General features: G+C 41.8%; 3 protein-coding genes across 3 annotated transcripts; all 3 read right to left on the reverse strand.

Annotated features, from left to right (window-relative positions):
* Positions 1-829: 829 nt before the first annotated feature.
* On the reverse strand, positions 830-7,849 carry LOC139415291 (oocyte zinc finger protein XlCOF28-like). Its single transcript, XM_071163311.1, has 3 exons — positions 7,731-7,849; positions 6,162-7,244; positions 830-3,661 (listed from the first exon to the last, which is right to left on the reverse strand). Exons 2-3 carry the CDS (start codon positions 7,144-7,146, stop codon positions 3,657-3,659), a joined length of 990 nt encoding a protein of 329 aa, XP_071019412.1. The 5' UTR covers positions 7,147-7,244; positions 7,731-7,849; the 3' UTR covers positions 830-3,656.
* LOC139415290 (oocyte zinc finger protein XlCOF28-like) lies at positions 1,388-3,653 on the reverse strand. Its single transcript, XM_071163310.1, has one exon. The coding sequence runs from the start codon at positions 3,377-3,379 to the stop codon at positions 1,388-1,390; it is 1,992 nt and encodes a 663-aa protein (XP_071019411.1). The 5' UTR covers positions 3,380-3,653.
* A 30,397-nt stretch (positions 7,850-38,246) lies between the features above and the next one.
* LOC139415639 (Meis homeobox 2b) lies at positions 38,247-54,823 on the reverse strand. Its single transcript, XM_071163753.1, has 13 exons — positions 54,284-54,823; positions 53,773-54,005; positions 53,249-53,390; positions 53,003-53,053; positions 52,296-52,346; positions 51,947-52,093; positions 49,043-49,157; positions 44,593-44,732; positions 42,207-42,283; positions 41,025-41,083; positions 40,705-40,794; positions 39,820-39,917; positions 38,247-38,666 (listed from the first exon to the last, which is right to left on the reverse strand). Exons 1-12 carry the CDS (start codon positions 54,299-54,301, stop codon positions 39,859-39,861), a joined length of 1,182 nt encoding a protein of 393 aa, XP_071019854.1. The 5' UTR covers positions 54,302-54,823; the 3' UTR covers positions 38,247-38,666; positions 39,820-39,858.
* Between the last annotated feature and the right edge of the window lie 8,950 nt (positions 54,824-63,773).

Here is a 63,773-nt window from a genome sequence, read left to right on the forward strand (position 1 = left end):
AAAGACCAAAATGTTTAATTTAGGGAGATTTTAATTTAGATACCCATAATGACCTAAATTAACCCCTCTCCCAATCCCTTCCCACATCCCCATAGCGTGATGGCAGGGAGTGCAAACAACTCACCCACAAGCGATATGGATGTATCTACACAAATGAACTGCTCTAACAAGCTTGGACAAAACTGCTATCATTGATTCACATCACATAAAATCTTGTGAAATTCTTAAAGAAACCGTTTGAAATCTTGAATGGTTTTAAGAGAAAAAATAATCCCTTTAATCCATACTCTGCAAATCCCTAACAGGTCAATAAGCTTTTTATCTTGTCACAACATGGAAACCCAGTTAAAGATAACCTCTACATCAGGTTTAAAGACAGTTCAAAAGCTTCCAGTGAGTACACATTTATAAATATGTAAGATGTAAGATGTGTTATCGAAAATGGCAAACAGAAAATTGCATTCTAATTGATAATCCTACAAGTGATCAAAACAGCAATAATTCACATTAAAACCTAACTCGGGATTTCGTGTACCATGTTAAAACTAGTTTATTCCCACACTGACACGTCTCCACATTACACCGTTTATCAGAAGTCAGATGCTCCTTCTCCTCAAAGTGCATCTCAACTAACCAAAACAGAGACATGACGCCATCTTGTGTGAAGGAGTGGTACTGCGAAACCATAATGAAATGACCTGCCAAGTAAGTGTGATCAGATGGCATCGATCCTGTCATCTGAGAATAAACCATACCTACCCTCAGTGCCAAATTAAATATTTTCCAGCTATAACCAAATAGCAACATAATGATATGGCCAGCCAGAGTATTGCATTGAAGACATTTTTATTAGTGTATACTTCATGTGTGTGAAACAGAAGAACTGACTGCTGTTGTACTTACATATTAATAAGTTATTTACAAATACAGTGCCTTCGGAAAGTATTCACACCCCTTGACTTTTTCCCCACATTTAGTTGTGTTGCGGCCTGAATCACATGGGTTCGGATTTATTTTATTTTTTATCAATGTTGAATTCAGGCTGTATCAACAAATGTTGTAATAAGTCAAGGGTTATGAATACATTCTGAGGGCACTGTGAATACCAGTATGCGATGCGATAGGCAGATTGTTAGCATCAACTAATACACCACACATAATTACATTAGTACAAACTCAGTGAACCATATAACGCCATCTATAATAGAAGACACAAAAAGAAACACACAAAAATATTTACTTTTTTATCCGGATGAACATATTCTGCAATCCAAAAAGCTCATGTTGGAGAATAGAGGAGCATGGCAAGGTAAGTAGCCAAAGTAACATGTGAGTGTGTGGAGATCTGTTATTAGTCTTTAAACAGTAGATGACGGTCCCAAGTCTTTTACCTGTGGATTTGCAGGTGTGTCTTTAAATGGCCTGCCTGGGTGAAAGCCTTTCCACACAGTGTACACTGAAATGGCCTCTGGCCTGTGTGGATAACATCGTGTCTTTTCAATTTCGAGGGAGCCTCGAAGCTTTTGAAACAGATGGCGCACTGATAGGAGCTCGCCTGTCTCTCTTTCTCTAAATGTCTCGGAGAACACCTGTGGTGATTCAGTTTCCTCTTGGTGGTAAAACACTGACTACAGCCTGCGCAGACGTGAAGGTCGTTGGGAGGTTCTGACTTATATGGAACATTCAACTCTGACCTAAGGCCACCCTCTAACCCGTCCTCCTTTTTAGCACCGTATTGTGAATTATCCTCCAGATACGGAACATGTTGGTTAGCAATAGGATGTGCCTGTTTGTTTTTGGTGGTTTCTTGGTGATATGGATACGGGCTTAACCAGTTAGGAAGCTGGGGGTGGTTTTGCTGCCCATAATATTCATGCGAGGGAAACTTTTCCACGTGTTTCTCCTCAGCAATATTCCAGTTATTGTCGGACTTCATGCTTTTCACGTCTTCTGACTGTTCAGGGGTTGGTTCATGCTTTCTGTGGATTTCTGTTGATTGGTTTGCGCTTTCTGTTAAACAGAAGTGATTGTATGATTCACCACCATGACCATTTTGTCTGTAATTTCCAAAACCTTGACTTGGGCCTGGCTCATCTTGATGAAGACCTGCTGCAAAGATGTGTCCCTCCGAAACAGTCCCATCCTCTAGGGGAATAATGTCCAGTTGAGCCAAGTTGATGTTCCTCTGTTGTTCATCCCCATGCAGTGTGGCCTTATTATAGTGGACCTTCGCGTGAGACTGTAGATGGCAGAGTTGTCTGAAGGACTTACTACAGACGGTACATCTGAAAGGCTTGATGCCCATGTGGACTAATAGATGTCGGGAGAGTTTAGAAGGATAGTCAAACTTCTTCAGACAGGCCATGCACTGGCACACCCCTGATTTCCTAGATGCAACAGGAAGCAGTGTTTGGCTGTCGACGCCGTTTGTTGGGGGGCAGTTGAACTGAGCTAGAGGGACAGCAGAGAGACCACTGCCACTCGATAAAGTATTTTCACTTCTATTACGGAAGACTACGTCCTTTCCATTTGAACATGGGGTCCTTTTCAGTCTTGATAAAGACTGATTATGACTAATAGAGGGTTGAGCCTCTTTCCCTTGTTCATGAACAGACTGGTGCACCTTCAGATGAGCTTTTTGTCTAAACGTTTTGGGACAAGTGGGGCACTGATAGGACCTTTGTCCTGTGTGAACCAGGGAATGCCGCTGTAGCTTGGATGGAGCGCCAAAGCGCTTTGAACAAACTGGGCAACAATAGCGCCCTCTGCCATGGATTGTGGGTTTATTTTGTAAGATGCAACTCCTTTGTTTAGATTTGCCTATTAGTGAATGGTGTGTCGGTGTGCTGTCAAATACATCACTGGTCTTCTTGTAGTCTGTCTCATGTCCTTGTCTGAGAGATACTGGCTCTGCTGAAGACTTCCTGTCTGTGTCAGTGTCCAGTCCAGGTAGCAGCTTCTCACTGGGGTTCCATGCAGGTTGTTGAGCACCATAGTTGGAGAGACTGTCAGTGGAGCAATGACTGAAGGTAGGCCTGACAGGTAAAACATACTGGCTTAGGAAACAATCAACTTCATTGAGGCCTCTGCTTGCTTCCCGAGGTTGAGAAACTTGGTCTAAATGTTCACTTTGATTTCTCTTCACCGCAGAAACAGGCTTGTTCTTTAATATAATATCCCCTGGTTGGTCGGGGGTATCTTCTACTCTTTTCGAAAAATTGTCACTTTTTATGTGGTGGGCCTTCATGTGAGTCTGTAGATGGCAGAGCTGCCTGAAGGACTTACTACAGACGGTGCATCTGAAAGGCTTAATGCCCATGTGGACCAACAGATGTCGGGAGAGTTTGGAGGGATAGTCAAACTTCTTCAGGCATATCATGCACTGATTTCCCCTTACCTTAGGCGTGCTTGTATGTGTATGGTCTGTGCGATTAGACACAAGCAACTTGTTTCTGTTGTCTGAGGAGCGAGTGAGGTCAATGTGCTCCTGTGATGCATGTTTTGCACCATCATGCAATATTTCTGATAAGTTGTATAAACCTTCAACTACATCTAGTTGTCTCTTACCATTCAGCTCTGTGTTGTACGTTATAGAACTTTTAAAGTTTTGGAAATATACTTTGGAAGCACAATTAGTTTGAGGGGGAAGGTAGGCCTTAGACTTTGAAAAAGTAAGGAAACATAAACATTTTATTTTGATTTTTAGGTGACCAGTTGCACGTGCATTTGCAATATGATTCTATAGTGAAAAAACATATTGCAAATGCACAGTGACTTTGAAAAAGTAAGGAAACATAAACAAAAAAAATCTAACATTTTTTTGGGGGGGTGACCAGATGCACGTGCATTTGCAATATGATTCTATAGTGAAAAAACATATTGCAAATGCACAGTGACTTTGAAAAAGTAAGGAAACATAAACATTTTATTTTGATTTTTAGGTGACCAGTTGCACGTGCATTTGCAATATGATTCTATAGTGAAAAAACATATTGCAAATGCACAGTGACTTTGAAAAAGTAAGGAAACATAAACAAAAAAAATCAAACATTTTTTTGGGGGGGTGACCAGATGCACGTGCATTTGCAATATGATTCTATAGTGAAAAAACATATTGCAAATGCACAGTGACTTTGAAAAAGTAAGAAACAAAAAAAAATACATCTAAAAAATTTTGAGCATGACAAATTCGTGATGGTACCTGCCCATTGAAACATATTGCAAATGCACAGTGACTTTGAAAAAGTAAGGAAACATAAACAAAAAAACATCAACACATTTTTTGGGTAACCAGTTGCATATTTTAGATCACAAGATGACAAAGGTATAGTTTGAGCAAAGTAAAGCTTGAATTTTGAGCATGACAAATTCGTGATGGTACCTGCCCATTAAAACATATTGCAAATGCACAGTGACTTTGAAAAAGTAAGAAACAAAAAAAAATACATCTAAAAAATTTTGAGCATGACAAATTCGTGATGGTACCTGCCCATTGAAACATATTGCAAATGCACAGTGACTTTGAAAAAGTAAGGAAACATAAACAAAAAAACATCAACACATTTTTTGGGTAACCAGTTGCATATTTTAGATCACAAGATGACAAAGGTATAGTTTGAGCAAAGTAAAGCTTGAATTTTGAGCATGACAAATTCGTGATGGTACCTGCCCATTAAAACATATTGCAAATGCACAGTGACTTTGAAAAAGTAAGAAACAAAAAAAAATACATCTAAAAAATTTTGAGCATGACAAATTCGTGATGGTACCTGCCCATTGAAACATATTGCAAATGCACAGTGACTTTGAAAAAGTAAGGAAACATAAACAAAAAAACATCAACACATTTTTTGGGTAACCAGTTGCATATTTTAGATCACAAGATGACAAAGGTATAGTTTGAGCAAAGTAAAGCTTGAATTTTGAGCATGACAAATTCGTGATGGTACCTGCCCATTAAAACATATTGCAAATGCACAGTGACTTTGAAAAAGTAAGAAACAAAAAAAAATACATCTAAAAATTTTTGAGCATGACAAATTCGTGATGGTACCTGCCCATTGAAACATATTGCAAATGCACAGTGACTTTGAAAAAGTAAGGAAACATAAACAAAAAAACATCAACACATTTTTTGGGTAACCAGTTGCATATTTTAGATCACAAGATGACAAAGGTATAGTTTGAGCAAAGTAAAGCTTGAATTTTGAGCATGACAAATTCGTGATGGTACTGCCCATTAAAACATATTGCAAATGCACAGTGACTTTGAAAAAGTAAGAAACAAAAAAAAATACATCTAAAAAATTTTGAGCATGACAAATTCGTGATGGTACCTGCCCATTGAAACATATTGCAAATGCACAGTGACTTTGAAAAAGTAAGGAAACATAAACAAATGGACATAATGAAATCATCATTTTTTTTTCCCGGTTACCAGTTGCACGCGCATTTGCAATATGATTCTATAGTGGACATGATTCAAATGGACATGATGAAATCAACACAACGAGTGATGGAAATGAACAACTATCACTGCCCGGCCGTCCCGAGTTCATCAGTTCAGTCAATTTTGGCCCCCCAAAAAATTGACTTTGGACTTTGACTTTTGACTTCCTATGAAATCATATTGCAAATGGACAAATCATATTCCTTATGCACAAGTAAAAAAAAAATAATAATAATGATAATAAAGTATGACTAAAGTATGTCGATAAAGTTCTTATACATGTGTAATTGACACAAAAATTGAAAGAATTTTGAAAAACGGTCCAGAAAGCACTTTTTTAAGGATGTGTGAAGTTTTTTACCAAATTTTGACATTTTTGACTTTTGACTTTTGACTTCCTATGAAATCATATTCCAAATGGAGAAAACATATGCCTTATGCACAAGTAAAAAAAAAAAAAAAAAAATGATAATAAAGTATGACTAAAGTATGTTGATAAAGTTCTTATACATGTGTAATTGACACAAAAATTGAAAGAATTTTGAAAAACGGTCCAGAAAGCACTTTTTTAAGGATGTGTGAAGTTTTTTACCAAATTTTGACATTTTTGACTTTTGACTTTTGACTTCCTATGAAATCATATTCCAAATGGAGAAAACATATGCCTTATGCCAAGTAAAAAAAAAAAAAAAAAAAGGATAATAAAGTTGACTTGTATTATTTAACTTACGAGGGTGCACAGCAGTCTCTGAAACTTTATGAGTTTGTTGGTGGACTATCAAATGCCTCTTCTGTTTAAATCTCCTTCCACACATGATACATGGATAGTTCCTTGTCCAGGTTTTTGACCGCTGGGGTTGGGAAATAGATATGAGACTTTGTCGTGGTAGTGAAGAGTTCCGCGACTTGGCGACCCCAGAGTGAATGCTGTAGTGTACCTTTAGATGGGCCAGCTGCCTAAAAGCACGTCGGCATAGGTAGCACTGAAATGGTTTCTGGCCTGTGTGAATCAGGCAGTGCCTCTTTAATTTGGACGGGGCGCTGAAGCACTTAAAGCACTCAGGGCATTTATGAGAGTTTGAATTCTCAATTATTTTTGTATGTTTGGCCACTGTTTCATCTCTGGAGGATCTATCCTCATGCAGTGTCTGTTTCTCAGGTTCACTCCAGTCATCGTGGTTCCTCGTTGCCTCGTCTTTTATGTGCTGCTTCTCAAACCTCTCGACCACAGAGTGTAGGCGATTGAGTTCAGCGGTGCAGCGAGAGGAACAGAGAGATTTTTCCTCAACTCTGTCGACAGGTGCAGTTGGACTGATGCCCACCTCCAATGTGCCCTCTGCACCAAATGTGTCCATGGAGCCTGTCTGCAAACATGCATTTGAGTTATCTATCTTTATAGGAGGGTCAATTTCATATCCACTTGGATGAAAGCTAGACTTTACAATGTTCTTCCGTTCAATATGTTTTGGATAAAGGTGTGTGTTAATATGGAGTTTCAGGTGTGCTGGTTGCCTAAATGCCTTTTCACAGAGGTGACACACAAATGGTCTTTGTCCTGTGTGCGAAAGGATGTGCCTCTGTAGTTTGGATGGAGCAGAAAAGCATTTCAAGCATGTGACACACTGATAATTCTTGCTTTGTGGCGTCTTCTCCATAACGCCAAAGGCCTCCTGTGTTCCATGATGCCTGGCTAGCATTGTGTCCACTAACAATATAGTATTATTTCCACTCGTAGGATGTTATCCTTCTAGTTCCTCTGTTGTACAGCCCAGCTGCCAATATGGGAGGACAACATCTGTAGTGAACAAATAATTTAGTCATTTACAAATATTGTAAAATATTATAGTATTTGTAAACTACATTGCCAACACGGGCTACCTTTATATGCAATACATTATATCGAATAGAAAACAATTTTAAACATTCGCTAGCCATGTGAGGCGAGATTCCCTAAAATCATCCCACTTCGATACAGGTACGACCGGAAGTGACTTTTACTTGCAGGATAGGAGAACATTTTAGCTAACACAAGCCTTTTCCTAACCTTAACCTAAATCTCCTAATCTGCCACGTTAATTATCCTAACCTGCTGAGTAAATTATACTAACCTACGGAAAAGTAATTTCCGGTCGTAGCTGTACTCCCTCTAGTAGGAACCTGCTCTTAGGGAATCCCAACATGGGAGGCTGGTTGCTTTTGAAACAGCTAACATTAGTTTAGCTAGCTACTAAAACATGTATGAAACACAATTCATTGATTCGACTCATTTCTGCCAACTCACCATATGGCAACCTTTATAAATTGCTAAATCACGTCTAACGAACTAATAATTAAGTAATAAATACCGTTATTATTTTTAATAAACAAAGAATTAGCTTGCTATATAAGCTAACACTTCCACCTTCCCCCAAACAAGCCTTTAACTACCGTCCATGATAAGTGCACGGGCGGAAACGTATTCGCCATTATTTGTTCCCGTCGTTTTAGCTACTGCAGAATGCAATTCTTTGAACATTTAAATGTGATCAGATTATCTGATTAATCCGATTGTGTGCAATAATTGGGGTAGGCTATGGGTTCGATTTGATTTTAGATATTTTTATTTTACAAATGACAAAAGTAACACGCTATTTTATTTGATGAAATTAAAAAAATATTTTATATAATACAATATAAACAAAAGAAGAACAACCTAACAGGAAGGCTTTAAACACTCTCGACCACATCGCTCAAAAAGGACAGTTTTAACTCAGAAAGACAGACAGTGACTGTCCCCAAGTTTTTTTTTCTGTTGAGGCAGCACAATAAAATATTCAGTAGCCTAATCTGATTTACTCCTGAAAATTCACAGTGACAATGGGTCAGAGCTGACAACTCTCACGCATTGGCCGTGAGACACACACATTTCACCCTCTTCTCACGCTCTCACTGCACACCTCTTATATTTCAAGTACTTATTTCAAGTAAAAGTACTTCTTTTATTTTTCTAATTAGTCCATTGTATAGTCAGCGCGTAAATTTTTCAACTGTGCTCCAAATCGTTTTGAAATTTCGTCCGAAATTTAACTTCACGATCATTGTCCTGTTTTGCTACAGCCAGGGTTGCCAGGTAAAGTTAATATCCATTGACCACTCAAAACCCGCACAAAAGGCATACTAATTAGGCAAAAAAGAAAAACGTAACACAAATTATACAATAAACCCTTTTCCCGTAACGTTATCAAGCCAAATAAGAAGGAATATCGTAGTAACTTGCAATGACGTTAGAAGCTAAATTCGGTTTTCCTCAAATTATTATTACTATTATTATTTTATTATTTTTTATATAAAAAAAATTAAAAAAAGACAGATCAACCATTTACATTCTTACATCATACAAAACAGAACGCAGGTATTAATGAGAAAATACTGGAAAAAAACAAACAAAAAGATAAATTAAATAAAAAAACAAAATTGTAAACTGCAATTGTAATCACTCTGAAAAAAATCTTAATGTAATGATTTAGGAAAATGTTATTCTTGTTATTGTTCACCAGGGTTAATGTTTTAATAAGATAGTTAAATTCAATCAAAAGAATGTGTAATTTTGGTAAAGAATTTTGGAATTTTTGTTTGTGTATAAAGTATTTGGCAACAAGAATAAAAAAAATAACAATCATTTCAGTGGTCTTGTTATCATTGCAATATTAACATATTATATATTTAATGTCAAAAACATAGGCAGTGTTCATAATGGTAAATAAGTATTTCGCAAGGTTTTCACAAAATTCTGACGCAAATTTTTATTCAAAGAACAAGTGAGTCAGATTCTCACCTTCTTTTTTCACAGAAAACGCAGATATCATCAATAGCCACAACTTTGGATATCATAGAATTACATGGATATATCTTAAGTAAAATTTTGAAGTGCACTTCCTGAACTTTGTTTGGTATACAGTATTTGTAAGGCCTTAACCATGCATTTTTCCAGACAATGCCAGGAATAAGCATGTTCCAGAAAAACTTTCCTCTTGGTGTAAGTTGGTTTTGTGAATGAAGAATTTGTCTTATATATTTATTACAACAAGATTGCTCAAGTAAGACCACGCCTTCCAATCTGAGTTCTGGATAAACTTTGTGATCATTCCCAAAATTAAGATGAGTTTTCATAAGTGTAGTTAGACCACTGGGAACGGCTAAACTCTCTGAAAGGTAATGGAAACTCTTTCAATGTTATAAATTGTTCATATGTGAGAATATTACCCTTGTTGTCGAAAATATCAAAAACAAAGTCAATATTCCTCTCATGCCAGCTGGGGTAGAACAAGGACTTATTCCTTACAGTTATGTCTGAATTATTCCACAAAAGTGCTTTATGTGAAGAATAATTGTGCAGGAAACATATTTTCTAGGCCATTAAAGCTTCTTGGTAAAACCTAGCCAATTTAGCAGGTAATCTTTCAGGAATATAATTAAATTTCAGTAAAAATTGAACACCTCCCAATTTATTAAACACATTATTTGGAATGAAATACCATATTGAATCAATATTAATCAAATATTTTTTCAACCAGTTTATCTTAAAAGTGTTATTTATGTCAACAAAATCCAACACTTCTAGGCCGCCTTCAGCTCTTTTGTTAGAAGAACATATTTTTTTAGTTTGTGAGACTTATTTTTCCAGATGAAGTCAAGAAAGGCCTTATTAATCTCTTTTACAAGTAGCTGGATTTACACATAACGATAATGAGGGATACACAAAATGAGACAGTCCCTCTGCCTTGGTTTTCCTCAAATTAATAATTACTGTGAGCTGGGACATGACAAAATAAAGGAATTTCAATATGTCACAAGAGCAAAGACAATTTGCCCTTATTACACTCGCCAGGTAATTTTCCATCAATGGATGTTGATTTAACTCGTTTGACTACTATGATTGAGCAATAAGGCACAAGGGTGTATGGTAATTGGCCAATATACCACAGCTAAGGACTGTTCTTATTCTTGATGTAATGCAGAGTGCCTGGATATAGCCTTTAGCAGTGGTATATTGGCCATATACCACAAACTCCAGGGTGCTATTATTGCTATTATAAGCTGGTTACCAACATATACTGAACGCAACATGTAAAGTGTTGGTCCCGTGTATGGACAGGGCTCGGGTATCACTAAATTGATCTCAAAAATGTTGTCGCTGAATCATTTGCTAGTGCTCTGCTGTGCAGTACTGTCATAAAATGGTGTCAGAAGTGCCTCAACCTCTTCAAATACCCTGAAGATCCCAGAAATTGTCCATGTGCAGAAAAAGCTTATTTCTCTCAAATTTTGTGTACAAATGTATTTACATCCCTGTTAGTGAGCATTTTTCTCCTCTGCCAAGATAATCCATATCCACCTGACAGGTGTGGCATATCAAGAAGCTGATTAAACAGTATGATCATTACACAGGTGCACCTTGTGCTGAGGACAATGAAAGGCCACTCTAAAATGTGCAGTTTTGTCACACAACACAATGCCACAGATATCTCAAGTTTTGAAGGAGCGTGCAATTTCTCTAACTTAAGCTGCCTCCAATGTCATTTTAGAGAATTTGGCAGTACCTCCAACCGGCCTCACCACCGCAGACCATGTGTAACCACACCAGCCCAAGAACTTCAGATTGGGCTTCTTCACCTGCGGGATCGTCTGAGACCAGACAGCTGATGAAATTGAGGAGTATTTCTGTTTGTAGTAAAGCCCTTTTGTGGGGAAATACTCATTCTGATTGGTTGGGCCTGGCTCCCGAGTGGGTGGGCCTATGCCCTCCCAGACCCACCTATGGCTGCGCCCCTGCCCAGTCATGTGAAATCCATATATTATGGCCTAATGAATTAATTTAAATTGACTGATTTCCTTATATGAACTGTAACTCAGTAAAATCGTTGAAATTGTTGCATGTTGTGTTTATATTTTTGTTCAGTATAATCACCACAGTAAAAAAAAAAAATGTTTGTTATACTCATGGTATATGGTCTGATATACCAAGGCTTTCAGCCAATCAGCATTCAGGGTTTAAACCAGATTTATAATAGTAAATAAATCCATTTTGCGCATGTGCATAACAATAGATAAATCCGACAAGAGAGTTTGAGTGATGAAAGTTGGACAGAGGATCTCGAAATCTCTGAGGGAGAAACACATGGACGAACTTAAAAAAAACGAATTTTAGGCTATTTTCTTGCAATTGTGTCATATGTTAAGACTACAACCCGTTATAAATGGCCCATATGCGTGATTGACTTGTCATTTCAACAGGTACAGACTAAAAACTGGGTTTATGATTGTAATTCAATTTTGCCATGTTTTTTTTAGATAAAGGCAGGTAGTTTATAGCCCCTTATAGGCCTACATCTCATTTCAGATAGTCTACAGTAGCCTAGACAATATGTAAACAAGATGTAAACTGAACGATTTAGCAGCTTGCTTAGTTGAAATTAACAGACGAATGTATTCAACATGAATAGCGAGGCGATTGTGAGGTAAGTGCTTGTGTTTCCCAATAGCCTGCTGGAATAGGCAACTAAGGATGGGGTCATAATTTCAATCACTGAATTAAAGATCAATCATATGCATATTAACTGAACATGCTTGTCAAAAGCCAATGTTAATTTAAACACGACTTCGTCTCGGGGATAACAACACCCATGCCAATATATCCTCCAAACACCGGCTTCTCGGGCATTATCACTAAAATATACAAATATAAAGCCTAATCTGACTACTTTAACCTTCAAACTAATGCGCTCTAATAACTGATCTGCAATTGCGATAGAGCTTTGATTACTTCTACTTCAAGTAACTAAACATTTCCATTAATAATTACATAATAACACAAGGCTACAACAACAATAAACTAGACTATTTATTAAATTGCTTTGCAAGCTCCAGGTAGGCTACACAAGTGGCACATTGATTTGCAATGACTCCGGTAATACCGTCATTTCGACATATTTATTTATTTATTTATGAAATGGTAGCCTACAATAGCATATAAATTAATAGTCTACTTGATGTCCAACAGAGGCAACTGTATCATTCTTCACATGTATTGAGTACGTTTACCCATAAAAAGAACCACGCAGTCAACATTAGAATGTAGTTTAAACACACCCCCGAGTGGTGCAGCGGTCTAAGGCACTGCATCGCAATGCTAAAGGTGTCACTACAGATCCTGGTTCGATTTCAGGCAGTATTCTAACCGGCTGTGATTGGGAGTCAATTGGCCCAGCGTCGTTCGTCTTTGGCAGGGGTAGGCCGTCATTGTAAATAAGAATTTGTTCTTAACTGACATGCCTAGTAAAATAAATAAACCCATCAGCGATTTTATGTAGTGCGCCCAAAGTCGTTTTCCTGTGCTTTGTCTCCATTCTTTCTTGATGTGCAGCGTGTTAATGTGTTTTATGGAGAAATAGTAGGAAATAGGTATTTCCATAAAACAATCTATATAGCCTACCTACAACTGCTACAAAGTTGCCATGACGTGCGCGTGTGCTACACGCTCTCCTCTGCTCACGTGACTCAGCTAATAACTGTAGCGCTTTCTCAACACACACCTCACCTGCACCTCCCCACCTCTGACACTCACTCAGGTAACAGCCGAACTCACTGCCTTACAGACAACAGCACGTCACAGTGAAATATATATAATTAAGAGATATTCCATGGTGGCGGCGGTGTAAATTAGAAATAGCCCAAAACCCCATAACCAATACATTTTCACCTGCGATATCGTTTTCAAAGTAGCCAAATATTTGTGAAAATACGGACATGGCAACCCTGGCCATAGCGCTGTGAACCACGGCACATTGAAGCATATGATTGGTCTAATTATGAACGGGATCAAGGGGATTGGATGCATGTTTTAATGAAACGCCCCTCAAGAGTGGCGCTGAATGGACAGAGAACAATGTAAACTTAATTTATAAACTGTAAAAGAGCGGCACGGGAAGGCAGTTTTATGTGTAATATTTGCAACAAAACAGAGCTGCCAACTCTCACGCATTGGCCATAAGACACACCATTTGACCCTCTTCTCATGCTATCATGGCACACCTCTTATATTCAATTTCAAGTTCAATTTGAGGGGCTTTATTGTCATGGGAAACATATGTTTACAATGCCAAAGCAAGTGGAATGGATAACTATCTCATCCTGGAATATACAAGGTCTGAGGTCATCTGCCTTTGGCCTAAAGACCAGTAACCCAGACTTCATCAAAGAAATTGGAAATTCAGACATTGTCATCCTACAAGAAACATGGTATAAAGGAGACGGAACCACTGGTTGCCTTCTAGCTTACAGAAAACTGGTAGTCCCATCCACCAAACTACCAGGTGTGAAACAGGGAAGAGACTCAGGGGGGTATGCTAATTTGGTATAGAGCAGACCTGACCCACTATTAAATGAGTCAAAACAGTAACATTTTACATCTGGCTAGAAATTAATAAAGAAATTATCTCAACAGAGAAAAATGTCCTCTGGTATGCTACCTATATCCCCCAATAGAATCCCCATATTTTAACGATGACATCTTCTCCATACTAGAGGGGGAGATCCACAATTTCCAGGCCCAAGGACATGTACTAGTCTGTGGCGACCTACAGTAAATGCCAGAACTGGACAATAACCTGACACCCTCAGCACACAAGGGGACAAACACCTATCTGGAGGCGACGACATTCCCTCCCCCATATGCCCCCTAAACACAACTACGACAACATAACCAACAAATACAGGTCACAACTCCTGCAGCTCTGTCGGACACTGGGTATGTACATAGTCAATGGTAGGCTTCGAGGGGACTCCTATGGTAGGTACACATATAGCTCATCTCTTGGCAGTAGTACAGTTGTGGCCAAAGGTTTTGAGAATGACACAAATATGAATTTTCCCAAAGTCTGTTGCCTCAGTTTGTATGATGGCAATTTGCATGTACTCCAGAATGTTATGAAGAGTGATCAGACGAATTGCAATTAATTGCAAGTCCCTCTTTGCCATGCAAATGAACTGAATCCCCCCCCCCCCAAATTTTCCACTGCATTTCAGCCATGCCACAAAAGGACCAGCTGACATCATGTCAGTGATTCTCTCGTTAACACAGGTGTGAGTGTTGACGAGGACAAGGCTGGAGATCACTCTGTCATGCTGATTGAGTTCAAATAACAGACTGGAAGCTTCAAAAAGAGGGTGGTGCTTGGAATTATTGTTCTTCCTCTGTCAACCATGGTTACCTGCAAGGAAACACGTACCGTCATCATTGCTTTGCACAAAAAGTGCTTCACAGGAAAGGATATTGCTGCCAGTAAGATTGCACCTAAATCAACCATTTATCGGATCATCAAGAACTTCAAGGAGAGCGGTTCAACTGTTGTGAAGAAGGCTTCAGGGCACCCAAGAAAGTCCAGCAAGCGCCAGGACCGTCTCCTAAAGTTGATTCAGCTGTGGGATCGGGGCACCACCAGTACAAAGCTTGGAATGGCAGCAGGCAGGGGTGAGTGCATCTGCACGCACAGTGAGGCGAAGACTTTTGGATGATGGCCTGGTGTCAAGAAGGGCAGCAAAGAAGCCACTTCTCTCCAGGAAAAACATCAGGGACAGACTGATATTCTGCAAAAGGTACAGGGATTGGACTGCTGAGGACTGGGGTAAAGTCATTTTCTCTGATGAATCTCCTTTCCGATTGTTTGGGGCATCCGGAAAAAAGCTTGTCAGTCCTGTGTCATGCCAACAGTAAAGCATCCTGAGATCATTCATGTGTGGGGTTGCTTCTCAGCCAAGGGAGTGGGCTCACAATTTTGCCTGAGAACACAGCCATGAATAAAGAATGGTACCAACACATTCTCAGAGAGCATCTTCTCCCAACCACCCAGGAACAGTTTGGTGATGAACAATGCCTTTTCCAGCATGATGGAGCACCTTGCCATAAGGCAAAAGTGATAACTAAGTGGCTTGGGGAACAAAACATCGATATTTTGGGTCCATGGCCAGGAAACTCCCCAGACCTTAATCCCATTGGGAACTTGTGGTCAACCCTCAAGAGGCGGGTGGACAAACAAAAACCCACAAATTCTGACAAACTCCAAGCATTGACTATGCAAGAATGGGCTGCCATCAGTCAGGATGTGGCCCAGAAGTTAATTGACAGCATGCCAGGGTGTATTGCAGAGGTCTTGAAAAAGAAGGGTCAACACTGCAAATATTGACTCTTTACATCAACTTCATGTAATGGTCAATAAAAGCCTTTGACACTTATGAAATGCTTGTAGTTATACTTCAGTTTTCCATAGTAACACCTGACAAAAATATCTAAAGACACTGAGGCAGCAGACTGAGGCAGCAAAATGTATATTTGTGTTATTCTCAAAACTTTTGGCCATGACTGTACTGTAGACTACTTTATCACTGACCTCAACCCAGAGTCTCATAAAGCGTTCACAGTCAGTCCACTGACACCCCTAAATGATCACAGCAAAATAACACTCTACTTGAAAAGATCTTTGCTCAATCATGAGGCATCGAAGCCAAAGGAGCTGAATAATATTAAGAAATGCTATAGATGGAAGGAGAGTAATGTGGATATCTACCTAAAAACAATTAGGCAACAACAAATTCAATCCCTTCTAGACAACTTCCTGGACAAAATGTTTCACAGTAATAGTGAAGGTGTAAACATTGCATTAGAAAACCTAAACAGTATATTTGATCGCTCAGCTTCTCTATCAAAAAAATTATAAATTAAAGCAGACAACAAAAACATAGAGACCCAGAAAACCTGAGCCTACGGCTTCACTGTGGCAAATCACTAAAACAATACAGAAATACACTATGGAAAAAGAAGGAACAGCACGTCAGAAATCAGCTCAATGTATTTGAAGAATCCATAGAATCTAACCACTTCTGGGACTCTAAACAAACAACAACACAAAGAGTTATCTATTCACAACAGATATGTATGGATAAACCACTTCTCCAATCTTTTAGGCTCACAAAGAACAATCAGCAAAAACATATACATGATCAAATACAAATCTAAGAATCAACTATTAAAGACAACCAGAACCCACTGAACCAAGGACCTGAATCCACAAAGGTGGAGACAAATTTGACCCCAATAACTTGTGTCAACAGCAAACTTGGGAAAAAATTCTGCATTATCATTAACAGTAGACTTGTACATTTCCTCAGCAAAAACAATGTACTGAGCAAATGCCAAATTGGCTTTTTACCAAATTACGATACAACAGACCATGTATTCACCCTGCACACCCTAATTGACAAACAAACAAACCAAAACAAAGGCAAAGTCTTTTCATGCTATGTTGATTTAAAAAAAGCTTTCGAACTCAATTTGGCATGAGGGTCAGCTATACAAATAGTTGGAAAGTGGTGTTGGGGGAAAAACATACAACATTATAAATTCTATGTACACAAACAACAAGTGTGCGTTTAAAACACAAATTTCTTTCCACAGTGTCGGGAGTGAGACAGGGATGCAGCTTAAGCCCCACCCTCTTCAACATACTGTATATACAGTGGGGCAAAAAAGTATTTAGTCAGCCACAAATTATGCAAGTTCTCCCACTTAAAAAGATGAGAGAGGCCTGTAATTTTCATCATAGGTACACTTCAACTATGACAGACAAAATGAGAAAAAAAATCCAGAAAATCACATTGTAGGATTTTTTATGAATTTATTTGCAAATGATGGTGGAAAATAAGTATTTAGTCACATAAACCCCCCCCAAATCCAGTTTGTTAGGCAACAAAATCGGAAAAATGCCAACGGGGGTGAATACTTTTGCAAGCCACTGTATAAGAGGAACATGTATAAGAGGGAGTATAAGAGGAACTTATACTTACTGTATAAGAGGAACAAGCAAGATTTTCTTCCAGCCCTATTTTAAAGAGATAATTCACCCAAATTACAAAATGTTCGTGCCGTTACCTCGAAAGCAGTCTATGCACAAGGATACTGCAATAAATCAAACAACATTAATATAAAAACCTGATTGGTGTAGTGATAGCAGTCTCCAACACGTGTCACATACAACTTTCTGCATGAGAACAGGGATAAATCCCAGCTTCCCACCTTGCAACTGTTTCTGTCATTTGCCTGTCTCCCGATCTAACTTCATTACTGTCTGAATGAAGTTTCAAACCACCTAAAAAATAGGTGTAAAAAAGTATTAGCATACTTTTAATGTCAAATCCCCCAAAATCTCAAAGTAACGAAAACGTCGAATTTTGAGTGTTCATTTAATGTTCAAAGCACCCTGAATAAATCTACATGTCCACCCTGGTCATAGGCCTAAGCCACGTCAAAATATGTAGAATTGCAGGAAATAAGCTTTCAAACTGGGGGGTGGGGGGTGGGGGGGGTGGGGGGTGGGGGGCAGCTAACCGTCTGTGCCTGATGTAGTCCAGTCTAAGGTCCTGGAATGGGCTCACTCCTCCAGGCTTACCTGTCATCCTGGTACTCGTCGTTCTCTGGCTTTCCTCCGTCAACGCTTCTGGTGGGCTACCATGTTTCCTGATGTCTCGGCCTTCGTCGCCGCATGCATGCTATGTGCGCAAAGCAAGACTCCGCGGCAAGCTCCATCTGGCCTCCTACAGCCACTTCCTGTCCCTCATCGCCCCTGGTCCCATATTTCTCTGGATTTCGTCACTGGGCTTCCTCTGTCAGATGGCAACACCATCATTCTGACGGTGGTAGACAGATTCTCCAAGGCCGCCCATTTTATCCCTCTTCCTAAGTTACCTTGAGCGAAGGAGACGGCCCAGCTTATGGTGCAGCATGTCTTCCGTATCCATGGACTCCCGGTTGACGTTGTCTCGAACCGGGGTCCTCAGTTCTCGTCCCAATTCTGGAAGGCGTTCTGCACTCTTATTGGGTCGTCAGCCAGCCTGTCCTCTGGGTTTCATCCCCAATCTAATGGCCAGTCGAAGCGAGCCAATCAAGATATGGAGACGGCACTCTGGTGTCTGGTTGCCAGTAACCCCATCACCTGGAGTCAGCAACTGGTCTGGGTGGAATAGGCCAGGAACACTCTCCCTTGCTTGGCTACTGGACTATCCCCTGTTGAATGCTCCATGGAATATCAGCCCCCGCTCTTCCCAGAGCAAGAAGTTGTGGTCAACGTACCTTCAGTCCAGATGTTCGTCCGCCGCTGTCGGTGTACCTGGAAAAGAGCTAGGGCGGATCTTCTCAATACCACCTCCAGGTATCGTCGACAAGTGGACCGCCACCAGACTCTGGCTCCTCGCTATCGCGTCGGGCAGAGGTTATGGCTGTCTACTCAAAACTTTCCCCCTGTTTCATTGGTCCTTTCCCCATTTTCAGAGTCATTAGTCCCACTGCTGTCCGTCTGCTGTTGCCCCGTACCCTCTGTGTTCACCCTACGTTTCATGTTTCCAGGATTAAACCCTTGTCTCACTGTCCTCTGTCTTCTAGGGCCGTCCCTCCCCCCGTGTCATCGTTGGCCGGCTAGCGTATACGGTGAGACGCCTCCTGAGGTTTCGACCACGGGGCAAGCTGACTGGGAGGGCTATGGCCCGGAGGAGAGATGCTGGGTTCTGACTAAAGAAATCCTGGACCCGGCCCTCATCTGCGATTTTCACCGCCGACACCCTGGTCAGCCAGGTACGTCCCTAGAGAGGGGGGGGGGGTACTGTCCTGCCCTGATCTGTTTCACCTGCCCTTGTGATTGTCTCCACCCCCTCCAGGTGTCGCTTATTTTCCTTGGTGTATTTATCCCTGTGTTTCCTGTCTCTCTGTGCCAGTTTGTCAACCTGCGTGTTTTCCCCGTGCTCCTGATTTTCTATTCTCTTTTACTAGTCCTCCTGGTTTTGACATTTTCCTGTTTTTCTGGACTCCATTCTCATCTGCCTGACCATTCTGCCTGCCCTGACCTCAAGCCTGCCTGCCATTCTGTACCTCTGAAACTCTGAACTGGTTTTGACCTTTTGCCTGTCCACGACCATTCTCTTGCCTACACCTTTTGGATTGCTAATAAACATATTGGACCCTAACCATCTGCCTTCTGTGTCTGCATCTGGGTCTCGCCATGTGCCCTTATAAAAATCTTCCTGGGAAGGAACCTCTGTCCCTCATCTTGGGACTGTGCCATGGGGCAATGGAATTCACATAGCAAATCTCACTCCAAGCTTTCTTCAAAAGTTGGCAGTTGTTTCTTGGGTGAAGCATGCACCATTTTCCTAGCCTGGTCCAAGATCTGTTTGTGCTTTTGCCTACTCCATTGTCAGTGTCAAGCTAAATGTTTGTCAAGAGAGCAGAAACAGACTGGCACCCAGGCTACCATTTTCCCAATAGATATTCAAAACAGTAGCAATAAAGTCTAACCACTCAGTTCCTCTGAGAAAACATTTATCCCCACAGTTAAATAGGTCAAAAGGACTGTAAATCATTTTGGAACACCTGCAATGAGCTGGAAGTAAAATCAGTCAGAATGATTGCATAGACAAGAGAAAGCAAAGATTATGTGAGGAGTCAAAAACCCTTCAGAGTCCTCAGGGCGTTTAACAGTAAAGGGGTGGTGAGATAATGTGTGTTTTAATAGATTGTATTTGTGCCATTCTGTATTTGGAATAGCCTCAACCCAATGGCTAATGAGGGATCCAATTACCTCTCTAATTGTCATTCTGGGGAAATTAATTTAGCAGGAATTGCCATTTAAACATCAAGTCACCTTATCCTTTTATGAGGGATCATGTTACAACATAGCTTTATATTTCGCTGATGATTTCAGCCTGACATACAGTATCCTGAGTATATTCAAACAGTAGGATATTTGACAATTGTCCTATCCAATTTAAACCTTTTTTTTATATTGCCACAATGATGAACAACATTGTGAGGGCAAGTGCCTACTTCCCTTAAATCTGATAAATGTTTCTACAAATTCAAAGTGAGATTTTTGTTCTTCACAGTAAAAAATGTTTTTATCTCCCTGTTCCACTCTCTCTGCAGCCTGCCCCTGGGACATGACAAGCCCTGGACCCATCGCTCTTCCCGTTAAGCCCGCATCACTGTGGAATGATGCAAATGATGACAAATTCTTTCATCCCTCGTCATGCATGTGCAGCTAATCGGCGTAACACACAGGGATGGACAGATCTTGGCACTTGGCTGAGGGGCAAGCTGCCTGATTGAATCACTCAGGAGTGGCTCCCTCGGACGTGCCCGTATCATGCTGCTGTCAGGCTGCTGAACCATCTCCTCAAGCAGGGCTCGATTGACTCTGATGCTAAACCCTACGCTCCTCTGGTACAGTGTGATGAAAACACATTATTCCCATTTGTCACAGAATAAGCTTGTCGATTACGTTCATATTTCATTCTTGTCTGTGACTGACAGTCTATGCCATGTCAGGGATTGTGCACTTTATGTTTCTGTGACTTGAACACAGTTCAGTTTGGAGTGAGGCCACTTATAATAACCAATGTGTGCTTGGTTGTAGATGCTAATTGACATGGCCTGCTGATGTGAGCTTATTATATTGTGTGTGTGTGTGTGTGTGTGTGTGTGTGTGTGTGTGTGTGTGTGTGTGTGTGTGTGTGTGTGTGTGTGTGTGTGTGTGTGTGTGTGTGTGTGTGTGTGTGTGTGTGTGTGTGTGTGTGTGTGTGTGTGTGTGTGTGTGGGCGTAGGTATGTGAGAGTGAGTGTTCTCTACATTTAATGTCACATTTGAGCTCATTGAAGAAAACCCACATTTTAGATGTTCCTCTTGCCTAAAAGAATAACCAGGGATGTAGAACATATTAGGTGTTTATTGCCGGTTAATTAACGGACCGTGCTCTCCGGGGTCCTTGGGACATCCATACCCATCGAAGTTGAATTTTAAAATGGTTAAGGTAATGGTTAAGGTTAGGGTTAGGTAAGGGTTATGGTACAGGTTAAGGTTAGGGTAGGGGTTAAGGTATGGGGTTTCGGGTAAGGACGTCCCAAGGATAGCGCAGACCGGTAATTAACTCATAGATGACGGCACATTATCATCACTAGGTGGCAGTAGTAAGTCACAGTGCAGTGGCAGTGCTCCACAGATAAATTACAAAGGTATGGCCTCATTCAGTATACAGGGGAGAGGCAATACAATTTTGCACAAAAAAGTAACCATCACTTTAGATGCTATTACTCTTACTTATCGTACAATTTTGTAATTAATAATACAATCACGAAGGTCGTGATTCAAAATTAATCAAAATTACAATTCAACCAAGACTGTAGACAGCTTCAGAACTTCTGTACAAGAACAAAAGCCAATGCAGGCTGTAGGGACACTTGTTTCTGGCACTTCCAAGCCTAGATATATCAACTTGTGCTTGTCCCTCCAATGAATTCATATCCACGACCGGTCTCATTTCTCCCGACATCGGCTTGGCCCGTGATGGATGTGACATTAACGGGAGACGAAGCTAGGGAGATGCGACGCCCCAGTCCAATAGTGGCATTTGTCACTGGCCTCCTCCCTGGCTATGCAGATTGGGCCAGCGACAGCGTTGTGGCCACTGACTAAGATTAATGACGACGGTGGCCCCGTCTTTGTTTCTCTGTGTGGCTGTCCTGCGCCAAACACAGTCCCCAAACATGACCCGTCTCACATTAACCCTCACAAATCTGTTCACAATATGCACCATGACAAGTAAATATTGGACACTGAGGCATCACATGGCTTGTATTGTGGTTTCGTTCAATGCCGAGGGATAAAAATACAAAAAAATGTAGGCTATAATTCTATAACATTTAATGGAAGAAAAATAAATATGTAGTGGTGTGTAAGCGATGCTATATAGCTGCTCTAAAGGCTACCTATATTGATGATGTGAGGCGTGCAATGAGTAAAGCAAATGAAAAAAATATGTTTTAAAAACATGTGTATTATTTTTTCCCCGCACAAACCTTTTTTAAACCACGTTCACTACACCAAGGCCAACTGTGATCTGTATACCAAGCTGTGTTCATTTCTCTCTCTCTCTCTCTCTCTCTCTCTCTCTCTCTCTCTCTCTCTCTCTCTCTCTCTCTCTCTCTCTCTCTCTCTCTCTCTCTCTCTCTCTCTCTCTCTCTCTCTCTCTCTCTCTCTCTCTCTCTCTCTCTCTGTGTGTGTGTGTGTGTGTGGAAAGCTTAGAATTTTAGGATCACCCTGTTTCTATCCCAGCAGTTTGCAGTGAAGAAATGAAATAACCTTAAGCTTTATGCACTGCTGCACAGAAAATGGTTTCTCTCTGACAGATGAGGTGGCTGTGGCTGGGGCTCAGATGGATGTGGAGGGGGGGGGGGGATTGGGCTGCTTGTATCAGGCTGCTGGGATGCAGCACATTCCCCCAGTCATCCATCATCCGGCTGACACATCCACTTATATCTGCACCGCACACACATACAGATGTAATACTCTGTTTGATCATGGATCTCCCTATTGTTATACAATGCACGCTCAGTGGAAGGGAGTATGTGTTTGAAAATGTCCCCATTCCAATGTGTGTTGATGTGTGTGTGTGATTGTGTGATTGTGTGATTGTGTGTGTGTGTGTGTGTGTGTGTGTGTGTGTGTGTGTGTGTGTGTGTGTGTGTGTGTGTGTGTGTGTGTGTGTGTGTGTGTGTGTGTGTGTGTGTGTGTGTGTGTGTGTGCGTGCATGCAACCTCTCGCCATTACAATAAAAGGGGAGGTTAGAAAAGGTTTGCGTAGTCATGGTAGCATAATCTATTCTTATTTACAATAAAAGTGACCCCAAAATGACACAAGACATTATTTACCATTTATTTCTATTAGGCATGAAATAATCTGAAACACAACCAAAACAAGCAGCAAATGCATCCAACAAGTGAGTCACAAGCTTGATGTAATCATTGCGTGCTAGGAATTCGGGACCAAATACTAAACTTTTGATACACAATACTTTAATAGACCAATAAGTGTCCCTATACGTTTGGTCCCATAAAATGGTGGGACTATTTACAAAAATTGCTGGAATTTCTAAACAGTTCACCCGATATGAATGAAAATACCCTCAAATTAAAACTTACAGTTTACACTTTAACCTCATAGTCATTGTATCATTTCAAATCCAAAGTGGTGGAGTACAGAGCCAAAACAACAACAAATATGTGTCACTGTCCCAGTACTTTTGAAGCTCACTGAAAATCCCAGTGACACTTATTATCCCAAGTTACAACAACACTGACTGGTTTAGTATCAGAGCACAGAGCTCATTACCATCTATGCATATTGGCAAGTCTCTCATGCATTGAGCCAGTACATCCCAGATGTTGTGGAGTCATCTGTCCTCCATGCCTCCCCATGCCCCCATGCTGTTCCTCCCTGCAGTGAGGGGAAATCAACCTCCGCACTGCTGTCACTCCCCTGCCATGTCCAGCCTGCTCTTGACCCTCCTAGGGGGGTGTAGGTCTGGCCAGGACCTGCTGGAGCATGACAGGGGAAGCTGGCCAGGGGATGGGGGTCTCTTTGGGGGCTCGGATAGAATGTTTGACCCCACTGTAATAGGTGGATAGATCAATAACCCTAAACCAAACCCCAGATTTGATTTGGCTGTGGCTGACTGTCTCCAAGATGACAGTGTCTCCAGTGTGTTTGGATGAGGGTAAACAGTGGAGCCTAGCTGCCGTGGTGGTAGTGGCCCAGGGGAAGGGGCCTAATGTGGCCGGGGTGGTGATGCAGAGAGCTGCCTCCGGATCCCTGGGGGATATGAATGTTGATTAAACATGTGCTCAGCCTTGGATATTGAGTAATTGGACGTGGAGCAAATGTCAAGCGTTTGTTAATTTTGGCGTTATGCAGCTCTGGGTTTATGGGCTGTGATCAGGGAGTGGAGGGAGTGGAGAGAGCGAGGGCTAAGGGGCTGATGAGGCGTGACCTCACGGCATGGTGTTGAGGAGGAGTTGTTGCACGCCACGCAGATACAGACACACCCCAGATCTTAGAGCAAGTCAAGGGGTCTGGCGGAGTAGTTACAGATATATACTCACCAATCAGTTTATTAGTATCGGGTTGGACCCCCCTTTGCCTACAGAACAGCCTGAATTCTTCGGATCATTGTACAAGTTGTCGGAAACTTTCCACAGGGATGTTGGTCCATGACGGCATCACGAAGTTGCTGCAGATTGGACGGCGGTACATTCTTGCTGCGAACAGCCCGTTCCATCACATCCTAAAGATGCTCTATTGGGTTGGGCCGGGCCACAAACAGGCAAATAACGGCGCATTACAACCGTGGTGTACAGAACAACATCTCGGAATGCAGAACTCGTCGATCCTTGTCACGGATGGACTATTGCAGCAGACAAGCACACCGGGTTCCACTCTTATCAGCTAAAAACAAGAAGAAGCGGCTCCAGTGGGCACTCGATCACCAACACTGGACAATTGAGGAGTGGAAAAACATTGCCTAGAACCTGAAAGCAAGTTCAGCTTACTTGAGTGGCCTGCACAGACCTCAACCCCAGACCACTCAGGCCACTCAAGTAAGCTGAACTTTCTTTCAGGTTCTAGGCAATGTTTTTCCACTCCTCAATTGTCCAGTGTTGGTGATCGAGTGCCCAACTAGACAATATCGTGGGTAAAAATCAGAGGAGGACGGACATTTCTGAGATACTGGATCTGGCGTGCCTGGCACCGATGATCAAACCATGCTCAAAGTCACTTAGGTCACTCGTTATGCCAATTCTAACGTTCAAGCGAATAGTAACTGAATGCCTCAATGCCTGTTTGCCTCCTTTATATAGCAAGCCAAGGCCATGTGACTCACAGTCTGTAGGAGTGAACTGTTTTTTGTGAATGGGGTGGTGTACCTAATAAACTGGGTGTGTGAATATACCCAATTGTGTCAACCTGAACTGTGGTAGCTCGGATTTTATTTTCACATTCTCTTTTACAGCATGGTTCCAGCAACTACGGTGGTTGCATAACCAGATCGGCGCATTACAGCTCGGCTCGGCTCAGCTCAGCTCAGCTCAGCTCAGCAGTGTGAAAAGGTTATTACAGTATGCATGTATATAATACAACGAGAACGTATAGTCACAAGCCACATATAAGGTCCTCACTTCAAAATCTACTGCCAACCCCACAGCCCCTGCCCTTCACTCTGCACCTTGAGAGAGAAGTTCTCCAGGTTTCTCCATCTTGTCTCAATGCAGCGTGCTCTAAATGTGAACCCTGGTCCTCCTTTATTCTCCATAGTCCAATCTAATGAGCATCCTCTCAGTCCCTGGATGCAGCGGGCTGTGGCTCCCCTCTCTTTCTCTCTCTCTCTCTCTCTCCCTCTCCCTCTCCCTCTCCCTCTCTCTCTCTCTCTTTCTCTCTCTCTCTCTCCCCCTCTCGCTCTCTCTCTTTTGTGCTGTCTGGACAGGTGTCTAACTGAATGATGAATGTCCCTGTTTCTCCCCATATAATTGGCTACTGGCTGTTTGGCCCGAGCCTGGCTCGATGTCTGCCGGGGCGGCCACCTCCATCTGTCAATCACCAACCTGCTGCAGCCTGGCTGGACCTCTGATAGTTATGCTAATAACCACCCCAACAAGCAGATTGGTTGGAACCTGCGCCGGACCAAGCAACCAAGCTAATCCATTACAGCTCTGACAGTAATAATCTCCCCCCAAACACAGGGTCCTGTGTGCTTAACGTTATTTGACCGTTCCTGTCACGTCAGCGCTGTTGGGCGAACCAGGGCAGATGATGGATGACCCGGACCAGAGCCCCCTCCCATTCATCACCTGCTGTCTGACGTTGATTTTGGGGCTCATCCCGTTTCGGTGATTTTATGTTACGCTGTGATTTTTAGATGATGTTTAATTAAGAAGTGTCCACCCACTATCAAATTTACTGGGAGGGTTGTGTGTTTGTTTGTGAGTACAGGTGCGTGCGTATGCGTGTATATGTACGTAAATATCAGATCAGTGGAGGCTGGTGGGAGGAGCTATAGGAGGACAGGCTCATTGTAATGACTGGAATAGAATTAATGGAACGGTATCAAACATATGGAAACCACGTTTGTCTCCTTTCCATTTCTTCCATTCCAGCCATTACAATGAGCCCATCCTCCTACAGCTCCTCCCACCAGCCTCCACTGGTGCGTATGTACATGTGCTTGCATATGTGTGCGTATTTCACCTGCCTTTCATCTTACCTCACTTGTAAAACAGTATCATATAACAACAGGACATAGGTTTGATAAATTATCAATGGTTTGGATTGAGTGTCCTCGCATTCCCGACAAGCAGTTACAGCGTGTGTATCGGCGGACATGTTTATTTTAGAGAGTAATTGCACCAGGCTCACTGTGATAGATGTGATCAGAATGAAACAGACTCGCCTGACAAGGGCAAATCAACCGCTCCTGCACTGTGGAGCACACCGATTAACTCCAATGGTTTTATTTTCTTTTATAAATTGGGTGGTTCGAGCCCTGAATGCTGATTGGCTGATTGGTATGACAAAACATGTATTTTTACTGCTCTAAAAAGCCAAGTCAACAAACAGATTACCGACCATTTCGAATCCCACCATACCTTCTCAGCTATGCAATCTGGTTTCAGAGCTGGTCATGGGTGCACCTCAGCCACGCTCAAGGTCCTAAACGATATCTTAACCGCCATCGATAAGAGACATTACTGTGCAGCCGTATTCATCGACCTGGCCAAGGCTTTCGACTCTGTCAATCACCACATTCTTATTGGCAAACTCAACAGCCTTGGTTTCTCAAATGATTGCCTCTCCTGGTTCACCAACTACTTCTCTGATAGAGTTCAGTGTGTCAAATCGGAGGGCATGTTGTCCGGACCTCTTGCAGTCTCTATAGGGGTGCCACAGGGTTCAATTCTCGGGCCGACTTTCTTCTCTGTATACATCAATGAAGTCACTCTTGCTGCTGGTGATTCTCTGATCCACCTCTATGCAGATGACACCATTCTGTATATTTCTGGCCCTTCTTTGGACACTGTGTTAACTAACCTCCAGATGAGCTTCAATGCCATACAACTCTCCTTCCGTGGCCTCCAACTGCTCTTAAATGCAAGTAAAACTAAATGTTTGCTCCTCAACCGATCACTGCCCATCATTACTCTGGATGGTTCTGACTTAGAATATGTGGACAACTACAAATACCTATGTGTCTGGCTAGACTGTAAACTCTCCTTCCAGACTCACATTTAGCATCTCCAATCCAAAATTAAATCTAGAATCGGCTTCCTTTTTCGCAACAAAGCATCATTCACTCATGCTGCCAAACATACCCTCGTAAAACTGACCATCTATAAAATAGCCTCCAACACTCTACTCAACAAATTGGATGCAGTCTATCACAGTGTCATCCGTTTTGTCACCAAAGCCCCATATATCACCCACCACTGCGACCTGTACGCTCTCGTTGGCTGGCCATCGCTTCATATTCGTCGCCAAACCCACTGGCTCCAGGTCATCTACAAGTCACTGCTAGGTAAAGCCCCGCCTTATCTCAGCTCACTGGTCACCTTAGCAGCATCCACCCGTAGCACACACTCCAGGAGGTACAGTGCCTTGCGAAAGTATTCGGCCCCCTTGAACTTTGCGACCTTTTGCCACATTTCAGGCTTCAAACATAAAGATATAAAACTGTATTTTTTTGTGAAGAATCAACAAGTGGGACACAATCATGAAGTGGAACGACATTTATTGGATATTTCAAACTTTTTTAACAAATCAAAAACTGAAAAATTGGGCGTGCAAAATTATTCAGCCCCCTTAAGTTAATACTTTGTAGCGCCACCTTTTGCTGCGATTACAGCTGTAAGTCGCTTGGGGTATGTCTCTATCAGTTTTGCACATCGAGAGACTGACATTTTTTCCCATTCCTCCTTGCAAAACAGCTCGAGCTCAGTGAGGTTGGATGGAGAGCATTTGTGAACAGCAGTTTTCAGTTCTTTCCACAGATTCTCGATTGGATTCAGGTCTGGACTTTGACTTGGCCATTCTAACACCTGGATATGTTTATTTTTGAACCATTCCATTGTAGATTTTGCTTTATGTTTTGGATCATTGTCTTGTTGGAAGACAAATCTCCGTCCCAGTCTCAGGTCTTTTGCAGACTCCATCAGGATTTCTTCCAGAATGGTTCTGTATTTGGCTCCATCCATCTTCCCATCAATTTTAACCATCTTCCCTGTCCCTGCTGATGAAAAGCAGGCCCAAACCATGATGCTGCCACCACCATGTTTGACAGTGGGGATGGTGTGTTCAGGGTGATGAGCTGTGTTGCTTTTACGCCAAACATAACGTTTTGCATTGTTGCCAAAAAGTTCAATTTTGGTTTCATCTGACCAGAGCACCTTCTTCCACATGTTTGGTGTGTCTCCCAGGTGGCTTGTGGCAAACTTTAAACGACACTTTTTATGGATATCTTTAAGAAATGGCTTTCTTCTTGCCACTCTTCCATAAAGGCCAGATTTGTGCAATATACGACTGATTGTTGTCCTATGGACAGAGTCTCCCACCTCAGCTGTAGATCTCTGCAGTTCATCCAGAGTGATCATGGGCCTCTTGGCTGCATCTCTGATCAGTCTTCTCTTTGTATGAGCTGAAAGTTTAGAGGGACGGCCAGGTCTTGGTAGATTTGCAGTGGTCTGATACTCCTTCCATTTCAATATTATCGCTTGCACAGTGCTCCTTGGGATGTTTAAAGCTTGGGAAATCTTTTGTATCCAAATCCGGCTTTAAACTTCTTCACAACAGTATCTCGGACCTGCCCGGTGTGTTCCTTGTTCTTCATGATGCTCTCTGCGCTTTTAACGGACCTCTGAGACTATCACAGTGCAGGTGCATTTATACGGAGACTTGATTACACACAGGTGGATTGTATTTATCATCATTAGTCATTTAGGTCAACATTGGATCATTCAGAGATCCTCACTGAACTTCTGGAGAGAGTTTGCTGCATTGAAAGTAAAGGGGCTGAATAATTTTGCACGCCCAATTTTTCAGTTTTTGATTTGTTAAAAAAGTTTGAAATATCCAATAAATGTCGTTCCACTTCATGATTGTGTCCCACTTGTTGTTGATTCTTCACAAAAAAATACAGTTTTATATCTTTATGTTTGAAGCCTGAAATGTGGCAAAAGGTCGCAAAGTTCAAGGGGGCCGAATGCTTTCGCAAGGCACTGTATATCTCACTGGTCACCCCCAAAGCCAATTCCTCCTTTGGCCGCATTTCCTTCCAGTTCTCTGCTGCCAATGACTGGAATGAACTGCAAAAATCACTGAAGCTGGAGACCCATATCTCCCTCACTAGCTTTAAGCACAAGCTGTCAGAGCAGCTCACAGATCACTGCACCTGTACATAGCCCATCTGTAAACAGCCCATCCAACTACCTCATCCCCATTCTGTATTTATTTATCTTGCTCCTTTGCACCCCAGTATCTCTACTTGCACATTCATCTTCTGCACATCTACCATTCCATTGTCCATGGCCTATTTATTGCCTTACCTCCTTTATCTTACCTCATTTTCACTCACTGTATATAGATTTAAATTTTTGATTATTGACTGTATGTTTGTTTATTCCATGTGTAACTCTGTGTTGTTGTTTGTGTCGAACTGCTGTGCTTTATCTTGGCCAGGTCACAGTTGCAAATGAGAACTTGTTCTCAACTAGCCTACCTGGTTAAATAAAGGTGAAATACGTTTTTTTTAATTGCTTAATTCTCACTCAGCAGCTGTGGACTCTGGTCCTTGGATATAATTCCACTCCGCAAGCCTACCTGTATGAGGAGCATTTTATTATTATTTTAGATCATAAAGAATCTGTAACGGTTTTCTTGTGGTGAAGGAGAGGCGGACCAAAATGCAGTGTGGTGGTTATTCATGTTCTTTAATAAAGGAACTATACATGAATAAACTAACAAAACAATAAATGTGCGAAAACCTAAACAGTCCTATCTGGTGCAAACACAGAGACAGGAACAATCACCCATGAAACACTCAAAGAATATGGCTGCCTAAATATGGTTCCCAATCAGAGACAACGATAAACACCTGCCTCTGATTGAGAACCACTCCAGACAGCCATAGACTATGCTAGATACCTAAGCCACAAACCCAATACCTAACAAAACCCCAAGACAAAACACACCACATAAAAAAAAACATGTCACACCCTGGCCTGACCAAATAAATAAATAAAACACAAAATACTAAGACCAGGGCGTGACAGAATCTTTGTTGAACGGCTCTGAAAATCCAAGATAAGAAAAAGAAGAACAAAAACGAAGAACAAGAGCAGGTAGGTAGACTTTCCATGATCTGAAAAGGAATTGGATAATACAATGAATATTCAGTAGTTTAAAAGTCTTTACTTTTAAATTACATCAAATGCTTTTAACATTAACAATCGACATGAAAAGAACATTGGGGAATTAAGTTTAAACTAAACCGAATCAGAAACATGTCTTTGGAACAAATGCCTGTTTTGTTATGGGGTCCTGTCTGTAAAAACGCCAAAACCACCGTTCTGCATTTCTGTGTTGTCGGCTTCTGCGAAGATTTATGGGATGTGAGTGGTCTGGGCACGTTTGTTCTCTGGGATGACCCTGTCAGATCCCATCGCAGGCGGAGGGCAGAGGCATTTGTCACATGGACACGGCCGTGAGAGATTCTCACCACAGGATTTTATCCTATCCAAAGAGGAGGGAACCGTGATAGGGCCTAATGTTTTTTGAGCACGGCGCACACCCCTGACTCCTCTCAGAGAGACTCTGTCTTGGAGGTGACTAACCCAGGGGTCAGCTCAAACAAACAGCTGCACAGCACTACTCAGCACAGAAACTGTGGACACCTGTAATTCAAGCTTGAGCGAAAATGGAAGAATTTGCAATAGAATTTACCGCGTTAAATGTAGAACTCAAACAGCTCACTCACCAGCATGAGCTTGAGCCAAAATGGAAGAAAATACTGTATAATTTACAACACATATACACAGATTCCTAATGTCAATATCAGGCTGTGGCGATGAACTCCTCTTTGGATTAAGTTCCTGTTTATAAATACACTGTGGCTCAGTCCTACTCTGGAGCCTTGTCCTCTCTCTCAACCCCGACCGTTCCCCCGTAGAGGCCCCACTTTACCTCTGTCTGCCCGCTCCATCCGTCAGGCCCGACCCAGACTTTGTTGTCGTAATGGAGAACCAGATGAGCTCGGCGAAGTTGCTTGGCGCTCACACTCACTCCTCTCTCTCAAATCATGCTGTTTGTATGTGGCTGCTATGAAAGTGAACTGTGTTTACGGTGATCAGGGGTGTATTAATTCTGCCGATTCTGTTGAAATACGTTTCTTAAATGCAAACAGGACGAAATGGGGATAAACATACTTGAATTTGTCCAATAGAAACTCTCATTTGCAATTGTTGGACTAATGATTACATCCTAGATCAGCTAGATGCAAGCAAGAGTGTGCAAGGCGGTATTGAATCTATCACTGTCTGTCACCTTGATTACTCCAATTTTATCTCTCGACCTGAGCACTAGGCTAGGTTATAGCAACCTCATGACGGTTTTTCAGCGAAGTAAACATTGACTGTAGCTGTGTTCCGTGTTGTGTTCTGCATTTAAAAGACTCTGCGGGGAAACATGTGCGCTTAAAAAGGTACATTAAGGTGAAAAAATGGAGACGCGATTAACAATATAAATAAAATTAACGCCGATAAACATGTCGCTTTAACGCGTTATCAACACGCTAACTTTAACAGCCCTACTTCTAACGCATGTGCTGGGAACATCTGGATATTTTATCGTCAGGTCTTTTATCATCTGATCAGACACATAACTTTTGTAACACTTGTTCGGCAAGGAGATGATAGCTAGAACCTAAATGAAATAAATAATTTTCAACTCATGTGGACAGGTCAGTAGAAACCTATGGTGAACTAACATCTGAATGTTTAAATGTGCTTTTTAAAACAACAGTCCTTCCCTGTAGTATTCATTTGTCTTTTCGTCATCGTGCCTTAGACAATATGCCTAAACAAATCTCACTTCTATTGCTCTCTGCCTCTCAGTGATTGCCTGATGACTTGACCGCTTGTGACAATTGTAGCCAAACAGAGGGGCCGGCTAATCAAAGTCATGTGCGCTTTTTGAGGTCCTGTTTTGACCTCTGACCTTTAATTTCTCATTAATTTGCACTGACATACAATATCTCATTTGTCAATGCTTTTCCCTATTCAGACTGTTCCACATGTGCGATTAATTAGGTTACACGTTGGTTGCTCATTTAAACCTATTTTCAACCTTTTTGAGACTCAGTTATTAGACTACTAATGTATTTTATGTTCTGTTACATTAACACATGATTTAAGTGTTGTTACTACTCAGGATAAACATGAGTTAATAAAGTGCGGAGTATGAATTGACTTTTTATTAACAATAGAGATGTAAATGTTCATGAGCTTGTTACTCAATGAACATGCAATGAATGATGTGCGAACACCAGAAGTCATTTCTGACTGAAAACGATAGTAAACATTTATGGATAGGTGTTGTCATTTTACGGGCTCATCATGAGCCACTGAGGACAATAAAATAGGTGGTAAATGTGTCTGAATGAAGACGGGCTCAGATGTGGCAGCTGTAGTGTGAGAGGATGTCACATACACTGGACAACAGTGGAAACAAAGTTGTCAGGTGAATAACCTGGGACGACATCTGTCACTTTGATTCTCAGAGCAGCATCCAGTGTTGCTAGTTCACAGTCCAGCGTGCCCATCTGAATTCTCCTCTCTCTCACCCTAATCCGAGTGAAAACTCTCATGTCCAGAGATCCCAGACGCAGAAGGACAGGGCTTGAGGGAGAGGCTGGACAGGATGAGAGAAATTCTCTAATATAATCTTAAAATGGAGAGGAAGGGTGTCTGATGCCTTGGCTTAACCCGCTGATGTCAAGAGACATATACATTACATAGAAACATAACCACATATGATGCCAGAGACATTACACTGTCATTAGGTAGTAAATCAATGTGTCATCAGAATATTTTACATGAATAATGTACCAATATTACTGTATGCAACACTGTTGTCCTTTTTCTAGATCCAATGGAAAAGTAAACAGCATATACTGAATAGCAAAGTTAACATGATATTCAAGTAACCATGGCGATTAATAGTCAGTCAATTCTTGTGTGCCTTAACCCCAAATAAAATGGCTGTTGAAAGACTACAGTAGTGTTAAAAATTCCAAATCCAACCTATACGCTGTCTTTCTTCCTGAAGGGAAGGCGTTTCATTGAAGACATGAGGTCACCATTTGATATAGAATGACGTAATAGTATCTCCCTGCTTAGTGCCATGAGGCATGTCAAGGTTGATACCGAAGAGATGTTTAGAAGACCTGACACATCAAACATCACCATCCACCCTCTTATAAGAATCCCATCCGAACTGCACTATTTATGCCCTGCTGACCCCTCTCTCAACTTTGACCCCTGACCTCTGGCATGCATTTGCTGTAAATAAAACTGACGAGAGGACTGCTGCCGCCAAGCTGCACCACCTGATTTTCCTTATCCCCCCAAAATCTCAAATTTAAAACACCAATCGCTCCCAGACAGAGAATGGGCTAAACATCTATCCATGTTGCAGGGAGTCTCAAATAAACTTTTTTGCCGATTCCGAGAGGGGAGATATACACATGTGAGATTGTGTTTGACAAGGCAGCTTCAGGGGTTTTGTCATGGCATGTCTGTAGATATTACTCAGATGAGCTTACCTGGGATCAGATGGTGGATGAAATCAAGGGGGTGTGGAGTAATTCTATTCTCGTATTAAGAGGAGACCCATTACTGCAGCCCAGTAGTCAATGAAATGATTAGGGGAGAATGTTGTCATTACCGTTCAAAATCAACACGGCAATCAATAAATCATCAATAAATACTGCCATCTACTGAAATATCTTACCATTCAAATATACCTATTTTTAGTATATAGTCATGTGACAATCTGGGTAGACGACAGTGTTACCAACTTAAAAACAAAACCTTCAACTTTTTGGTCACAAAAACATGTTTATTTTTATATAGCCCCTAACCCGAACGTAACCTATAAGCACTGCTTTCTATACCCTACATGTGGCTGCAGTTAACTTGTTGACCCCCTGTTGATAAAGTCACATTTCCCACCAGAGGCTAGATTCTCAGAGCATCTTCCAGGCTGTATGACTACCGGTATAGGGCCTGAGCCTGGAGACCTCCCTAGCCTGTTCTGGGCGACGTCAGCCTGTATCTGGGACATGGGTGCCTGGCCTGCTGCCGTGACAGGATGAAGACATGATTGAGAAGATGAGCTGGGTGAGTAGGCTGCGATTTTGTGACCAGAGGGTGAAATAAAAACCACCCGCATCACCCTCTGACGATCCCTCCATTCCTTAATTGAAGAGAGAGAGAGAGAGAGGGGTGAGGTGAGGAGTGTGTGTGTGTATATGTGTGTGTGTTGGACAAAAAGGGTGATAAAGGGAAAGAGAGATCTTCAGATTAGAAAATACATTTGGTGTTATGGAATAAATGTTTTAGAGAGTTAGAGCAATTTCAGAGGGCACATTCAGACTCGCTTGCCTAATATTTTTACCTGGCCATAAGATCATGGCTATAGTGTGTAGTTGGTTGTGTTTTATTGCAACGGTTTGGTAGAACATAATTGAACAGAGCATGCACCCAGTTTGCAATGTTCATTGTTGATGCAAACTTGTTGGAGAAAATACAGTGCATGCATAGAGAAACAAGCCTTCATTTTATGAGTTACTGTTTTCCTGACTAACCATGCATCTTTCTCGTGTGTTAGTTCATGTAGGCCTATCTATATGGAATAAGTTAACTGGACTATTGTAATGAATTCATTACTCCCTTATTACGGTTGTAGAGGCGCAGATTCCGTTTAGTTTAACAGAAGTGTTGGGAGTATTCCGCGCGCCAGTGAATGGAAGTGTTCTGAAAATAAGAGTTCTCTCCCACGTGATGTTACTTTCTGCGGGAGGGATGACCCATATTTCATGTGAATAGGCGCTTGTTTCCGGCAGCCTTCAAAACGCATTTGTCTTAACTACAGTCGGGAAAAGGCTGCATGCGTTTCAGTATGCTCTTTGTTTTTTGTGTGTTAAGTTGCCTACATCTGGAAAATACAATGGGTATCCAGACCTATGCAGTTAATTTATCACAATGATTTTTTAGCTTGTATGCAGTGTAAACTATATTTCAACGTGTTTATGTTGTGACTTTGAAATCATTATCTCCAATTGAAATACTTCGTGTCTTGGAAAATTCAACCGTCCAAACCTTTTGTTTGTTTGCGGAAGCAGATTTCGTTGATTTTTATTTAAATAACACGAGGATAACGGAAGAAATGCTTGAACGTTTCTTGTCAAATGTATACTTATACTTATACTTTTACTTTACCAATATCAAGTTAATTTACAGCTATCAAATTACGTATTACATAGGCTAAGGAATAAAGACATCTCAGTATCACGGATTAAACCACTAAGGTCATTGGTCTGAAATGCATCGTGCAAGCTGTATTTCTGTATTTTGAAAAGGTATATATCTTGAAAACTTCATTACTGGCATGCAAACAGTTTTGGCACATATCAACCATGGACTAATGAAACAAACAAAATAAATGAATGAATGAATTTGCCTTTAAGATGCTAATTGACATAGCGTATCAATTAAACACAATACATATTATCCATAAGGTTAGAATTAGGCTTACACCTTGTTATTTTGCCTAGACCATCAGTTTTGATGTTTGACACTAACTTTTGAAAATAATTTCCAATAACCGACCCATGCGGTGCACAAATCACGATGCAGATTCTTGCATCTATTTTATTTCGAGAAAGCAATTTCCCCGAGTTGTATTTAATTTGTGAACAATTCGCGAGGAAAAAAATCTTCTCAGTAGTGAAAATTTAGCGTCGCAAAAATATGTATATAGCTTATTCAATATTCGTATTGAGTTGACAGAGAGAGAAGATGAAAAAGCGTGATTTTAACAGGTGAAATGCTCTTAAATGAAAGCTTAAATTGAATCTCACAAATCCAATGGTATCTTTTGATGAGTTATGTCAAATGTTCACGGACGGTGGTATAATAGGCATAATTGCTATTTGGTGTTAGCTAAAAACAGGACACGTCAATAATAGTAACTGTTTCAAAAGGCATAACATTGATTAGGACTATAATAAGTATCAAAATAACAAACAATTAAATGCGGCTTAAATAACATATCAATAATATTAATAATAATAGGCATAGTAATAATCATCATATATATATATATATATATATATATATATATATATAAAACGTATAGCCTAATGTTTATGTCATAGCCTATCAACGGACAATTTTCCCAACTATGATGAATAAAAATAAATAGGTAGTCGTATGCCTAACTCATAATTGCGCATTTACCATTGGCCCATGAGTCTCATCTCGCCATAATGTAAGTCTTCTCATCAATACAGCACACAATATCATTACTGGTTGACATTGATAAATGATCCAAGTAGCCCACATTTTTTTCTCAGTCCAATTCACACCCCGCAATACAGACAGCAAACTACACAAACGAATATATCCTTGAAAAATACAGCAATATCAACAATATCAACAAAACCGTATACCAACGAATTTATCTCAATCGACGTTGTTTAGGCTAAGTTACAAGACCCATATTGAAATATTTTTTTCATACGAAATTATTTGAAAATGACATTTTCCTTTAGGCTTCCACTTCATTTTTTTTATTGCATAAGCCTATTGTGTCTTGAGAAAAACGAATTAGTGTGGCTTTAGTATTCAGCGTATCTCCCTGTATTTCGAATAACGGTAGTCTTAGGTCATCCATCATTTCTGTCAGCCTCAATCGAGTAAGAAAACAGCGACAGCAACTTCGTCCCATATCGACCAAAACTGTAACTTGACCTCATGTGTGAATACGAATTGTGTGTTATTACGAAAATAATTTTAATTTACAAAGATATGCGGTATTTCATAAATGTTTACCATAGATACAAAGCAGGAGGTAGCTAATGTGCAAATAACCACCAAACACCAGCAAAAAAAAAGAATGCATTCAGCTCTTAATGTTATCCAAATGAATTGGGTCACAATATCATACGTTGTACAAAACATGATTAACTCAAGGCATACCTCTTCTTTTTCTCCCCAAAATGTTATTTATTTCCCAGGTGAAAGGGAATATGTGCGGAAAAAAAGATTCCTCCAAAAGATTTGAGGTCAAGTTTTAAAATGAGTTTTTATTTTGGTTTTTAGTGTAGAAACCCTTCCCTTCTTCCTGTGTGCTATAAAACTATTTGAATGCGATCTAAATGGTCAGTCCAGGATCCACCTTACCAGTATGGAGTCAGTTCATCAGCTCTTTCAGTCTTATAAAAAGCGGGCTTGGTATTTTACTGGGAGCTGGATGGAGCTGCAAACTCTGAGTCAATCTCTCTCTCTCTCTCTCTTCCACAGCACATGAAGGTGGGATCAGTGATAAACTCTCACGCTATAAACTAGTGATCACAAAAGCACAAACATGGACAGAACAGTCAAATGAAAAAGCACAAGTCTATACACCACAACAGCTATTAAAAGTCTTAGTCGCCATCATCTTTTTAGATATTCCACAGTGGTTGTTTTCAAATGGTGTGCTCATAGGATGTAGTGTGTGTGTGAGAATATATGTGTGTGTGTGTGTGTGTGTGAACATGTGTAAGTGAGCGTATGTGTGTATGTACAATTGTGACAATAGATCTTGAGCAAATACTTGAAAGTTCTTGTCCCAATGGTCCACCATTGTAGAAAAATAAATAAATAATTTAAAAAAGAAAACTAATTTGTCAAAATGTTGTTGAGGTCATTTTAGCTTCTGTTGTTCATTCAGAAGTATTTTGTTGTTGTTGTCTGTAAATGTTGTTGTTTATTCCTAGATCCTGGTCTTCCTCCAGCCATGGGGTTAGTTAGTAAAGGTCAATGTGGGCAGGGTCTGTACAGGTGTGGGTTGTCCCAGGGTAGGTGTGGTCCTCTATGCTCCAGTGCGATTGTGAGGTGGGCGTGGTCAGATGATGGGTACAGGTGTGACTTGGGCGGAGTCACGCTTTCATTGGACCACGCGGCAGGATGGAATTTTCCCTGAGCCAACCACGGAGGCCTGTCACACAAAGAAGAAGCCTGGGTCAGTCTCTTACAGAAAAACAAATATGGAACCTAAACCTTAGAAATTAAAGACAAAGCCACACATGACAGAGGCAAATTTAGGCCTTACAACATATACATACACTGGGACAGTGCTGGTTATTTGGTGTAATTCTTAAGGGTTCCCTAATAGATAACTGTTATGGCTCTGACTCCCATCATGCATAGGATAACCACATATTACTGCAAAACAACCCCACATGGATCCTTGGGTAAATTTACTGCCATCACAATCAGCATACGGTCTCACTACAGATTAAATTAGGTGAGGAGAACAGCCTCCTGTATTACGCCATTACAGTAATCGGTCAATGATCATTCAATGAGAAATGATTGGATGAAACAGTCAAAAAAATTATATTGCCAACATTTATTCAGCTTGAGTGCATAAGATGTCTATGTGGGCTGTATTTAAAATGTAGGCGATGTGCCGTCGCTGCAATCACCATCATGCTCTTTGGACTTCATTAGCAAAATCTGTGGATTATCGGGAAGGGAAAGGGTCTGTGTTGGCGGAATTGGCGCCCAGTGAAAAGTGAGGCAAACGCGGGGTTCCCTATTTACATATAAAGAGCTCAATTAATCAAGGTAAGTGTCATTATAGCGTGGCTCATTGAGCAGTGGAGTGTGGGTGTTAAATAAAATACGGTGAGCTCCAGTGCCTCCGGCAGGCGATACATCTTGATTTGTGAACTGTCAGCAGGGCTAGAGAGCTGATAGGGCTGGAGGGGGACAGGGGGAGTCGAGAACCCCACACTCTTAATCATATTGGGCCCCGAGAAGGAGATGAGAGGAGGACAGAGAGAGGAGAAAAATGGAGAAAGAGAGAGAGATGGAGTGATGGAGAAGGATCGAGGAACGATTGAGGAAAGGGGTGAGAAGGAGGAGAGAGAGAGCAATATTTTTTTTTTTGAATAGATGGGGTGTTGTGGAGGAATAGGGAGACGATTGAGGCGAGGGGTGAAGAGGAGAGGAGTAGTGAGGAGGGAGTGGGAGAAAGAGAGAGATTGAGAAAGAGAGAGTGATGGAGAGGAATAAAGAAACAGCAGAGGCAGGCAGGCTTGTGGGTGACAAAGGTAGCAGGGGAGAGAGATTAAGGCAGTGCTTACTTCACCATCTTCTTCAGGCTTGCCTTGGTTGGAGAGGGTTTACATGTAGTGCCACTGTCCATCCATGCCCATATTCATTCCCATGCCACCCATTGGTCCTGCAGAATGAGTGACAGAGAGAGGAACCAATTACATGATGCAATATACACAGGTTCATATAAAACTCTGCAATATTTAACCCATGACTAAACAAACAGAACCAAAACTGATTCCAGGCCACATTGGTAGAAAGGAACAAATAACCAGTGGTGTAAAGTATTTAAGTAATACTTTAAAGTATTTTTACTTAAGTATTTTTTTGGTGTATCTGTACTTTACCATTTATATTTTTGACAACTTTTACTTTTATTTCCCTACATTTCAAAAGAAAATAATGTACTTTTTACTCTATACATTTTCCCTGACACCCAAAAGTACGTGACATTTTGAATGCTTAGCAGGACAGGACGATTATCAAATTCACGCACTTATCAAGAGAACATCCCTGGTCATCCCTACTGCCTCTGATCTGTCGGACTGACGAAACACAAATGCTCTGTTTGTAAATTATATCTTAGTGTTGGAGTGTGCCCCTGGCTATTCGTAACTTTTAAAAAAAGACACGAAAATGGTGCCATCTGGTTGATTTAATATAGGAAATTTGAAATTATTTATACTTTTACTTAGGTATATTTTAAGAATATTTTTGCAATTATATTTACTTTTGATACTTAAGCATATTTTAAACCAAATACTTTTAGACTTTTACTCAAGTAGTATTCTACTGGGTGACTCACTTTTACTTGAGTCATTTTCCATTAAGGTATCTTTACTTTTACTCAAGTATGACATTACAGTACTTTTCCCACCACTGCATATGACATGGTGAGAATAAAGGTTTCTTACCGCCAGGTCGAATTCCCATGTGCTGCTGTCCGTCGAGTACAAAGCCTCCCATTGGTTGACCGTCAGGGCTGTATGCTGTCCCCTGGCCCACTGTGGATGTAAAAAAAAAACAGAAATGGGTCAAAATAGAGATATAATACTAGATTAGTATGTTTAGAGGCCATAAAACAGAAGAGATACACCGTAACAATAAAAGTGGCCTTCAAAAAAAATCATTATCTACATAAAAAATTATCATATAGTACAATGAAATATATGACAGAGCAACATTATCATCTCATCGTATTATTATCAATTAACAAATGTAAGTTATGGTTAACCTGTTCTGTTAGACTGGTCAATCATAGGCTGTACTATTCTCCTCCTGGCGTTGATGAACCTGGAGAGATAGGGAAGATAGAAATGGAGAGAAAATTCCAATCACTGTCCGGACGAACATGGACTATACAGTTCCCAAAGCTTCTCCTTGCTTTAGATCTCCTTTGCATTTATCTCCCGGGTCTACTTAAGATAATCTTACACAATCAAAGCATTCAGAAATCAAACAGTGTGACAATTTCCTTACCCTAGTTTTACTAGCGTACTAATCTCTCGTGATCTAGGGTGTTAGGAGAAAGCCACATACAGCATCTTACCAAGTCTATTGATTTGGGTTTAGCCCCTTTAGCCTTGGGCTGTGATAAGGCTAAACGTTTTGCCAATTTTGGGCAGAGACGTACCACTACCCAAAAGAACGGACAGCTTGGAAAAACTAAGCATTTGCCTGCTTTGATAAGTGTATTGAAGTTGATCCATGAGAAAAATCCATAGACTTCTTAACTCCTTGGGATTAGAGGTGCACGTCTATGTAATTAGGTCCGTTGAGAATCTGATACACTTTAAAAAAAAGACCCTACCATGGGATTCTGGGACGGGGGAGGATTAATCGCGAGAAGCCAATGTCATCTCAATGAATCCAAAACGGACCCTGTGTAAGCCCCAAATAAAATGATGCCTTTTAGATGACACCCCAGAACTGTATCCTCAAAACCAAATCCCCCCGTCTCTGTTCCTCTTTCCCAAAATATGCTAAGCCATCTACAAAGGGGCAAGGGTGCTGGGCCTTAAATATACTTTAATCCATCATGTTATACATGTAAAATGAGGCTGGGGGATCGTGTGGGGAGGAGGGACACACACACACACACACACACACACACACACACCTCCCCTTTAAAGTTTCAGTGTGTCCACCAGAGAGTGAATATAGATAGAGCATGTAAAACAGTTCCATTTCAGTTCCATTTCCAAAGAGCTGAGCTTAGAACGTCTCTGCTTCTCCTAAAACATGGCTGTAGTGTAGTTGCAAATGAGAGCATATTCACCAGTGCTGGGAGGAGGCAAGAAGGAAAGACAAAAAGGAAGAAGGAAAGGACAGACATAAAGAAGGAAAGGAAGAAAGAAGGAGAGAAGGAAGCACAGGGGTTAGGGTTAGAGTGGGGACATGGGGGTTAGCTACTCACCAGTTGTTCACTTGCAGGATGGTGAGGCCTGTGTCCTGTGCTAGCTGCTTCTTCTGTTCCTCTGAAGGATAGGGGTGCTGTGGTAAACAGAGGACAGAAAGGAAGAGTGTGCTTCAGTCAAAAAAAGAACACCCAGCTTGCATTCATTTCGAATGATCACGTCTAGAATGAAACACCCTGAAACACCCTTTAAAGGGAAAGTCGCTCAGGAAATGTAGTCAAGCCCTGTGACCGACTCCCATCCACAGTGATCCTTGGCACATATACACACACACACATCTCTCTCTCTAGTTAGCATAAGCACAAGTGAACAACCAAGACTGACCACTGCTTGGCCCCAGCCCCAAACACTTTGGGCTTAAAGCGTGTGGCATTGTTTGACATTATTTGACATTATTTGACAAATGATCAGATGCGATACAAAGGGACACAATTGCCGCCTTTGTTAGGGCCTGAATAGGGGCCCCGGCCCCTGTCTCCCTGTCCCTGCCTCTCCGCTGGCGGTGTGACAGAGGGAGGAGGGTGGCAGATGGCAGACAGAGGTGACCCATGTACAGGGTACAGGGTCGGAGGCGCGTCCCCATTTTGGCGCTGTCAGGGCCGCAGCCACCTCCTGTGGTCATCGGGTGAAGGATGAGCTTCCAAGCACTTCATTTTTAAACAAGGCTTTCAGGCACACACATGTATACACACACACTCAGTCACACAAGCGCGCACACACATGCAAGCATATACCACACACACACACAGAAACCGACATGGTAGTGACAAAGGCCACTGTTACCAAGTGATCGTCATGGTCACCTCCCAGCTTGGTGGCTGACAGTCTAGTGACGGATGGCTCAGTGCGCCTCCCTCAACCCAGCAGAACCCCTCTGTCTAAAAAAATAAAAAAAAACACTTTGCTAATGTCCCACAGACTGTTGTCACGTTGGGGCCTCTCTCCAATGTACAAAACTTACTCAGGTCACTCTGGGGCAACCTGTCATTGAGCTGTGGACTTAATCCTTTTTATCTCCAAGCAAAGGAAAGGGTCTCATGGTTGAACAAGAGGACCCTTTTACAGCTGCATTTCAAAACGCAATGTATGTTTGTCGTAACTAATTATATACATTGTCTAGAACAGAGCGTCACAAAGATCTGTCTTCATCGGCATGCATATGGGGGTCTTCAAACAGCGTGGCTCGCATGGAAACCAACAGTTACTGTATGACCATGCTAATGGGCCAATAAGGAATCCTAGAAGTAATGTAAACCTTACACAGCTGCTTTCTCTATAGCTTTGTAGAGGAGGATCGTTAGAGTTCTTTCCTCAGAATAGGGACCACAAAAGCTGGAGGCTAAGACCATCCAGAGAATCCCCCCCCCCTCTGTCCCTTCTCCGATGCCAGCCTCAACGGTAAAGTCGGGACAAAACATAATCCGGCTCCTTTCACAATTCACACCCTCCGCGGCCCCGATGAATGCTTGATCGCCTGGGTGTTGCAACTGGACCATTCAGAGGACATTGAGGGGCCCTCACACAGTGTTCACGAGGCACATCCTGCCACGACAAACACTTGTGCTTAACCAATTAGGCTGAAAAGGGGGAACAGAGAGGGGATAATTAAATTAGCCCTTCTTTGCCTCTTCTTTTTTTAACTGGGGAATCTAAAGGTGGGTTTTAGAGGAAAGGATTGCTGCCTGTACAGGAGCTGTGTGGCCGCTTTTCACCCGGCAAGCAAATAAGAGGCTATGAAAACATCTAAGAGCGGGAAGAGGAGAAAAGTAGAAAAACTGAGGAGTAAGAGGCAGTGGCGGCGTCTTTTGGGCCCGTATATAAAAGGTGAAACTCTCCTCATTGAGGATTGGTTGAAAGTCGCTGGAATGTGAGCTAGTCCTTTCACTTTGGGAAAGTAGCCTATTCTGTTTTTGTAAAACGTAGTTCAGACGCTGAGTAAAGTGGCATCATTCCTAACAAGTGTGGTATGATGGAGAGGCCACGTTTAGACAACATACGCTACTTGTCTTTTGCACAGCTCTCTGTGCCTTTGTCTCAATGACTGTTCTCACTAAGAAAACATCCGAGAGAAAACGGCTCGGCGAAGGACTACAAAGCCACAGGCCGACGCCCTTGTGTTGTTGCGCATTGAGTGTTGGATGCAAGACCTTCAGTTCTCAACCGTTATTACTATTGCCCCTAGGGGTACTTGGCCTACTCTCAGGGAGTACTAGACAAGAGCCATAAGATATGTACAAAACATAGGCTTCGTGGTTAAATTGATAATAGTCATGACCAGTTGCACCTGACGGTGTGATTGGTGTACAATAACCAAAAAAAGGTTGAGAACCACTGCATGAAGGGAGAATGTCTGGAGCTGGTGTTAGGCTCGGCCTGCCGTCTTACCGTAAGGTGCTGGAAGAGCCACGCTCGCATGATATTGGTGGCCACTTTGGGGAAGATGCCTCTCTTCTTCTGCCGCTTCTTGTCCTGGTCGTCCTCGTCCCCTGTGCCCGGTGATGCAAGGCTGTTGTCGAGGCCGTCTCCTGCGATAAGAGCAAGAAGAAATTGAAGAGAGGTGGCGGGATACGTTAGGAGAGAGAAGGCTTTCATTTCGGCACGTCACCGCCATTCGCCACGAACACACATTAAAAGTGCAGCAGAGGTCTAGGGCATGGCAACACAATATTCCACATCTCTTTCACATTTGCATCTCCTCATCCACACTCTGCTACAGTGTCTGGATATTGAAGAGAGGTCCATACAGTATACTGTATTGAGAGACCTCGCTAAAAAAGCCAGGCTATTAACTCAATCTGAGCTACAAGTTTGACATGAAGTAATGACTGCGGGATCCGGGCTGTACACTTGACATGAATAATGACTGTTAGTGCTGTGGCCGGACACAATGCGCAGGCAGCAGCGTATTCATTTATATACACCGCTGTTTGATATAGACTAATGATTTGGTTATACAAAAAGAAAAACACGAACAATAACAAAAACATCAGTTGTAACCTCATGGTTAAAGCTATGAGAGGACAATAACATATCAAACATTTGGCTAGGGATGTGTTGGTGGGTGGATGGGGGGGGGGGGGTTGTGGTCATTTCCCCTCAAGGCCCGCATGTGTTCAGTGCCCCCCCCCCCCAGTCTGTCTGTGTTGGATTGTCGGACTCACACACACCACCTCTCTCCTCCTGGCATTATTAGCAGGGCATCGTCGTTCGATTTCTGCGGGAACCTTCACACGGATCAAGGCTTCCTTTTAAACTGAGATTTCCGAGGCTTCCGCCGCTGCCCTTGCTCCCCATCACAGCACTCTCTGTGCACTCTCTCCATGTCTCTCCTCCCTTTCCGACATTAATTGTGCATCAGCAGAGATGATTTACTTTTAACAGTGGTGGTTATTTTTCTTGCCCTCTGGGCAGAGATGCCTTGAAAGCCTGCCTGGAGGGCATGTGAATAATGTATCTGAGAGACCCCTCCCCCAGGGCGGGACAGGAACCCTACTTTTCTTAGGATTCACCCTGGCATGTCTTTTTGTTTTTGGGGATGCATCAATCAAAGGGGCTTCTATATATGCGCCCATATTCATGCATAAATATTTAAGCTAATGAATATTGACATTAAAAAGGATGAGTTGGACTGAGTGGGTTGGGACGGGGGTGAGGGGAGAGAGAGGAGGGGGGGTGGGAGTTTTGACGGATGGTGTAATCTGTGGACCGGACAGGGCATAGGTGATGCTTCACTTTGTTCTCCATACCCCATCTTCTCTGTCTGTAGATGTTATAACAAGTTGTTATAACAGTTTTATTCTCTAAGGAAATTATGAGGTTTGTTGTGGGTGCAGAGTACTTGAAGGATGGTGTTGAAGACATCTGTCATTTCAGAGAGGACAATTAGTATCCTGTCTCACAGGCTGGGAGAAACACCACTCAAGACATGCCTTCAATGGTGAAATAATCAATACAAACTATGCCAATCAATCATTAAATGCTCGGGCTTAGCTGGAAATCAAAATGACCAAAACCAATACTGGTCATTTGAAGTCATTTTGTCCTTGAAGCAAATAACTGAAAAAAAAGAAAGAAAGACAGAACTCACTAGCACGGCCTAATTATATCTAAGGAACATCAAGCCCCCTCCTCCTCTCCCCCATCCTTCTCTTTTTTCCTGCTCCAGAGAGGGAAGGCCTAAGGGCAGATCCTCCGCTACGCTAATCGCTTCTGACTGTTCCCTGGCAACTCAGCCAATCTAACCAGTGTGATGGTGCACTACTTGCAAAGTTGTATCCATGGAACTCTCCTCCCGTGACCTAGCCCCCTTCGCCTGCCTGCTTGCCCAGCTCCCTCCCTGCATGCCCCAGTGTCTACACGCGTAACATAGAGGAGGGGGGGGGGGGGGGGCCTGCTGCCGCAAGGAAAGCTGGAGTATTGCCTCAGGCGCTTTAGGAAAAACAGTACCCTAAGATATGAAGAAGAGTAGCATCCTTGTCTGGCTTCCGCTTCCACCCCCCCACCACTTCCCTACCTCTCTCTCTTTTTATCTCTTCCTCTCGCTCATCAACAACAGCAGAAACCCGTTTTCCTACAGTCAGGTATAAACTGGGACAACTAGAGGCAAGAGAATCCACATGATGACATGTCCATACAAGACAAAGTGCAGGGTGGGCTACTAGCTAGCAGAACTGATTGCTGTATCCCGGTCCTGCATCGGTGATGCGAGCCCAGTGCAGCTTGCTTAATGAGCTCACCGGGACCTGATCCATCACCAGTGACACTTCTCAGCCCTCCTGTTATTACCCATGATGCACGCTGCTAAATGGGAGCTGCTGTCTGGCAGCTTGCCAAAACACGGCGAATCCATAGCGTGAAGATCTTGATAATTGCTGAATCTTCTCCCCAGATCACAAGTATGTCTAGAACTGTGCCTTCCGTAGGCCTATATCCTATTGATGGCGAGTGGTGATTGATAAGGGTTAGATATAGTTATCCTGTCTCACTCCCTTGTTATTTGTGAGAACATTTTGTGACAGGTTCTATAGGGACATTAGCCTGCAGTGTCATTGCTGTTCTTCGGTGGAATCCGGAGGAGACTAAAAGATGCACTGACTGCATCCTGTTTCTTCCTTCTCTGCATTCCCCTCTTGTACAGGCGCTTTGCAGCAGCTAGCGCCCCTTGGGTTCCTTTCCTTTCCTTTTTGCCTTTGTCATGGACATTCAAAACCCCTCCCCCCCAAAAAAAAACATTCCTAGGATATCTCAGCCTTTTTAGCTCTGCCCCTGTGCCCCATCTGAGAGAGTCACCCTGGGGGAGGTGTTATCAAAGAGAAAGCCCTCTGCATATCACACAGCTTACAAGGAAACAACCAAAGACTGTATAAGCCATGGGTTAGCGGTTAGCCACATGGCTAACATAGCCACACAGCCATAACCATACCACCACCAACTAACCACATACCTGTGGTTGATACTACACAACAATCACACAGCAACCAACCATAAGGCTCCCCGATTAGTTAAGATTGTAGGTTAACCCTTTAAAAGGCTTTTATCATTGGCCCAGAAAACCATGACAAATGTCCATTAGGACAATAGGAGCTCCCTCATAGTAGCAGGTGCTTTGAAGAGCATCGGTAATCTCCTACCCAGGTCTGCACTACTGACGTAAGGGCCCCACTTTGGCCCCCAGTTCCCTTCCTATGTTAAAAGTGTTTGCTTTCCTCATCCCCTTGAATGAGAAAAGGGGATGAAAACAAGGGATGGAAACGAGGGATGGAAAAAGGGCAAAGGGGCCCTAGGAGGAGCACGAGGACCAGCAGGTAGGCACGGCAGCATCAGATCCTGCTACCAGGGGCTTTTTCTCCTCTTTGTTCATCCATACATAAAAAGTGGCTCTCTCGGCAGGGGGGGATTGTGCTTCCCCCGTCCTCTATGCATTCTCTACCCAGGTCAAAAGGGCAGGGAGGCATGGACCTTGGGTGTTCCCCTGCTGTTGTTTAAAAAAAAGCCCTCCTGAGGAACCAAGGAAAAAGCTGTTCGCACCCATCCTCATCCCCTCGCTTTGCTGACATACAAGTCAGATACACAGTGTTACTGTCTTAAAGCATCCAATTACATTACAAATCATGCAGGCAGGGATATTAAGTGCAATTTGTTTGACATGTTTTCAGATAGTTAGGATAAGTGAAGAAACTCTGGTAAAATCAGAGGAGGAAGATAATTAATCTGTGTTTCTGACTGTCCTTTCATCCTCTGAATTGCTGTTGTCTTGCAAAGCATCCTCCCATTGTTTAGCTCAATGCCCTGGCTATTGATGCCTGATGGGCAGAGGGTGGTAAGTTGCTTTAAAGTCTATTCTATTTTTACTGTGGCCATAGGAGATACAAAGAAAAACAAGTCATAAAACCCTTATAGCCTCCACTGAGCAAATCACAGGCCAAATTAACAGCCGGCACACGGACAGCAACCCAAGTAGGCTACACTACAGCAATGCCCGGCAGAATCATGCAAAACCAGTAATTGGCAGTAATGACACTCAGACAAGCCATCATATAACAGAGACCAGATTAAACTATAGAACTATTTCCATAACCTGACCTGGATAAGTGATAAACCACAAAGTCACTATCAAAACTCAATCAAATAGCTGTTGATTCAACAACAATCTCTTATCAACTTTATCTGAATGATAAGTATAGAGCAACAACAACCGCTTATCATTAGGATCTCTGGAAAGACTAAGTTTACCCTATAGCCTACAAAGAAAATACCATTGCCTTTGTATGGGGTCAGCACTGAGGTCAACCTTTGATATGGAGTTGAGTCTAAAGAGAAGCTGTGGGTCTCTTACCGAGTTCACTGCTGTTGTCCCCACTCTGGGAGACGTGGCCCCCGCTGGAGGGCCCCGGGGTGCCCACAGAAGGCGTGGAGTGGGCGTCTTCCAGGTCTCTCCAGGACGCCGGGTTCTGGGGTCCACAGAGGTTCATCGGGTCATAAACATATCCCACATCCCGGCCACACACCAGGAGAGGAGGGAGAGAGAGAGATCACATTAGAGAGCAGTGGAACAGTATGCCATTACTCAATATCAATGTAAATCCCGGACACACACGCACGCACCGCTTCTCTCTCTCCTCATTATTAGCCGATATACCACAGCACACAATATGGAACAATCTGGCCCTGACCTCAATAAGAAAATAGAACATGATCCAAACAATCGATAATCCCAAACTCTAAGTTACCATTTTCCCTGAAACTGAGATGGCCCCCCCAAAAAAGAACAAACAAAAATGAATAGAGCTTATATTCAGCTAAACCTGCTAATACTGTAGAGCAAAACCGATCAGCATCAGAGCTCCAGCAACACTCCTCCCTATCCTGATTCAGAAGCCCAGTATCTGTCCGAACCCCTATTTATTGGGCCATATAAGGGCAGGGACCATGGTACTTAGACAGACTTAAGCTGAGGGCCAAACAGCAGAGCAACCTCTTCAGCCTCCTGGCTGTCAGCTGTTTGCCGGATGGTGCTCAGATGAAGAGCTCAGCCAACGACAAGAATAATCACGGCAACAATGGCAGTGCAGTGCGAATGAGGCCTCTCGACGAGCTCGACGAGCAGGCCCCCTTTTCCATCCCAACACACAGTAATTAGAAAGCTGTTTGTGTGGCATCCCCATTCAAAGTGCCATGTGTTTCCACGTTTATCAAGCAAACGACGGGGGTTCTTTACCCACACGCACTCCAGCTGTTAAGATGGCATTAATTACTGATACAGTGTGGTCCATCGTTCTTTAAAATGTATCATAAAAACTGAGACCCATAAAGGCAGAGAAGTTGATGAGGAAAGTATAAGACATTACGATATCCGGATTGCTTTCTCAACTCACATGATCTTCAAATCATAGTACAAAATGGCAGTATCAACTAGCTGGTTAACCTGATTCAAATATAACATTTTCAAGCCAGTCGTACCTTAACTCAAATGAGTGTTATCACTCGGCACATGTGCGATATAAACATGGATATAAAAAGGTGCTGTCTCTTGGCTATAGGCTGGGTTGTGCACTCAAATAGGGAGATGAGCTCACATTTGCATAAGAGCAGGGGATGGCAAAAGAGAGGCAGAACTTGATGATGTCACTTAGAGAAGCATACTCAGACCAATATATTTTCTTGCCCTCACACATTTTATCACTGTGAGGGTTAGCCTTCACTATAGAAATAGAATGAGTAGAGAAAACATAGCTCTAAGCTCCACAATAATTGTTTTTTATTAACTTCTCACACGTACACTAGTTGCTGTTAGTCTCACAAGTCAGACAAATGTTACTGAAATCATGCAAATGGGCAGGACTGGAAACGGAGGCTAAAGTTGCCTTCGTCAACACATAGCTAACATAAAACAAACAGCTGGTGTTTCTTCTCAAACTTGAACTAGGCCCAACATACGGTGTGGTTGGCGTTCACATACAACACTCTGTGTGTATTGCATGTGCCCTCACACCCAGAGAACTACAGCTCATACATAATGCAGTGGGTGAAGTGGTCCTGTATGGCTCAGGTAGCAGAGTATAGCGCTTGCGACACCAGGATTGTAGGTTTGATTCCCGGGGCCTACCATACATCAAATGTATGCACACATGACTGCAAGTCCTTTTGGAATGAAAACATATATTATATTACGAAGGGAAACTGGATCCCAGGATGACCAGCAGGAAAATGTCCTGTCTTGTCAGATGAATGAACCTTGACAGTGTTTGTTTGTGTCTACAACCGCCGAATCAACAAAGTGCAACATCATCCAAAAATGGAAGTGACTGTGGACAGTGGATAGCATTTCTTTTGGCTTACTTCCGAAAAATCGACTGTACATGACAGTAATCTAATATGAGGAATCTCCCCAACAAAGTTCCTGCCATTGCTCCAATGCTAAGGTTAAGGAACCGTGCCATCTGAGATGACATGTGTGACAGGGGGAGTGGGTATTGGGAAGAGGAAGAGCCAGAGTAGGGGGCACCCTATGGGCACATGAATTGACAAAGACCCCCCTCTTTACTGACAATAATAATCTGATTGGATTCGCATTCAAGTGTAAAATCAAAACACTAGAAGGGGAAGGAGAGGAGAAAGATCCATTACCATTACCTCAAGGTAAAAACATCAAAAATGCAATTTAGGAAAGAATAGAAAATTGACTTAGGAAATTTCTAATAAGCACATTCTCATCTAATACACAACATATGCCATTGGCAGACGCTTTTATCCAAAGCGGCTTACAGTCATGCGTGCGTACAATTGTAATTCTCTCTCTGATAAACAGATAAAGTAGATGATTTATACAATAGAGCAGAAGAAGGTTAAGAACGAAATAAATCATTCCCTCTCGTATTCCTCCTCTTTTTAAGAAGACACGAAAGCTCTATGAAACTTCCCTACACACCACCAGGACAACATATGAGAACGCACACACATGAATTAAGGGAATGACTGTCTCAGTTTTGCACACACCAATGTGCATTAGATACCGTTTTGCTAATAGGTTATTAATACAAAAATCTTTAATACTAGTAAATTACATTTGACCGTCCGTTTTAAAAGCTGTTGATTACATGTGTTATCTATTAAACTGACTCACAATTACGCACATCTCTTGAAATTATATTTTTTTGTACGTCACAAACACCATGTTATTGGGACCACTTGTCAAAAGTAGCACCAATATGTTGGCTAATTTCAAAGCCGAACCACTCACGTGATCTGCTAGATTTGTGGAGGATCCTGTCAGGTCATCGAAGTCAGATTTGCAGCCATCTCGGTCGTCTATGACCAAGTCTATGGGCATTTTGCCTTTCAAACAACTGATGTACCGATGGCAGAAGTTGTCGCAGAGCTCGTGCACCTATTCAATGAAAATTCGTGTTAGCAGCACTCTTAACACAGGACATTCGTGCAGCAGCCAGGTAAACTTTATGCTTAGTGTGTTCGAGTAAAATATATTCAGTTATGAGTACAACTGTGCGATTATATCGGTGATTGCAGGACGTTTTGACAAAAATATAGAAAAACACAAAAATATAGGTCTACAATACAACATAATTTACCTTCTCTAATTCCAAAAGATGAAATCGTAATACTTGTATAGCTTGGATCATCTGGAAAAGGAAAATATACGAGTTAGGCTTAATTCATGCTGGCATGTTGATCTCAAATGGATAGTAACTAGCCTATCGTCAATGTCTGATGAAAAGCTCAACAGAAAGAATAAAACGCCCATATTTTCCTATTAACGAGCATATTATAAAACGTCACTAGCTATTCTGAATATATTTTCTTGGTCCTAGAGTCATTAAATGTTCAGATACATTGAGGGGAGTTACTGCTTTCAATTAATGTACAAAAAAAAAAAATGAAAATTGGCGAAAACGGAGATGAGGTTTTCATTAGACAGCGACTGCATGAATGCTCACTGCAGGCATATACAGTAAAGCAAATGATATGTAACAGTATTCTACATGAATTAAAACAATGTATTTTCGTATTCAAATGGATTCAACAGCACAGCAATGGTTCCTAGAGTCCCTGCTTTGGGGATGCCCAAGGCAAGGACCTCCGCGGCTTCCAACTGCAGAGTAACAGAATAGGCTTTGGATAGATGACTCGTCTGCATTTCCTGTTGCTCCTTCAAATGAACGTTTTGAATATCCGTGTTGTGTTCAAATAAAGTGAACTCAAACAAGCCCATATCACACTATTTATCCAGCTGCGCAATTGATGCGTAAACAGTTGATTTGCAGGTTAACTTGCTTACCAAGTTGTCCAACTCTGGATTCGACGAAAATAACGGTTTCTCTGCACGTATCTATAAAAAAATAAATATATAATATGAGTCTATTGTCTGCATACAGCAATCAGTCCATCAATCGATCCACCTAATCAAACAAACATTAAATAAATGAAGGAAAACATGTTTAACATTTACAGTAACCTTCACAACAATATTATCTGTATCCCTATTTTTGCTGACAAAACGTGGCTTAAACCACAAGTAGCCTACCTGTTTTGCAAAGACAGCGATGTCTTCGTTGAAGGAGTCTGACGAGCAGACATCGCCGCCCGCTACTCCAGGCTCCCTCGGTGTGCAGGTCGCCAACTCACACTTTTCAAACACCAGTGCTAGCAGAGGGAATAACGGGTGACTGCAACATGATGGAAACAAAACGTAAATATGTGTTCCCACTTTCCAGGAATATTAGATAAAAACATGTTTTAAGTGGGCTGCATTGCACTTGATCCGTGTTTTATATTTCCGGATGTCCTACAATAGCGGACAAAAGGGAAGTGTCTCCACTCAGAGTAAGGGCCGAATCTTGAGATGCAATATGCTCGTAAAATAGGCCTAGATTTTTTGTTGTTGCGCAAAAATGAATTAAATTCGATTTACTCAATCATGTCAAGTTAGAATTTGGTTCTAACTTCGGACTAAATGCTTTTAAATACTTCACTTGTAACTGTTATTTGTAGGCTATATCAAACATTAGAAAACCCAGTGTAAAACCATGGGAAAAGTCTGATGCACACCCATAGATTTGATCTTTGTCTCTTTTTAGTCCGTCGTTGACAGCGCTGCCCATGCTGCTGGGCATGATGTTGTGGGGTGCGTGGGCTCCATAGTGCTGGGTTGGATGAGGAGGCGGACCGTGGTTCAGGTGGTGGACTTGCGGAAGCGGCCGGGGAGCATGCGGGTCTCCATACATAGACGCCGGGAGTCCAACCCCGTCCATCCCACCACCATAATGGGCCAGCTCATCGTACTGGATGGAGAAATACAGTTAAGTGTGAGAAACTCGAGGACTGTCTGTTGGCATGCTTCTATCACGGATATAAGAGAGGCTACAGACATTCCCCTCCAAACACAAGCCTTTATGCATGATGATGACAGTAAACATTCATCTAATCAAATTGCCCATGCATGGAAAACAGAACAATGCATCGAATACAGGGTCCAGACTTCTTATGGGTATTCCAAAAGGAAATTGGATTCAGTTTGATCAACTCAGAAATTACACATTGCAAGTGCACTAAGACCTACCCTTTGCGCCATCGACATGCGCTTGTCTTGGAGATACAGAGTGGTAAGAAACAGCTACTGTCTCAGTCCGCAGAGAAGGTGGCGTATGAAGTTGATGCCTTTTACGTCCGATTGAATATTGTAATCCGCAGTGGCAATAAAAAGGAAACCCGCAGCAAGGTGAAGATGTGTATTTTTCAAGAATAATTAATGCAATAGTCTAAATGGCGAAATCACCATGGCGGATAATACTAAGAACCTTCGGTTAAAAGTTTTTCTAATAAGCGCATCGACAACCCTCGTGTGTTGGTCCTGCTGTCAATCACCGAGACTGCTTGTCAAGGTAATCTATAGCCCATACAGTTGATAGAACTGATTCGTTCCAGAAGGCCGTATATTGCTTCCAACGCACCGTTTTCCCTGAAAACGAAATGTAGCCTAAGAAGAAAGAACTTCCCAGGACAAACAGGCTATATCGATGCGTCGATCCTCGTGGCCATTGCCTCCTGCTCTGAAATGTGAAGGTGTCAGCGAATGTTTGCAGGTTGGCTGTGAGCGCGCTTATAGGATAGACTGGTTCCACTGATCAGCGGTAGAAGGTGATGACGGAACCTGGAAAGAGGGAGGGTTTAACCAGTCCCATACTGCCAAATAAAGGGGGACTGGAGTAAAGCCCATGACACGCCAACGAATGTTGTTTGCATTGGATAAGGCAGAGGGTGACGCAAAATAACTGTCACATCTTGTCACCAAGGCGGTGAGGATATCCTTTGCAATTAGCGCAAGAAAGGAATTTGGTAGATGACAATTCAACACTTTAACTATTCCCTTTGAACGTAACCGTCAAGAAAACTGTACTTATTTGTTTTAATGATCTAACTTTTACAAATGTCTGATTATTTTTAGAGCAGTCTTGAGAAAATATAATTATATTCCACTTTCTGTACTAATGATCAAGGTATAGGCTTACATTATAGCATGCATAGTATAGGCTGTGGATAGGATATAAAACAGGAGTTGAATTTCGGCGCAAATAGCCTCACTCAGCCGTAACATTGGTCACCCAGTCATATTTGGATATACACTCCAAGAAAAAAAGGTTCTGGATAGAATCAACAAGGGTTCTAATGCTTGCTTCATATATGGCACCCCTAATGGTTCTATTTATAACCCTTATGTAGGGTTCCATATAGAACCTTTGGGTTCCATATAAGGTTAAATGTGGAACCAATATCGGTTCTTTATAGAACGAGGTGCCATGTATGAAGCAAGCACATAACATTTTTTGGCTCTATCTAGAACCTTTTTTTCTATGAGTGTAGTATATATATAGGTTGAATCGGATATATTTTGGGCACCTATTTTGCTCTTTATGACAGATAATGATACCTTGAAGTATGCCTTCCGGTCCAGTGCCAGGATTGGATAACAATGCATCCGTAAACAGAGTTTAGGCTACAGACACTATACATGTATATTGTGGTCAGCGCATGAAGAGGTTGTGTTTCAGATTGTAAGAATGCTGTTGGCGTGTTAGCTCGAATTCTCTCTTCCTTTCGACGTTCCAATCCTCCTTTTTTTCCGGACAAGTCATGCCTACTGGACCAACATGTGTATAAAGGAATGTTGTGGACAGATCAAGATAGATAGCCTTATAATTTTGTGGTGACAAATACTGCACGTGAAATACATTATGAAACATGCAGATTTGGTGGTAAGGTGTAGTTAGTCCAAGTTTAAATTATTTGTACATGAACACATATCTCCGTGCATTGGCAGTTATGAAAAGCATTTACACGTCATATAAACTTTTATTCACATAACATGAAGCCAGTATTTTTAATATGGCTAATAATAGGCATATCTTATGATTACATTTGGAAGAACAGAAACATTTTACAATACATGTTACAATTGGAAATGAGTTTCTAATATTTATAAATGAAATGTTCATTTTGTGTTACAAAATGATTTACTTGAGAGAAAAAAGAACCCTAAACAGTATACAGTGCCTTTGGAAAGTATTCAGACCTCTTGACTTTTTCACATTTTGTTACGTTACAGCCTTATTCTAAAATTATTTTCATCAATCTACACAGAATACCCCATAATTACAAAGCAAAAATAGTTGTATAATTTTTTGCAAATGTATTACAAATAAAAAAAACGGAAATATCAGTATCTGAAATGCACTGTCACATTTTAAGTATGCTTAGGGTCATTGTCCTGTTGGAAGGTGAATCTTCATCCCAGTTTGAAGTCCTGAGTGCTCTGGAGCAGGTTTTCATCAAGGATCTCTCTGTACTTTGCTCCATTCATCTTTGCCTCGATCCTGAATAGTCTCCCAGTACCTGCTGCTGAAAAACATCCCCACAGCATGAGGCTACCACCACAATGCTTCATCGTAGGGATGGTGCCAGGTTTCCTCCAGACGTGGCACTTGTCATTCAGGCCAAATATTTCAGTCTTGGTTTCATCAGACCAGAGAATCTTGTTTCTCTTTAGGTGTCATGTGCCTTTTACTGAGGAGTGGCATGCTGCAGAGATGTTTTCCTTCTGTAAGTTTTCTACAGAGGAACTCTAGAGGTCTGTCAGAGTGACCATCGGGTTCTTGGGCACCTCCCTGACCAAGGCCCTTCCATTCCAATTGCTCAGTTTGGCCAGGCGGCCAACTCTAGGAAGAGCCTTGGGGGTTCCAAACTTCTTCCATTTAAGAATGATGGAGGCCATTGTGTTCTTGGGCACCTTCAATGCTGCAGACATTTTTTGGTAGCCTTCCCCTGATCTGTGCCTCGACACAATCTTATCTCGGCGCTCTATGGACAATTCCTTTCTACCTCAAGGCTTGGTTTTTGTCCTGACATGCACTGTCAATTGTGGGACCTTATAGAGACAGGTGTGTGCCTGTACAAATCATGTCCAATCAATTGAATTTACCACAGGTGGACTCCAATCAAGTTGTAGAAACATCTCAATGGTGATCAATGGAAACAGGATGCACCTGAGCTCAATGTCGAGTCTCATAGCAAAGGGTCTGACAAGGTATGTAAATAAGGTATTTGTTTATTTTTAATACATTTAAAAAAAAAATGCTTTTCATTATGGGGTATTGTGTGTAGATTGCAGAGATTTGTATTTATTTAATCCATTTTAGAATAAGGCTGTAACGTGACAAAATGTGGAAAAAGTCAAGGGGTCTGAATACTTTCCGAAGGCAATGTATGCAAAGTTAAGTAACAAAATACAAATATTCGCTTTATTATTAGATTGTAGTAAAGAACTGTCCTAGATTTTATTCCACTGAAATGAAATACATGACATGTCAGAAAAGTGCATTGGAGTAATACAAACTCGATATTAGTGATATAATATGGCCTAAACCATCTTGTTCTAGCTTATGGAGGCAGAAATGTGTTTTATTCCAATGTTTACAATAGAAAATGACCAAATGTCTTGTTTGTTTGTTTAAAATGATTCAAATGTGGAATACAAAAATAAAAAGTTGGCTCTTGGTAAATCTGTTCCCTCTTATAGGACTCCTGCAGGCTAGTGCTGCATTCATAACCAAGTGGGAAGTGGAAATCTACCACCATAGAACAGGATAAAACCTGTTTTGGCATGGACATTGCCATTGAGGGCTACACCATTTTAAAGTAGTCAACTGGGTGGGACTTCCTATGGATGAAGAAAGGGTCACATGATTCCATCCGGGTCATCTGGAGGGATCAGCCAATGAATTATACTTGTGAGCAAACATTCCATAACTGTAGATGGCAGTAAATTACCACCCTTGGCTTTAAACCTGTTCAAATAACACATTCTAGATAGAAGTACAGTACCAGTCAAAAGTTGACACACCTACTCATTCCAGGGTTTCTCTTTATTATTACTATTTTCTACATTGTAGAATAATAGTGAAAACATCAAAACTAACACATATGGAATCATGTAGTAACAAAAAAAGTGTTAAACAAATCAAAGTGAATCTTATATTTGAGATTCTTCAAAGTAGCCACCCTTTGCCTTGATGACAGCTTTGTACACTCTTGGCATTCTCTCAACCAGCCAACTGGAATGCTTTTCCAACAGTCTTTTTACAGGGTCAGTGATAGTTGTACTGCACTCCTGGAGCAAATTAGGTTTAGGTGCCTTGCTCAAGGGCACATCAACATACTTTTCACCTTGTCTGCGCATGTCACAGCCGTCAAAAGAAGTGGACCAAAGTGCAGCGTGGTGAGTGTACATTTCTCTTTTTATTTAAAATGTTGCCAACAAAAAAAGAAAAACAACCGTGAAGCTTACAGGGCTAAGTACCACTAACAAAGTTAACTACCCACACTGAAGGAGGGGGAAAAAAAAGGGCTACCTAAGTATGATTCCCAATCAGAGACAACGATAGACAGCTGTCCCTGATTGAGAACCATACCCGGCCAAAACATAGAAATAAAGAAACATAGAAAACAAAATATAGAATGCCCACCCAAATCACACCCTGACCAAACCAAAATAGAGACATAAAAAGGCTCTCTCAGGTCAGGGCGTAACAGCTCAGGTATTCTAACCATCAACCGTTCAGTTTGGTAGTTGCATCTAACTGATGAAAATGCTGTTAGAGGTAATTTCCTGTCATGTCAGAAATCCATGCCAAAAGGGGTTTATCTACAGGTAGTAAATCCCTATTTCCCACTTGGTTGTGAACGCAGCATAAGCGGTTTTGTAAGTAGCTAGCCTACTAAAATAATAAGGTTCTGGTCAACAAGAACATTACCTCCCTTCACTGAATGACTCTCCACTTCACTGTATCGGACTCTCCACTTAGAAAATGTAAGCCTGAGTGCTCACAGATTTCGGAAGATCTGTAGGCTAGTCCTATAACTACCAACTGAAGGCCTACTGGAGCTGATAAGGCTACTCCAATTTCTCTGTAGCATTGAAGAAGCATTAGGAGTCACCTGCCCAAACTTCTGAAGTTAACACATGAAATCAATTGGATCTGAAATGGTTCATGAAATTACTGAATTACATTGCCATCTAGCGTTTAGAGGAAACAAGCCTCCCGGTGTTTGTGAACAATATTTTGTTTTAAATTTGTTAAAATAGTTTTGCCTATAATATATAGGCATTTGGTGTGTGTAATAAATATTATAAATATTATTCATAACCTTAACAAAAATACACTAGCAAAAAAAATAATCTTTATATAATTATATTGACAAGCAAATGAAAAAGAGCCATTCACTTTTATCTACATCATTACCAACCGAGTGAGGAAGAAATGAAATAGCCTTAATCATGTGGTCATTTCTTCTTGCAAAACACACTTATTATTTATTCTCTTTAAAAATATCATTATGCACTACCCTTTGATATTCTATTCTGGTGAATTATTGAAGGCATATAGGCTATTGGAATTATAAATACACTAACTATACAAAAATAGGCAAAACATGCATCATGCCTGAGGCTAAATTCTCCCATTGCACATTATTTCCTACTACTCTCCTCCATTTCCTCTGCTCCCCATTTCTCCTCCTTTGTGTTTACCTCCCCACCTCCCCCCCCCACTCTCTCGCCCGACCAGTGATCTGAATGCAGGCTGATTCAGGGTGTCATGCCTGTCTTAAATGTAATAAATTACCATCTTCCTCGTGTCTGAGCATCCTCCAACCTTCCACCATCCAGAAAGCAGGACCCAGGCCAACCACCATCCCTGACCCCCCCCCCCCCCCCCACTCCCTATCCTCAGCCCTGGTCTGGCTGCCTCTGTCACCCGTCATCCAGTGCCTCAGTGAGAATCATTAGCGTTGTCAGGACTGGGCCGGGAAAGGAGGCCAGCAGAGACTGGGGATGGTGTGTGTGTGTGTGTGTTTGTGTGCGTGCATTTTTAGCTTGCATGCATTTGTATGTGTGTGTGTGTGTGTGTGTGTGTGTGTGTGTGCACATGCATGCAAATCTGTGTGTATGTGTGTGAGGCAGTGTAGTGGAATGGTACACAGTGTCGTGTCTAGGGAGAGAGGGAGAGATGGAGAGAGGGTGGGTGATGAATGGTAAACAGTATACATGTGGCAGGTCTCAGTGTCTGGGTGAGTGGAGCTGTGCATGGGGCTGTGGATAGGAGAGATGTTGCTGTGTGTACCTGGATGTGTTAACGACCTCTGTGTTGAAGCTCATGCTGTACATATAAAGATGTCGATCACTGGAAGACAATTACGAATATTGAAAATAATAAAATACCTTTGTTTGTTTATTTATGGTTTCTTTAATATGAATTCATACATTGATACACAATTGTTAGTAACAATACTGCAGATTGTTGTATGTTTACCAAACAGATGGTGAACTGTCAGTATGCAGACTGCATGGCTTCTCCTATAAGTAGTACTACAAGCCACAAATAAGCCCAGTGCTCTAAGGGGTTAACACATCCTTTGCTTGCCACAGCATCTGATTATCAATAAGCACGCTGTGAGACTGAAAATACTGAATGATCTATTGCTTTCTTCATTCTGTTAAAACACCATTCTACACCATCCTATCCTTCACGTAGTGTCTCTGCATGTATGGGAGACACATAAGTGAGTGTTGAGCTCAGAGTGAAGGCAGAGTTCCCACTAACCATAAATCCAGACCATGCCTATTATAAATCCCAGGCCTAATGCAACCCATACGTGCCATTAATCATTCGTATAATCAATCCCATGCACGCCATTAGTCATTAAAGCAAAGCCACGACACACTCTGTCCTCACCTCTTACTTCATCTCCACCGCTATAGAAGATGGAAGACCCCTAAGGAGCGTATGTATGTGTGTGTGTGAGAGAGAGCGAGCCGAGAGGGAGCTTGAGTGTGTATATGTTTCCGTGGTTGGGTATTCGCGAGAGTGTGTGTGTGTGGTGTGGTGTATGCGCTTGCGCGATCACGTGTGTATATTACCCACAAACAGCTTATGAGAGCCTTAGATAAACAGGATGAATGAGAGGAGGCCAGTTTGTGATGCCTCGGAGGCCTATAGAGGTCATTTACTGCATCGTTCAGAGATGCTCATTTCTTTGTCTTAACAGTGTGGGTCACTGATCACTGTGTGATGCCCACATCGATCTCCAGAGGAGAAAGATACACAATAAGATCCTCAATGTTAGCTTGTAATGATTAGCCTGTCATTGTTCTGAGTGGTGAGCCAGGGTGGCGGAGTCCCCTCTAAGGCATGTATGTTTGTGTGTGATTTATAATTGCAACGTGTCTGTGTGCAAGTGTGTGTTACCGCTCACACACACACAAACGAGACATCCAAGACGCATTGTGTGTGTGTGTGTGTGTGTGTGTGTGTGTGTGTGTGTGTGTGTGTGTACTCTCCCTTCCTAGTCTGGGTGTCAGTATTAATGAGCCCGGATTTCATTTCCGATGAGCGATTATTTGACTGTTCATTTGGCTAAGATTTATGACAGGCCCTATATCTGTAGCCTGCAGCGCGGGTCTAGTCTTTAATAATAGGAAATGAACACATTAATCACCCTGTAGCAGTCACCCAGCACAGAAAGAGCCAAGCACAGGGAAAAAAAAGTCACCTTATATTCATTCAGAGATCGTAGAAAGCTTATCTCGCACAGCGAGCCGGGAAAAATGACCTGTCTAATTGGATATGATTTAATATCCTGCAATTTTGAAACAAGTGCAGTCTACAAGTGCAACTATGAGGGCCACATCAAATTTCTTGTAGTAGCCGTGAGATCAAAGTTAGCTTGCGTGCTTATCTGCACTCACAGTTGTGTGCTTGGTCAGTTATCAGCACCTCACCACTACCGTGGTAAAAACAGTGGTAAGTAACCACAACAAATCCACAAGATTTACCCAGGGAGGCAGAGTGAAAGAAGCCAAGAAGGTAGAGTCCATTCAAAACAGAAACCCTATGAGTCACACTGCCACCTATCTGTAGACCACACCCCGCAGAGGGCGAGAGTCATGAGATCAGACGCCCGGTCGCTGCCTTTAACAAAAGATCCCATTAAGTACACAGTAACGATCAACTTTCAAAGGCAGGCAAGCCAGTAGAAGACTATCAGGAAAAAAAACAACAAAAAAAACAGGCTCAGCTCAATATTGGTGGGAATAATGGTGAGTTCAATCAGAGTGAGATTGCATTCACCTAGCACAGGTGAGGTGTAACCCTCAAAAGGTGTAGAAAGGATACCGCGACCAATAGCTTTCGCAGATGAGCCGACGAACAGTGTGTTCGAAGTATAACAAAAGCCAAATCACTTCTGATAAGGTCACCTCCATGATGCAAATGACAATACTACTAAACCCATCACAGTACATTTTATTCACACTTTTTGAATAAAACTCTTTCTTATTCCACAAAAAGGCAAGTATTACAGGAAGTTTGACTTTATGGAATTCCTATGCACTGCATTAGAATACGGGTTAGGAATGTGTTGTGTAGGTACACCTCAAATAAAGTGTCACTGAAAAAGGAGCACCAGATATTCCCATGATGTCCCAATAACAAATCCTACCTCCGTATAGTAATTTCCAGTTTTTCCTTGAACCTTTTTCTAAATGGCTAAATATTAGCCAACAATATTTATCCCAATTGCTACAAAACCTTAGCACCATAAATCCACATCTATGATTCTTTGTATGCCTATGCTTTCTACTGTCAATAAGGATCTGATTGGTCATTAGCCGTTCAACGCGCTGGAGTGTGTTGTTTTCCCCCTCGCCTAGGGAATTGTGGGCTAGAAGCCAGCCGGCTCATTACGGGTCCTTTGGAGCATTTTAATTGTTCATCCTAAACAAAGACTGTTGGTCTCTGTGGCCACTTCTGTTGTGTGCCATGCCTCACACGTTGTGCATGTGTGTGTGTCCCTCTGCACCACCGCACCCCTCTTCAATATGTACCTGGCGTGGATGTGGGTGTGGAGGGACTGATAGCATTATCCAGTCACTTAGAGGAAGTCTGTGTGGTTTATACAGTCTATTGGTAAAGGACTGTGCAAAACAATGTACCTAACTGTACTCTCATTCCTCAGTTTGGATCTATATTGGTTAAGTTATTAACAACAACACATGTGGATTTGATTTGATTTGATTTTGGAGTGTGCAGTTTCCACCTACCTTACTAGGCATAGCTTTAGAGAGGATACATTATCCTGTAATTATTCAATCATTTCATTTCATAACGTAGAATGGATTCACAACTTTAAATAGACAATTAAAGCACGTTATTATCGTCAATAAACTGTGTAATTAAACTATCAGAACCTCAACAGTTCACTTTTCACACAATCAAAATACTATCACTGTAGGTCAAAAGACTTAACAAAATATTTGATTTGAGAATGTTTAATCTTCATGTTTTAGTTGAGACCACTCAACACCGTGTATTTAAGAGATATACGTGAAAAGGAATCTCAGTTGCCTGTATGAGGTGTATAGATGGACGTTGTTAGAGGGCCCCCTGCTGGCTATGTTGAGGCAGCACCACCTGCTGTCTAGTACACATATGTCAGAG

This window comes from Oncorhynchus clarkii, chromosome 8 (genome assembly GCF_045791955.1).
Source record: "Oncorhynchus clarkii lewisi isolate Uvic-CL-2024 chromosome 8, UVic_Ocla_1.0, whole genome shotgun sequence".
NCBI classification, from domain to species: Eukaryota; Metazoa; Chordata; class Actinopteri; order Salmoniformes; family Salmonidae; genus Oncorhynchus; species Oncorhynchus clarkii.

What these genes read in the sequence shown, in the direction of transcription:
- LOC139415290 (XM_071163310.1), bottom strand. Translation starts at nt 3,379, where the DNA reads ATGATATGCCTGAAGAAGTTTGACTATCCCTCCAAACTCTCCCGACAT.
- LOC139415639 (XM_071163753.1), bottom strand. An exon ending in GACAAAGATCAAATCTATGG is followed by an intron (nt 53,391 to 53,772) that starts GTGTGCATCAGA and finishes ATCATGTTGCAG; the next exon opens with TCACCCGTTATTCCCTCTGC. An exon ending in TGACCAGTCTAACAGAACAG is followed by an intron (nt 40,795 to 41,024) that starts GTTAACCATAAC and finishes TTACATCCACAG; the next exon opens with TGGGCCAGGGGACAGCATAC.
- LOC139415291 (XM_071163311.1), bottom strand. Translation starts at nt 7,146, where the DNA reads ATGCTAGCCAGGCATCATGGAACACAGGAGGCCTTTGGCGTTATGGAG.